The 72089-nt window shown below is 42.6% G+C and overlaps 2 protein-coding genes and 1 long non-coding RNA gene across 5 annotated transcripts; 2 read left to right on the top strand and 1 right to left on the bottom strand.

Moving 5' to 3' along the window:
• The first annotated feature begins 48744 nt into the window (after window positions 1-48744).
• Window positions 48745-55250, top strand: UXT (ubiquitously expressed prefoldin like chaperone). Of its 2 annotated transcripts, XM_059910623.1 has the most exons (7): window positions 48745-48824; window positions 49002-49108; window positions 50080-50161; window positions 50297-50364; window positions 50633-50740; window positions 54878-54941; window positions 55155-55250. In XM_059910623.1, exons 2-7 carry the CDS (start codon window positions 49011-49013, stop codon window positions 55203-55205), a joined length of 471 nt encoding a protein of 156 aa, XP_059766606.1. In that variant the 5' UTR covers window positions 48745-48824; window positions 49002-49010; the 3' UTR covers window positions 55206-55250. The 2 variants fall into 2 exon arrangements, with proteins under 2 accessions (XP_059766606.1, XP_059766605.1); XM_059910622.1 differs by lacking the exon at window positions 48745-48824 and having other exon boundaries at window positions 48960-49108.
• Window positions 55251-56422: 1172 nt separating this feature from the next.
• On the top strand, window positions 56423-70350 carry ELK1 (ETS transcription factor ELK1). Its single transcript, XM_059911137.1, has 6 exons — window positions 56423-56571; window positions 63537-63780; window positions 66465-66914; window positions 67607-68071; window positions 68759-68860; window positions 68946-70350. The coding sequence occupies exons 2-6, from the start codon at window positions 63571-63573 to the stop codon at window positions 69042-69044; spliced, it is 1326 nt and encodes a 441-aa protein (XP_059767120.1). The 5' UTR covers window positions 56423-56571; window positions 63537-63570; the 3' UTR covers window positions 69045-70350.
• LOC132357563 (uncharacterized) lies at window positions 60458-63736 on the bottom strand. Of its 2 annotated transcripts, XR_009500239.1 has the most exons (3): window positions 63188-63736; window positions 62957-63072; window positions 60458-60576 (listed from the first exon to the last, which is right to left on the bottom strand). It is a non-coding gene; the product is annotated as an uncharacterized LOC132357563 (long non-coding RNA). The 2 variants fall into 2 exon arrangements; XR_009500238.1 differs by lacking the exon at window positions 60458-60576 and having other exon boundaries at window positions 61519-63072.
• Window positions 70351-72089: the final 1739 nt, after the last annotated feature.

The raw sequence follows: 72089 nt of genomic DNA, 5'->3' as shown, positions 1-72089 counted from the left end.
TGTGAAAAAGTTGATTTTGACAATATTTGCCAGTTTTTTCATTGCTTGTATGGAAGGGTGAAATTCCAGGGGTCCTTACTCCTCCATCTTTTCTAATAGTGCTCCCTTTTATCCTTTTTTACATCTTTAGGATCTGCAGTGATTTCACCTCTGTCATTCTTAATCTTAGTGACTAGTGTCTTCTCTCTTTTTTTCCTGATCATTTTGGTTAGAGGTTTCACAATTTTATTGATCTTCTCGAAGAACTAGCTTCTGGTTTCATTGATTTCCTCTATTGATCTTCTGGTTTCTATTTCATTGATTTCTGCTCTGATCTTTATTATTTCCCTTCTTCTAATTACTTTAGATTTAATTTGCTCCTATGGCTTTTGTTTCTTAAGAAGGAAGCTAAAATTATTGCTTTAAGAGCATTCTTAATTTCTAATGTAAATGTTTAGTGCTATAAATTTACCTCTAAATATTTCTTTAGCTGAATCCCCAAATTTTTATATGCTGTGCTTTCATTTTCATTTCAGTCAAAATACCTTCTAATTTCAAGTTTTATTTCTTCTTTAGTCTACAGATTATTTACAAGCATGTAATTTAGTTTCAAAACATTTGGGGATTTCCCAGGGATCTTTCTGGTTTTGATGTCTAATTTAATTCAGTTCTGGTCCCAGGCCATACTTTGTATGATATGAATACTTTTAAATGTATTTGATTGGTTTCATGACCCTGAATATGGTCTATCTTGGTAAATGGGTTACAAGTGCTCTTGTAAAGGAAGTGTAGTCTACTGATATGCTCTATAAATGTCAATGAGGGCAAGTTGGTTGATAGTGTTATCCAAGTCTTCTATATCCTTACTTTTTCTCTTCTGTTTACTTATTCTAGTGATTATTGAGAGATGGGTGTTGAAATATTGGACTGTAATTGTGGATTTATTTATTTCTCCTTGCAGTTCTATCAGGTTTTTCTTGACATATTTTGAAGTTCTGTTATTAGGTCCCTAAACATTCAGGATTGTTATGTCCTTTTGATGAATTAACCCCTTTATTATTACAGAATGAACCTGTCAAGAGAAAAACTGTGACTCTAAGAGTACTTAAAGATTTTACTCAGCTGATATGCATCAGTTAGAAACTTAAGAACAATAGACTTCCCAAGCTGAAGCAGGATTAGTTTATATAGGGCAAGAAGGGCATATGACTGTGGTCTGTCCCAGGCTGCAATTTTTCTTATCTGTAACTGCTGAAAATTTGTGGTTGGAACTGTTGAGAGACTGTTCAAGTTTTTCATGCCTTTTTCTCAGGATCATAGGTGCAATCTCATGCCTGCAGCTTTCAGAACAGTTTTTTTGAAAGCTGTTTTTGTAATTCTTAAAGTTTTTCAAAGTTCAGGAGAAGAGGAGATTGGAAAAAGGGGGAGGGAGGAGAGAAGGGGAGATCAAGATGGCAGAGGAAGAGGATGCAGGGCTCACCTACACCCACAAACACATGAAAAATACATCAACGTGTGGAGCAATTCTCACTGAAAACAAACTGGAGACTGGCAAAAAGGCTGTAAAAATGATCCACACAGAATCAACTAGGAAGGGAAGAGAAGCAATCAGGTTAAGACCTGCACCCCTGGGAGGCGGCACAGAAGATGAAGGGGACTGCACAGGCTCAGAGGTCCTCCCTGGGGAGTGAGAAGTTCAAGCCACATATTGAGCACCCAGCCTTGGGGTCTGACACGGGGAAGACAAGAAACGAGCTGGTTTGAAAACCAGTGAGACTAATAGGAGGGCTGTAAGAAACTTACACACCACTCATGAAGAGCATACACATGCTTGCTTACTCCCCGGAACAAGGGTGGGGAAGCATATTGAAACTACCCAGGACTCTGGCTGGTTTCCCATGACCAACCCAGCATGTGACCCAGCCTGAGCTAAGCATCTGCTCTGACCCCACTTGCTCCATGGTGCAGCTCTGCACTAGGGTGAGGGCTACCATGGCAGAGAGGAGTGCGCAGTTGTGAGGGATAGAGCTGGCTCAGGCCCAGCATGGCACCTAAACAAGGTGAAGGCAGCCATTGTTGGCACTTGCAGGAATGGTCCAGAACACTGACTGGTGCTGGTACTGCCACAGCCTGTGCCCTGACCCACACCAAGCACCTGCTCCAGCTCCTCTTGCTCCAGCACTGCTCCCCTTTGGGACAAGGGTGCCAGTGCTGGGAGACGGGAGAGCACACACTTAGAGGGAATGGAGCCAGCTCAGACCAGACTCTTAGAACTTATGCTCCAGCAAGTTAGGACCCACCCCCACCCCCAATAGGGTGGTGTTGGCCACTGAGCAGAGGAGAAGCCCTAGCCCACATCTGGCCCTGGCTCTAGCCCCTCCATTTCCAGCCCCACCTCCTACCAATGTGATAGCTACCAGCACGCTCTTGGGGAAGATGTGATTCATGCTCACTTCAGATCCAGCTCTCCCATCAAAGCCACTGGGCACATGAAGACAGTATTGTGATGCTCCCACACAGGGACCCTCCTTCAAGATTGGTATAGGTAACTATTTCACCTAATTTCATAGAGACAGAAGAAGTTAAGCAAAATGAGAAGGCAGAGGAATTTTCTTGAGATGAAAGAACAAGAGAAAACCCCTGAAAAAACAACTAATGAAACATAAATTATTTATTATTATTAAAGACTTCAAAGCATTAGCAATAAAATGCTAACCGAATTAGGGAATCAAATATATGAACACAGTGAGAATTTTAACAAGGAACAAGAAAATATTAAAAAGAACCAGGCAGAACTGAAGAATAAAATAACTGAAATGACAAATACACTAGGAGGAATTAACAGCAGACTAGGTGATACAGAAGAACACATAACTGATCTGGAAGATAGAAAAATGGAAATCATCCAATTAGAACAGCAGACAGAAAGACAAATGAAAAAGAAAACGAAAGCAACATATGAGATCTATGGGATAATATAGAACATGCCAACATCCGCATTATAGGGGTTCCAGAAGGAGAAAAGAGAGAAAAGGGAATTGAAATGTATTTGAAGAAATTATGGTTGAAAACTTCTGAAACCTAAAGAAAGAAACAGATATCTAGGTACAGGAAGCACAGAGGGTCCCAAACAAGATGAACCCATACAGACTCACACCAAGATATATCATAATTAAAATGGGAAAAGTTAAAGATAAAGAGAGGATTCTAAAGGCAGCAAAGAAAAATGGAGTCAGTTACAAGGGAACCCCCATAAGGCTCTCAGCTGATTTCTTTTCAGAAACTTTGCAGGCCAGAGGGAGTGGCATGATATATTCAAAGTCCTGAAAGGGAAAAACCTGCAACCTAGGATACCCTACCCAGCAAGATTACCATTTAGAATAGAAAGAAAGATAAAGAATTTCTCAGACAAGCAAAAACTAAAAGAATTCAGCAATATTAACCTCCCTAAAAGAAATATTGAAGGGTTTTGTCTAAAAAGAAAAGAAGCAAGAATCTATTGGAAAGGAAAAATCACAATAGGAAAGGCAAATATATAAAAGGATTGATGATCACTTAAATAAGCCAGTACATAGATTAAAAAACAATCAAAAAAATTTTGTAAAAGCAATTATAACTACAATTAACAGCAAAAGGATAAGCATGAAGATGTAAAATAGAACATCAAAATCACAAAATGTGGGGGAGGGAAGTAAAAAATGTACACCTTCTAGAATGTGTTTGAACTTAAATGATTGTCAGTTTATAGCAAGTAGATACAATTATGGGTCAACATATATGAATCCCATGGTAACCACAAATCAAAAATCAACAATAGATACATAAAAACCAAAAAGAAAGGAACTCAGGCATACTACAAAAGAAAATCATCAAACCACAAAAAGAAAAAGAAATGAACAAAGAACTACAAAAAAATGAGAAAACAAGGAATTAAATGGTAATAAATACATACCTATCAATAATTACTTTAAATGTCAATGGACTAAATACTCCAATCAAAACAGGGTGGCTGATTGGATAAAAAAACAAGACCCTTCAATATGCTGCCTACAAGAGACTTCAGGGTGAAAGACACACACAGAATGAAAGTGAGGGGATGGAAAAAGTTATTCCGTGCAAATGGAGATGACAAGAAAGCAGGGGTAGCAATACTCGTATCAAAATACACTTTAAAACAAAGGCTATAATGAAAGACAAAGAAGGGCATTATATAATGATAAAGTGAACAATAGAAGAAGAGGATACTACACTCGTTAACATATATGTGCCCAATACAGGAGCACCTAAATATGTAAAGCAAATGCTGACAGACATAAAGGAAGAAATTGACAATAGTACAATAAGAGTAGGAGACTTTAACGCCCCACTGACATCAATGGACAGATCACTGAGACAGAAAATCAATAAAGCAACAGAGGTCCTAAATGACACAATAGACCAGTTGGACTTAATTGATATCTACAGGGCACTACGTTCAAAGAAAGCATAATACACATTCTTTTCAGGTGCAAATGCAATGCTCTCCAGGATAGATCACATCCTAAGTCACAAAACAAGCCTCAACAAATTTAAGAGGATAGAAATTATTTCAAGTATCTTTTCCGACCACAAAGGCACAAAGCTAGAAAATAACTACAGAAAGAAAAAGGGGAAAAGAACAAACACGTGGAGACTAAACAACATGCTATTAAAAAAATAAGTCAACAATGAAATCAAAGAGGAAATCAGAAAATACCTCAAGACAAATGAAAATGAAAACACAACTTTCCAAAATCTGTGGGATGCAGCAAAATCAGTTCATAGCATTACAGACCATTCTCAAGAAATAAGAAAAATCTCAAATAAACAACCTAGCCTACCACATAAAAGAGTTAGAAAAAGAAGAACAAACAAAGCCCAAAGTCAGAAGAAGGAAGGAAATAGTAAAGATCAGAGAGGAAATAAATAAAATAGAGATAAAAAAACCAAAAAGGTAAATGAAACCAAGAGCTGGGTTTTAAAAAAGATAATGAAACTGATAAATGTTTAGCCAGGCTCACAAAGAAGAAAAGAGAGAGGACCCAAATAAACAAAATAAGAAATGAAAGAGGAGAGATAATAATGATATCACAGAGATTAAAAAAATCATAAGAGAATACTGTGAACAGTTATATGCCAACAAATTGGACAACGTAGAAGAAATGGACAAATTTCTAGAAACATACATCCTGCCAAGACAGAGTCAAGCAGAAACACAGTTTGAACAGACTGACCACTAGAAGTGAAATTGAATCTGTAATTAAAAAAAAATAAAACTTCCAGGAGGACCTTCAAGATGGCAGGGGAGTAAGACATGGAGATCACCTTCCTCCCCACAAATACATCAAAAATACATGGGCTTCCCTGGTGGCACAGTGGTTGAGAGTCCGCCTGCCAGTGCAGGGGGCACGGGTTCGAGCCCTAGTCTGGGAAGATCCCACATGCCGCAGAGCGGCTAGGCCCGTGAGCCACGACTACTGAGCCTGCGTGTCTGGAGCCTGTGCTCTGCAACAAGAGAGGCTGCGAAAGTGAGAGGCCTGCGCACCGTGATGAAGAGTGGCCCCCACTTGCCAGAACTGGAGAAAGCCCTCGCACAGAAACAAAGACCCAACACAGCCAAAAATAAATAAATAAATTAATTAATTTTAAAAAATACATCTACACATGGAACAACTCCTACAGAACACCTACTGAACGCTGGCAGAAGACCTCAGACTTCCAAAAGGGCAAGAAAATCTCCACGTAGCTGGGTAGGGCAAAAGAAAAAAGAAAAAAACAGAGACTAAAGAATAGGGACAGGACTTGCACCTCTGGGAGGGAGTCATGAAGGAGGAAAAGTTTCCACACACTAGGAAGTCCATTCACTGGTGGAGATGGGGGGTGACAGGGGGGAAGCTTCGGAGCCACGGAGAAGAGCGCAGCAACAGGGGTGCAGAGGGCAAAGCGCAGAGATTCCCGCACAGAGGCTCGGCGCCGACCAGCACTCCCCAGCCTGAGATGCTTGTCTGCTCAGGGCAGGTGGGGGCTGGGCACTGAGGCTCAGGCTTCGGAGGTCAGACCCCAGGGAGAGGACTGGGGTTGGCTGTGTGGAGACAGCCTGAGGGGGCTAGTGCGCCACAGCTGAGGGGGTCTGGGAAAAAGCCTAGGCCTTCCTGAGAGGCAAGAGACCATTGCTGCAGGGTGCTCAAGGAGAGGGGCAATCCCACCATAGGAGCTTCTACCTACATGCACTCACAGACAGCAGGGCATCACCCATGCGAGCCGCAGCTGCTACCTAGGATCCCAGAGGCGGGCGCGACGGCTGCCGCTGCTGCTGCCGAGCGTCCTGTGAGCAAGTGCAGTTCACTGCCCACACCTTCCCGGGAGCCTGTGCTGCCCACCACTGCCAAGGGTCCCATGATCTGGGGCCAACTTCCCTGGGAGAACGCACGGCACACCTCAGGCTGTAGCAACTTCCTGCTGGCTTCTGCCACTGCAGGCACTCCCCACACACCCCAATTGTGACTGCTGTATCCCTCCCTCTCCCCGGCCTGAGTGAGCAAGTGAGCCCTAATCAGCCTCTGCTTTCACCCCTCTTGGTTGGGCAGGAACAGATGCCTGAGGATGGCTGACAGGCAGAGGAAGGGCCAAAACCAAAGCTGAACTCCAGGGGCTGTATGACCAAAGAAGAGAAAGGGAAATCTCTCCGTGCAGCCACAGGAGCAGTGGATTAAACCCCTGCAATTGGCTTGGTAAAACCTGAATCTGTGAAATATCTGAAGAGAAAACGAGTGTTCCCACAATTGAGGCTGTGGACTTTGGGGGCAACTGTGGACTTTGGAGACAAGTACACGCAGGAGTAAGGCCAGATCAGAGTCTGAGCTGGCCCCACAGTGCCACAGCAGGTCCAGAGACCTACCTAGAAGTATTGGAGGACCATTGTTTGGGGGTGCGCAAGGAGAGGGGATTCAGAGCATCGCCTAAACGAGCTCCAGAGACGAGCGTGAGCCACGGCTATCAGTGCGGACACGAGAGACAGGCATGAGACACTAAGGCTGCTGCTGCCGCCACCAAGAAGCCTGTGTGCGAGCACAGGTCACTATCCACACCTCCCCTCCCGGGAGCCTGTGCAGCCCACCACTGCCAGGGTCCCGTGATCCAGGGACAACTTCCCAGGGAGAACGCACGGCGCACCTCAGGCTGTTGCAATGTCACGCCAGCCTCTGCCACCACAGGTTTGCCCCGCATTCTGTACCCCTCCCTCCCCCTGGCGTGAGTGAGCCAGAGCCCCCTAATCAGCTGCTACTTTAACCCCATCCTGTCTGAGCGAAGAACAGACACCCTCAGGCGACCTACACGCAGACGTGGGGCCAAATCCAAAGCCGAACCCCAGGAGCCGTGCAAAAAATAAGAGAAAGGGAAATTTCTCCCAGCAGCCTCAGGAGCAGCAGATTGAATCTTCACAATCAACTTGCATCTCTGGAATACCTGCATAGACAACAAATCATCCCAAAATTGAGGCAGTGGACTTTGGGAACAACTGTAGACTTGGAGTTTGCTTTCTGCATCTAATTTGTTTCTGGTTTTATGTTTATCTTAGTTTAGTATTTAGAGTTTATTATCATTGGTAGATATGTTTATTGATTTGGTTGCTCTCTTCCTTTTTTTATATATATATAGATATATATATATTTTTCCTTTTTCTCTTTTTGTGAGTGTGTGTGTGTATCCTTTGTGTGATTTTGTCTGTATAGCTTTGCTTTTACCATTTGTCCTAGGGTTCTGTCTGTCCGTTTTTTGGGTTTTTTTTTTTAGTATAGTTTTTAGTGCTTGATATCATTGGTGGATTTGTGTTTTGGTTTGGTTGCTCTCTTCTTTCTTTCTTTCTTTTTTTTTAATTTTTAATAATTTTTTTTATTTTAAAAACTTTATTTTATTTTTTTATTTCTTTCTTTCTCCCTTTAATTCTGAGCTGTGTGGCTGACAGGGTCTTGGTGCTCCAGCCAAGTGTCAGACCTGTACCTCTGAGGTGGGAGAGCCGAGTTCAGGACATTGGTCTACCAGAGACCTCCCAGCTCCACGTAATATCAAACGGTGAAAGCTCTCCCAGAGATCTCCATCTCAAAGCTAAGAGCCAGCTCCATTCAACAACCAGAAAGCTACAGTGCTGGACACCCTACAACTAGCAAGGCAGGAACACAACCCCACCCATTAGCAGAGAGGCTGCCTAAAATCACAGTAAGGTCACAGACACCCCAAAACACCACCAGACGCGGTCCTGCCCACCAGAAAGACAAGATCCAGCCTCATCCACCAGAACACAGGCACCAGTCCCCTCCACCAGGAAGCCTACACAACCCACTGAACCAACCTTAGCCATTGGGGGCAGACACCAAAAACAACAGGAACTACGAACCTGCAGCCTGCGAAAAGGAGACCCCAAACACAGTAAGTTAAGCAAAATGAGAAGACAGAGATATACACAGCAGATGAAGGAGCAAGGTGAAAACCCACCAGACCAAACAAATGACGAGGAAATAGGCAGTCTACCTGAAAAAGAATTCAGAGTAATGATAGTAAAGATGGTCCAAAATCTTGGAAATAGAATGGAGAAAATACAAGAAACGTTTAACAAGGACCTAGAAGAATTAAAGCGCAAAGAAACAATGATGAACAACACAATAAATGAAATTAAAAATTCTCTAGAAGGAATCAATAGCAGAATAACTGAGGCAGAAGAACGGATAAGTGACCTGGAAGATAAAATAGTGGAAATAACTACCGCAGAGCAGAATAAAGAAACAAGAATGAAAAGAATTGACTCAATCAACTCTGCAGGTGTAGTGTGAAAGCAGCATAGACAATATGTAAACAAATGAGTGTGGCTGTGTTTCAATAAAACTTTATTTATAAAAACTGGTGGTGGGCCAGATTTGGCCTATGGGTTCTACTTTGCTGATCCCTGATATAAAGAACTCTTAAAAACTGAGAAACATGGGCCTAAAAACCTCATTTTAAAAATATGGGAACAACCTAAATGTCCACTGACAGATGAATGGATAAAGAAGGTGTGGTACATATATACAATGGAATACTACTCAGCCATCAAAAAGAATGAAATAATGCCATTTTCAGCAACATGGATACAACTAGAGATTATCATACTAAGTGCGGTAAGTCAGAAAGAGAAAGACAAACACCATATGATATCACTTCTATATGAAATCTAAAACATGACACGAATGCATCTATGAAACAGAAACAGACTCACAGACATAGAAAACAGATTTGTGGTTTCCAAGGGGGATGGAGGGTGGGGGAGGGATGGAGTAGGACGTTGGGGTTAGCATATGCAAGCTATTATATATGGAATGGATAAACAATGGAAAAAATATTTTAAAAAGAATGTATGTATATGTATAACTGAATCACTGCTGTACAGCAGAAATTAACACAACATTGTAAATCAACTATACTTTAATAAAAAATAAATTTAAAAAATGGGAAGACATGAACAGGCAATTCACAAAAAGAAAAAGAGATGTACCAAATATATTTTTAAAGTTTAAACTTACTTATAATTAGGAAAATGCACACTAAAATAACACCGAGATGCCATTTCTCATCTATCAAACTGGTAAAAATTAAAAGTGTGACAATATATTATATTGGTGAGGCTGTGGGGAAAAAAGCACTCTAGTATATTTCTGTTGGGAACACAAATTGGTTCAATCCTTCTGGCGAGGAATTGGGTAATATCTAACTAAACTACATTTGTTCTTACCTCTTGAGTCAGCAATCCTACATCTAGAAATCCACCTTAAAGATATCCAACAAAAGGAAGATTATGAATGGATATGGAATGATTTCATACTGTTAAATGAAAAAAGTGAAGCTTTAAAGAGTATCTAGAAAGAAGGGGATATAAGAAGACATACGGGCTTCCCTGGTGGCGCAGTGGTTGAGAATCTGCCTGCCAATGCAGGGGACACGGGTTCGAGCCCTGGTCTGGGAAGATCCCACATGCCGCGGAACAACTAAGCCCGTGAGCCACAACTACTGAGCCTGCACGTCTGGAGCCTGTGCTCCGCAACAAGAGAGGCCGCGATAGTGAGAGGCCCGCGCACCGCGATGAAGAGTGGTCCCCACTTGCCGCAGCTGGAGAAAGCCCTCGCACAGAAACGAAGACTCAACACAGTCATAAATAAATAAATAAATAAATAAAAGAACGTGAGTTTCTTTAAAAAAAAAAAAAGCAAACTGGGCTATTCATTAAAAAAAAAAAAAAGACATACATGTACTTGCAAAAGAAATACAGGAGGATACACTTGAAACTAAAGAGCTCACTTACCTACAGGGGATGGGTGGGAAAGGGATAGGATAGTAGGGACAAGGAGGTAAGTGACGCTTCTCTGAATATACCTTTTTGTGTAGCTTTGACTCATGGAACCATACTGTTTCACATACTCCAAAAAAATTAAAATTAAAATTAACTACAATGTGGGGTGAAACCTAAATGACATATAAGCTAACAAATGAACATACCTATATTTAAAATGAATAGTATAACGGCACTGAAGAGGATGGGAAAGGAAAGAAATTAGCCTAAGTATTTCAGGTATCAGTAGAGGGCATAGAAATACACTGGAGGAGGAAGAGACGTCTCTTCCTAGTTCTGGTGTGCTGCTCTCACCAAGTTCCTGCAGCACCCATGGCTTCTGCAATGCATCCCTAGGTGGACAGCAGCACCCAGCGGCCATAAGCATGTGGCACATCCCATAAACATCCTCCCCTGTCATCCCAGAGGGCAGACTTCCATCAGGCCCTGCCAACCTGCTCAGCAAACTTCTTTGCCATCCAATGGGTCATGGTCGTGCCCTTTCCAATTAGATCAAATTCTAAGCCGGGGTGGAGAGATGGGGAGTGGCCTCTTTCTCAGGTGCTTTATCTCAGCACTAGGGATAAAGGCTACTCCCTACATTTGCTATTCTTTGGAGTGCTCTTTACCTCTTAGTAGCCGATCTCCCATTACTCCAATTCCCTGTTATAGTTAATTACTTATATTAAACATGCTCTCTTCAAACTCCTGTGTGATTTCTGTCTCTTGATTGGGCTCTAAGAATATATTAGGTAACATTGGAGTGTTCTGACTAGTCAGTGAGCACATTTAGTGCCCAGATCCTGTTTCTCAATACCATTCTCCAATAAAAGGAGTTAGGGCTTCTTGGAGAAGTGGTTGAGTCCAGGGCTGGAGCAGGGAAACTACAAGATGAACTTGAAATATCTTGTGGTGCCAAAAAGTAAGAATGTACTCCAAAAAGGCCGGGCATGTCAAAAAGATACAGAAGCCAACCCAGAGGAGCTCCTAATGGCCAAAGCTAGAAATCTGAGCAACAAAAATAAATAATAGTATTGGATTATAACCCATGAAATAAAAATGAATATCCATAAGTCCATACTGATATAAACACAGGATTGAATAAATTAATAAATGGGAGAGATGAGACAAATAATTTGGAGAATTTCAAATAATGTGTGTAGATATTTCACCTTCCAGGAGGTGGTGGTTAACATCCTCTCCCCATCCCTGGGTGGGGGAGGGTCGTGTGCTTAGTGACTTGCTTCCTAAGAGTAGAGTATAGAAAGGGGGTGGGGAGTAACTTTATAGTGGAGAAAGCTGGCAAACATCTGCCAAGGGAGTGATCAAGGTTAACATTATTGGGGATAAGTCAGGTTGATAGCATGTACCCCTGATATGAAGTAATGAGAATGGCACTTCGCTTCTGTGGTATTCTTCCCAAAATCTCAAACCCTAGTCTGGTAATGAGAAAAATGTCAGATAAAACCAACTGAAGAATGTTCTATCAATCACTTGACCAGTACTCCTAAAAACTGTCAAGGTCATCACAAACAAGGAAAGTTTGAGAAACTGTCACAGTCTAGGGGAAGCCAAAGAGACATGATGAATAAATGTAATGTGGTGTCCTAGATGAGATCCTGGAACAGAAAAAAGACATTAGTTTAAAACCAAAGAAATGCGAATAAAGTGTGTAGTTTAGTTAACAGTAATGTACCAATGTTGGTTCCTTAGTTGTGACAAACATACCATAGCAATGTAGGATGTTAACAATAGGGAAAACTATCTTTGAGACTTTTCTATAAATCGAAAGCTATTGTAGATTTTTAAAAGTTTATTTAAATAATAAAAAAAGGATACAGGAGCCAACCTGAAGGAGCTCCCAATGGCCACAGCTGGGACAATGTGAACAACACAATAAATAATGCTAGTTCAGTAGCTCCCCCCTTATCCATGGGAGATATGTTCCAAGATCCCCAGTGGATGCCTGAAACCACGTATTGTACCGAACCTTATACATACTATTTTTCCCTATACATACACATACCTATGATAAAGTTTAATTTATAAATTAGGCACAGTAGAGAATAGCCAAACTGCCAGCATCACTACTCCTGCACTTTGGGACCATTATTAAGTAAAATAATGGTTACTTGAACACAATCACTGCTATATTGCAACAAACGGGTGGGATACACTGGATGAAGGGATGATTCACAGCCCCAGGCAGGACGAAGCGGGGTGGCGGGAGATTTAATCACACTACTCAGAATGGCACACAGTTTTAAAACTTATAAATTGTTGGTTTCTGGAATTTTCCATTTAATATTTTTGGACCACATTTGACCATGGGTAACTGAAACTGTGGAAAACTAAACTGCGGATAAGAAGGGGCTACTGTATTGGAGGATAACCCAGAGAATAAAATAAATATCCATGAGTCCATACTGATTTAAATTAAAAAGTGAATAAAAAAAACAATAAATAAGTGAGAGGGGAGGGACAGCTCTTTCTTAGAGAATAATCCCAATTAATAAATGTAGAAGGAATGAAGGAAATACAAAACCACTATTGGGCAAACACCACGGTAATAATTATTGTAGGCAAGATCCACTGATAGATGCTAAAATTAGTGGGCAAAAGATTGAATAGAAACAGAATATTTGCATAGTCTCAAAGTATCTTCTCCAAGGTATTTATTAAGTACAATGGGAAAAATAGAAACTTTACAATGGAGAAACCAGCAGATATTACCTTAACCAAATGATCAAGGTTAACATCGACATCACGTACCTCCTCAAGAAGTGCACTGAGGACATTTCTGTGGCATTCTTGCTAAAGTGCAAAACCTAAATCTAATCATGAGAAAACAACAGACAAACCTAAATTGAGAGACATTCTACAAAATACCTGAACTGTACTTTTCAAAAGTGTCAAGGTCATTAAAGACAAGGATAGACAGAGGAACAGTCAAAGGTTGGAGAAGATCTTGAAACAAAAAGAACACTAGTGGAAAAAATGGTGAAATTTGAATTAGGTCTATAGCTTAATTAACAGTATTGTGCTGGGGGGAAAGCAGCTCTGGTGGGGATCAACTGAGCATGTGCACAGAGCCAGTGAGGACTGAAGGGCCTGTGTGGGGCATCAGGGGGTAGCGTCTCCCTGACTGGGGCCGGTGGTCACCCCCACCCAGACCTTGCTCGCAGACACCCTGCAGGGAGCTGCCTCCCCCTCCTCTAGGCTGTGGGGCTGACCCTCCCATCCCACCTTTCCTCCATCGGCTGCATCACATTTTCCACTGAAACAGGAAGGGCTCTGGATGTGGGACACCAGCCACGTGGTGCTCACGCAGCAGGAAGATGGTGACCTGTCTCAGGGACACCAAGTCTGGAATTTGCCTCTGTCCTGAGGCCCTGGTGATCAATATCAGGTACCTCATTTAATTTTCACTGCAACCTTGTCAGCTACATGACAATGATTATCATTAGGACCATTTGACAGTAGAAGCAGCTGAAGCACAGTGAGGTGAAGTCGGTTGCCCAAGATCACACTGCTAGCAAGTACAAGGACCAGGAAATACTTAAGCCAAGGTCAGCTGACTCCAAAGTGCCCATACTCAGTCACTCTGTGATTCTTTTTTTTTTTTTTTTTTTTTTGGCTGTGCCATGCGGCATGTGGGATCTTCCCCGACCAGGGATCAAACCCATGCCCCCTGCATTGGGAGCGTGGAGTCTTAACCACTGGACCACCAGGGAAGTCCCTCTCACTCTGCGATTCTGAACCCCATGCAGGGTTGGTTCCCAATAAACAATATTCCTATTTTCCATTGTCTTCAAAGTGCTCAGGCTGAGGGGGGACAACATCTTGTGTGCATAAACTGAGCTTCTGCATGTTTCAGTGCACATCCAGGGCAACCTACCTGGCCCTCCCTCTTCTGACAGAGATGAAAACTCAAACTCACCCTCCCCACCCACTTCTTAGACACTGAAAACCAGGTGTGCACCAGGTCCTCCAGTGATTGACGAACTCAGGAAAGTTGATCTCTGGTCACGTGAGGTCCCAAATCCCTGGGACCATGCCCCTGATTCCTCTGGCTGCCAATCATTCACTGACCAGCAGAAGCCACCCATGGCTGAACTACAGGGACTGCCAGAGGACACTTCAAAGTCCCCCAATCACTGGCATGACCAGGCTCTTCACATCACTAATCCACAGTGATGACCACAGGAACCTTCAATAATGCCCAACACAGGCACACCAGTGCCACATCCCCGGCAGGTTTCCAATCATCCGTCTTCCCAGATTGCCAGTTACTGACCCACATAGTTTCTAAAACCGAAACTATGGAGCAGCCAAACACTGACATTTCCTGAAGGATGTTATGACTTTCATTTCAGAAACCAACTCATTGCCCTTCATGGATGTGCATAGCAACATTATTCATAATAGCTCCAAACTATCCAACAACAGGTGACTAGGTTAACAACCTCTGGTACGTCCATACAATGAAATACTATTCAGCAATAAAAAGGAACAAAAAACTGATACGTGCAACAGCATGGAGGAATCTCAAAAGCAATATGCTGTGTAAAAGAAGCCACAAAGAAAATAGTACATTCTGTATGATTCCATTTACTTGAAGTTTTAGAAAAGCAAAGCTAATCTATTGTGATAGAAGTCAGAATAATGGTTACTACTGGGTGGGGAGGATTGACTGGGAAGAGATCATGATGAAACTTTCTGGAGTGATAGAAATATCTTGGTAGGGGTTGAGGTTACATGGGTCTATATATTTGTGAAAACTCAACACCCTATATACCCTAAGATGGTAGCATTTTATTGTATGTAAATTATACCCCAATAAAGAAAATAATCAGAAATACTGTGGGAATGTTTATTTTGGATCTGTTTGTACCAGCAAGATAGTTACTTCTATGCACGTCTATGTAAAATCCGCTGGATACTGACTCTTGGGAAAAGATCTGCTGGGAAACAACGGAGATGGAGATCATGGGAAGAGACTGACAAACAGCTCCCACTGTTCCACCCTATTGCAGCCCTCCCTCCTTGAGTGAGGATTTTTCTTGCACACAAACCAAGTAAGTTGTGGGGAACCATGCACCTTAAAAAGTTCATGAGATGAAATGTCCTCTCAGTTACAGTAGGAGGCTTTCCAGTGTCATTCATTCAGCACATATTTATGGCACTAACCCTGGTCCAGGCATTGTTGAGGTGTGAGGAAGACAGCATCAAACAAAATGGATCCATCCCCTCTACTCAGGCAGCTATCACTCAGTCCCCAACGCCTTCAGGTGAGACTTCAGGCAGGGAGAGGACCACAGAGGAAGATCTCATGGGTGCAAACGTTAGAAAATCAGAATCTGTGAAAGCATCAATATGCTTGGGAAAAACAGACCTATGCCTCTTGGAAAAGGTGGGGGTTGGTATTATTCTGAGGTAAATCCTGTGTTCTAAGTTTTGTTGTTTTTTAAGAAACTTTTCTTTTATTGAGAGACAATATACACAGTAAGGTATATAATGTGCTCACATATTAACTGCACAATTTGATGAGTTTTGACAACTCATTCAAATCAGAATATAGAATAGTCCCCAGAAGTCTCCCTCATGATACTTCTGGTCTATACACCACCTCCAACCTGAGGTAACCACTGACCTTCTTTATGGCACCATGGACTAGATTTGCCTGTTCTAGAGTTTCAGGTAAATATACAGTACAGAGGCATGCATATGGAGTTATAGAGTGATATGGAGTTTAGATATATGGGGTCACACAGTATGGTCTTTTGTGTCTGGCTTCTTTCACTCAGCATAACGCTTTTGAAACTCATCTGTATTGTATGTCAGCACTTTTGCTTCTTTTTATTGCTGAGTAATTAGCCATTGTACGGATGTATCACAATTTGTTTATGCATTCACCAGCTGATGGATATTTGGACTGTTTCCTGTTTTGCCCTATTACGAATGAATTCTAAGATTTACCAGATGCATTATAAATCCATCCTTGACTTCTTTCTTGCATTATAGATGGTTGGGAAGAAAAACAGGAAGCCCAAAGTCACTGAAAGAGAAAGAAAATGCAACTTGGAAAGGAATGTGGCTGTGAAGCTGGCCATGGTCCTCATGGATAATACAGGGGAGCTAGAAAGATAAACAAACTAATAAACAAGTTTCGACAGGGCTTTTAAAAAATTTTTTACCAACTTCAGGAAAGGAGAGTGAGAGCTTTCCAGAACAAGTCCCCCCAACAAGGTGTCAAAGTGAAGGGATTTCTGCATCCCACAAAGCAGGGCTTTTCTGTGATATATTATGGGTAGGTTGGACAGGGAGAGATCCTAGGTCCAGTTACATGTTCAGCTGATGAGAATAGAAAATGTTAGGAAATGACAAAGAGGCAGAGCACCTAGGCATGAGCATTCCAGATCCCAATTAGGGCATAATTATGTTCAGTCTTTCCCAGAGCTTATGGGACATAACTATTGGGGTGGCAATGACGAAGAGAGAAAACACTTGGAGTACCTCATCCTACATAATTGGCCACAAGTGAACATAGCATCCACATTCTGCTATGATAAATATGTCATCTCTGTTGCACATATTATGAAAACTTCATGTGACAGCTCTGTTTTCCATGGCCCAGGGCACTCATAAGCCCCTCACAGAATAACAGTGACCTGCTGAGAGCCTAGAAGGGTAATGGGATTTTGGAAGGGAGATCCCACTGAACCTTGGCATTTCATCTAGGCAGAACCAGCTATGGAAGTGATGGGCAGAAAAAACTTTCCAACACATGCACTATATAGTTTATTCCCAACTATATCCCCAAGGGATAAAGATTTTTATTGCCGTTTTACTGATGAGAAAACTATAGCTTATAACTGAATCACTTTTCTGTACACCTGAAACTAACACAACATTGTTAATCAACTGTACTCCAGTATAAAATTAAAAGTTTATAAAAATAGAACTACCATATAACCCAGCAATCCCACTATTGGGCATATACCCTGAGAAAACCATAATTCAAAAAGAGTCTTGTACCACAATGTTCATTGCAGCACTATTTACAATAGCCAGGACATGGAAGCAACCTAAGTGTCCATTGGCAGATGAATGGATAAAGAAGATGTGGCACATATATACAATGGAATATTACTCAGCCATAAAAAGAAATGAAACTGAGTTATTTGTAGTGAGGTGGATGGACCTAGAGTCTGTCATACAGAGTGAAGTAAGTCAGAAAGAGAAAAACAAGTATCGTATGCTAACACGTATATATGGAACCTAAAAAAAAATGGTTATGAAGAACCTAGGGGCAGGACAGGAATAATGTAATGACGCAGATGTAGAGAATGGACTTGAGGACACGGGGAGGGGGAAGGGTAAGCTGGGACGAAGTGAGAGAGTGGCATGGACTAATATATACTACCAAATGTAAAATAGATAGCTAGTGGGAAGCAGCCGCATAGCACAGGGAAATCAGCTCGGTGCTTTGTGACCACATAGAGGGGTGGGATAGGGAGGGTGGGAGGGAGAAGCAAGAGGGAGGACATATGGGAGCATATGTATATGTATAGCTGATTCACTTTGTTATAAAGCAGAAACTAACACACCATTGTAAAGCAATTATACTGCAATAAAGATGTTTAAATAAATAAATAAATAATAAAAGATGAGGCAACTGAAATAAACAAATAAATAAATAAAATTAAAAGTTTAAAAAAAGAAAAGAAAACTATAGCTTAGAGAGATTAGATGAACATGTCTGAATTCACATAAATTCTGTGGTAGAGTCAAATATCTCTCAGCACTGGAGTGATAGCTGAAGGTGCTCAGTAGAGACATCTCGTCTGAGTTGCCCCCCAACATCCTAGCCAAGTACAAGCGATAGTTGAGAGCAGTAATGTATGATATACAGTAGATTTCTTTTCTTTTTCCCTAGTAGTAGTATCAACTTCTGTCTTGTATGTCTTGAGACTATTTTTTTCATTTTTTAAAAATTTTATTGAAGTACAGTTGATTTACAATGTGTTAATTTCTGCTGTACAGCAAAGTGACTCGGTTATACATATATATATTCTTTTTCATATTCTTTTCTATTATGGTTTATCACAGGATATTGAATATGGTTCCCTGTGTTATACAGTAGGACCTTGTTGTTTATTCATCCTATATATAATAGTTTGCATCTGTTAATCCCAAACTCCCAATACTTCCCTTCCCCACCACCTTCCCCTTGGCAACCACAAGAGACTATTACATATTAATGCATATGATTTTAGAATTGAAACTTCTTAGTGAATTGAACGTTTTATCATTATGTAGTTATTCTCTTTATTTTTAGTATTTTTGGCCTTAAAGTCTGTATTGTCTGCTATTAATATAACCACACCATCCTTTGACTTTCCACCTTTTCTGTCCTTATGTTTTAGATGTCTCCTATAAACAGATGGTAACTTGCATTTTTTATCCCAGTGACAAAATTTAATCTTTTAGCTGGCGAATTTCTTCTATTATATTTATTGTGATTATTAACATACTTGCATTTATTTCTACCATCTTATTGCATGCTTTCTATTTGTTTTATTTTTTCTATATTTTTTTTAAATTTTATTTTTGGTTGCGTTCAGTCTTCTTTGCTGCACGCGGGCTTTCTCTTGTTGTGGCGAGCAGGGGCTACTCTTCGTTGCAGTGCACGGGCTTCTCATTGTGGTGGCTTCTCTTGTTGCGGAGCACGGGCTCTAGGCATGTGGGCTTCAGTAGTTGCAGCACGCGGGCTCAGTAGTTGCAGCACGTGGGCCCTGGAATGCGTGGGCTCAGCAGTTGCGGTGCTTGTGCTCTAGGGCGCACGGGCTTCAGTAGCCGTGGCGTGAGGGCTCAGTAGTTGTGGCTCGTGGGCTCTAGAGCACAGGCTCAGTAGTTGTGGTGCACGGGTTTAGTTGCTCCATGGCATATGGGATCTTCACGGACCAGGGATCAAACCAGTGACCCCTGCATTGGCAGGTGGATTCTTAACCACTGCACCACCAGGGAAGTCCCTTTTCTATTTTTTTTTTTAAAGTTTCACCCTTTGTTTTTTTGGGGTTTTTAAAAATTTTTATTTATTTATTTATTTATTTATTTATTTATGGCTGTGTTGGGTCTTCGTTTCTGTGCGAGGGCTTTCTCTAGTTGTGGCATCGGGGGCCACTCTTCATCGCGGTGCACGGGCCTCTCACTACCGCAGCTTCTCTTGTTGCGGAGCACAGGCTCCAGACGTGCAGGCTCAGTAATTGTGGCTCACGGGCCTAGCTGCTCTGCGGCATGTGGGATCTTCCCAGACCAGGGCTCGAACCCGTGTCCCCTGCATTGGCAGGCAGATTCTCAACCACTGTGCCACCAGGGAAGCCCCTTTTTCTATTTTTGTTTGTTTATTTTTCTTGCTTTCTAGCTCTTTTTTAAGACCAAAGTTTTTTTGTTCTCAATTTTCTATCATTCCATTTTTCCTGCTCTGACTTGTAAGTTGTTCATGTCTATTCTTCTAAAGGCTATTTGAACTATTAAGCATCCATAACTACATAAATGTCTGTGAATATTTTTACCTATATCAAAATAGTATGAAAGACTAGAAAATTTTAAATCCAGCCTGACTTTTCACCTGTTTACAAAAGGCACAATAAAAACCTAAATTCCCAGAAAGATTGAAAGTAAAAGAATGGAAAAAGTAAACATGGTTAAAATGGCAAATTTTATGTTATGTATATTTTACCACAATAAAAAAGAATGGAGATGTACCAAATAAACAATAACAAAAAAGCTGATATAGTTATATTGATACTAGACAAAACAGACATTAAGGGCAAAAAGAAATGCTGTCTTTCCTGTCTCCAATTCCTGTCCTTCCACTTTCTCTCTAATCCACTCCAATCAAGATTTTGCCCCTATCACTACTTAGACAAAGTCACCAATGACCTTCACAATTTTCAATCCAACGCTAATTCCTCATCTTACCTGACCTATCAGTATTTGATAAAGTTGATCTGTCTCTTCTTGAAACACGTTAATCACTAATTTCCTAGATATGATTTTCTTATTTCTCCACTCTCTCAGTCTCCTTTGCATGTTACTCCTCATCTCCCCAAGCTGTAAAAGTTGAAGTACCCCAGGGCTCAGTCCCCAGATCTCGTCTCTTTCCTATCTATACTCACTCTCTAGGTGATAACATCTAGTCTCATGGCTTTGAGTACCATTTATAGGCCCAAGACATTCAGATTTATATCTATAGCTTTACCTCTACATCCAAACTCATGGAAAACTGCACACAGACATTCTCCACTTAGATGCCATCTAGGCATGTCTAATTTAACATGTTAACAACCAAACTCCTTTCTCCTCACCGCTGCCACCCGTGCCTACTGTTCTCACAGCCTTTCCCCCTGAGGAACTAGAAACTATGATATTCTGATTTGCTCATGTCAGAAATACTTAGCTACTACTTTTGTGTCATTTCTTACTTCTTTTTTTCTCTCACATACCACATCCAACCCATCAGAAAATATTGTCAGTTCTATCTTAAAAATATATCCAGAATCTGACAACTGCTGCCACCCTAGTCCAAACTACTATTATCTCTCACCTGGATTTCATAACAGCCTCCTAACTGGTCTTCCTGCTTCTGCCTTCATCCCTCTACAGTTGATTCTAAACATAATAGCCATAATGATCCTTTAAAACCATAAGTGATATCATTGATATCTCTGCTCAGAACCCTCTAATGGATCTCCACCTCATTGAGAGTTAAAAGGCAAAGTTCTTACAGCAACTTATAAGGCCTTATATGATGAGGACCTGCTACATCTCTGATTTTACCTCCTTCCACCCTTGCCTTTATTTGATCAACTTCAGGCTCACTGTCCTCCTTGCAATTGCTGGAACACCCTCGCCCAGCTTCAGAAACTTTGCTCTCTCAATTCACTTTGGTCTCTTTTCAAATCCCTTAACTGGGAGGTTTTCCTTGCCCATCCTCTACAGAATATAAACCTCAACCTCCCCACTCTCTATTTCCCTCTGCATGCTCTTTCACTGCATTTACTGGTTTATCATCCATCTTCTCCCACCCCACCCCACCCCACCCCAGGCACTATAATGTAAGCACCATGAGGGCAAGATGAATGAATGAAAATTCACTGTTAGTGCAAAAAGATGATTGCTACATAAGAATAAAAGGAACAATTAACCAGAAAGAAATTAAATGTCCAAACTTCTTTGTACTTAGTAACACGGCCTCAGGAAAAAGGAAAGAGAAAAAGATATCAAGATTACAAGGATAATTTAACAATACATAATCATAAAAGAAGATTGCAACATATGTCTAGCAGCAAATGACAGGTTGAAATAAAAATTCAATAGTACATATCATACTTGAAAACACATTTAACAAGCACAATCTAATAGACATATATATGAAAATTTGTAATAAAATTATAGAATATACATTTTTTTCAACCACACATGGATAATTTTTTTTAATCTACTCCAGGGTTTTATTCAGCTGTGATAGACACCATCCGACACACAAAATGGTGACTTAAACTGAAAGCAAGTTTACTTTTATCATGTCACAAGAAGTGCAGAAATAGGCAGTCTAGGATTGATGCAACCACTCAAAGATGGCATTGTGGAGCCAAAATGTGTTTTTTGTAACTCCATCCTTAGCCTGTAGTCTTAATCCTTGTCATGGACCAAATATTTGCATCCTCCCAAAAGTTGTATATTGAAACCCTACCTCCCAATGTGATGGTATTAGGAAGTGGGGCCTTTGGGAGGTAACTAGGATTAGATGAGTTCATAGGGTGGAGCACTCATGAATGGGATTAGTGGCCTTATAAGTGTCACAAGAGAGTTTGCTTCTTCTGGTCCGCTCTCAACCATGTGGGTATACAACTAGAGGTTGACAGTCTGCAACCCAGAAGAGGGCCCTCACCAGAACCCAATGTGCTGGCACCCTGATCTCAGACTTTTAGCCTCCAGAACTGTGAGAAATAAATATGTGTTGTTTATAAGCCACCCAGTTTATGGTATTTTGTTATAGCAGCCTGAGCAGACTAAGATAATCCTTGTAGCTATAAAAGGGCTCCTCCAACCCTAGGCATTGTGCCTACTTTCCTGACAGGAACAATGGGAAGAGGCAAAGAGAAAATTGTGAAGAGAGTAAGCCTGATGACACACTTCCCTTTTCAGGAGTTTCTTTGAAGCACCACCCAGTGATTTTCTAAAAAATTTTTTATTGGAGTATAGTTCATTTACAATGTTGTGTTAGTTTCAGGTGTACAGCAAAGTGAATCAGTTATACATATACATATATCCACTTTTTTTTTTATAGATTCTTTTACCACCCAGTGATTATGCCAACTTCCCACTGGCCAGGACTATGGATTTTAGGCTGCAAAGAAATGGCTGGGATATAGATTATATTTTATAGTACACGTTACTAAGCTAAGAAAAATCAGGGTTTCCTAAGCACAGAAGAAGGGGAGAATGGATAATAAGTAGCTAGAAGTATTTGCTACTTTCGGCTATGACAGAAAACAAGTCCCAACAAATATCAAAGAATCAATTTAATAAAGGCAGTGTTCTTTGTACAAAATTCGATGTTACAAAACAAAAATGTTATTGAAATATCCACATACTAATATTACATCAAATACCCGTAAATAATCCATGGATCACTTAAATTGCCATTATGGAGATTTGACGATATTTATAATGAACTCTTAATGCAAATGCTATATAAGACTTGTGTGATGTAATGAAGGAACTTACTTAAAGGGACACTTATAGTCTTAAAAGTTTACATTGCAAAAGAACAAAAATTAATGACTTTAGTGGTCCACTCTGAAGATGAGACACTGACAAAGGCAATTACATATCCATAACATTTACAAAGTCTCGCTCCCATTTTAACTTCCTTTATGCACAGTAAGTGAAAACATCCACAGTTTCCCTCCAGCATGAGTCCTCACATGTTTCCTAAAGGGAGGATAATCACCAAAGGCTTTCCCACAGAACTTGTGTGGACAGAAAGAATCAATAAACAATCTGTAATAGGAATAGAAAAGAGTTTCATTTGAGCCAAACTGAGGACAATAGCCTGGGAGACACAGATTCAAGAAGCACTGAATTGTGTTCCACAGGACTACAAAATGGGGGAAGGGGGTGTTATAAAGGCAAAAAACACAAAATTTCGTAAGTTGTTTGTTAAGAATTAGGATTGGAGCTAGCAAGAACTAAGCGTGCTTGTTAAGTAAGGATTTGTTGGGGTCTGAAATGGTTGCATAGTTACAAGAGACCTTGAGACCATAAGGTTGCAGCTGGCAGCTGCTAGCAGGATATTATTTTGAGAACGGCTGGTGGTGTCCTTGAGTCTGACACAGTTCAGAAAATTCAAGTTCTCAGTGATGCAGGAATGTGTCTGAAACCACATCCACAGTGGCCACTTAGCTTCATTTTGGATTCCTGAACCACAGTTACTCCATTTTGATTTTTAAATGCATCCTTTTCTTTAATGGTTAAAACAGATATACAATGTATGTTTGACAGGCCACAAAACAGGCTGTAATAATTAATATAAATTTAAGTTAAATCATGTATAAGCTGGAACGACTTCCACATACCTCAATATGTGAACATTTCTTCCATCACTTGCATTCATAGAGGTTTCTCCCCAGTATGTATTATCCTGAGCTCTCAGACTGAAGTCTTTTCTACATTGATTATACTCATAAGATTTTTCTCCAGTGCAATCTTCATGTGACTCCTAAGGGAAGTAGAACAACTAGAGGCATTTTCAGTATAACTTTCATAGAGTTTCTCCTCATTATATATTCTCTTCTGCTGTTTAAGGTAAGAGTTTGTGCTGGAGGCTTTCCCACATTGATTTCACTCATACAATTTGCTCTTTTGTGAATTCTCATGTATGCCTTAATGGATATACTTACACCAAAGGTCTTTCCACACAGAATTCATCCAAAGGATTTCTCTCCAGTGTAAGGGGTTTTTTTTTTATATAAATTTTTAAAATAAATTAATTTATTTTTGGCTGTGTTGGGTCTTTGTTGCTGTGCGTGGGCTTTCTCTAGTGGGGGCTGCTCTTCATTGCGATGTGCGGGCTTCTCATTGCAGTGGCTTCTCTTGTTGCGGAGCACAGGCTCTAGGCGCGCAGGCTTCAGTAGTTGTGGTGCATGGGCTTCAGTAGTTGTGGCTCACAGACTCTAGAGCGCAGGCTCAGTAGTTGTGGCACACGGGCTTAGTTGCTCCGCGGCATGTGGGATCTTCCTGGACCAGGGATCAAACCCGTGTCCCCTGCACTGGCAGGTGGATTCTTAACCACTGCACCACCAGGGAAGTCCCTCTCCAGTGTAAGTTTTCACATGCTTCCTAAGAGAAGGGAGATCCCTGAAGGCTTTCCCAAAATCATTGCATTCATAGATCTTCACCCTGGTATGTATTCTCCTGTGCTGAGTAAGGCTAGCCCTCATGTTGGAAATTTCAAAAGAAATATTATATTCATTGGGTTTCTCTCCAGAATACACTCTCTCCTGTTGATGAAGAGATGAGCTATGACTGAAGAAATTCTTCTATTCATTACCTTCATTGGAATTCTCCCCTTCTGTTATGTATACAGTGGACATTATATTTTTTAATGATTTCCTGTGGGTGTATATGGTTCCTGCCTTAAGTTATTTTCTTTTTCAAGTTGAAAGGGTGACTCTTCTGCAATAAGGCTCTATCATGCTCATTATCTTCATATGGAGATTTTCTGATAATTGTTTAAGGCTGAATTATTTTATAAAGACTCAATATCTGAGTCAAATTAATGGAAATATGTATGTATGAATTCCCAGTGAAAAAACATGTTTTGAGCTAAGTTAATAATATTTATAGTATCTTTCCTGAGATACTGCTTTCTCCTGTGTGAATTCCACTTGCCTAAATGACTTTCCCAGTTCTTAGATTGCATATTAGTTTCCTGTTACCTCTTTAACAAGTTACTACAAATTTAGTGGCTTAAAACAACACAAATTTTTTATCTCACAGTTCTGGAGGTCAAAATCTGAAATCAGTTTCACTGGGCTAATGTCAAGGTGTTGGCAGGGCTGGTTCTTTCTGGAAGCTCTGAGGAAAGAATCTGTTTCCTTACCTTTTTCAGCTTGTAGTGGCCACCTGTATTCCTTGAGTATGGGTCTTTCCTCCATCTTCAAAGCCTGATTCTCTCATCACATTGCCTTCTCTTCTGTAGTCAAAACTCTCTCAGCTTCCCTTGTATAAGGACACTTGTGATTACATTTAGGGCCCATCTGGATAGTCCAGCATAGTCTCTCTATCTCAAGATCCTTAGCTTAATCACATCTGCAAAGTCTTTTTTGCCATGTAAGGTAACATTCACAGGCTCCAGGGATTAGGACCTGGATATCTTTGGGGGTGCTATTATTTAGCCTTCCACACACGGCTTTTCTAATTCAGGGCCTTTTCAATATTCTCTTAATGTAAAGGACAAAGAATCGTCCCTTGTGACTCTTACCATGACAGTTCAGGTCATTGCATGGCTGTTCCCCCAAACATCTCCCACTGAAAAGTTGACCCTGGGTGTTTAAGTAAACTCCCACTCAGAAACAAACTTGACAAATATTTAAAATGTGGAGAAAGAAACGCCAGAATAAAGGTTTAGAAAGTCAACATGGGGGGTCAAAAGGTACAAACTTCTACTTATAAAATAAATAAGTCATGGGGATGTAATGTACAAAAAAAGTCAGTACAGCCAATACAGCTTTCTTCCAAATTCAAAATACAGACCCTTAATTAGAAAAGAATGCAATCATGAGCAAAGACATACTTTGAGAACCTTGGCTATATGAACATGTTGCCAATTACAGGGATAAGGTGTAGACGTTTAGTTAATTTGCTAACAATAATTCTATAACAATTGAGACGGATGTTGACAAAAAGAAGTTATTATCAGAAATCCCCAGTGGAGGGACTTCCCTGGTGGCGCAGTTGTTAGGAATCTGCCTGCCAATGCAGGGGACACGGGTTCGATCCCTGGTCCGGGAAGATCCCACATGCCACAGAGCAAGTCAGCCCGTGCGCGACAACTACTGAAGCCCGAGTGCCTAGAGCCTGTGGTCGGCAACATGACAAGCCACTGCAATGAGAAACCAGCGAACTACAACGAAGAGTAGTCCCCGCTCGCCGCACTAGAGAAAGCTCACGCGCAGCAACGAAGACCCAATGCAGCCAAAAATAAATAAATAAATTTATTTTAAAAATTAAAAAGAAAGAAAGAAATCCCCAGTGGAGAGAAATTAAGAGCCCATATTAAGTGCAGAGTCCTAACCACTGAACCGCCAGGGAATTTGCTAAAATGTTAAATTTAAAGAAGATAAATAGGTCTTTCTCTGGGATTTGTATGCTGAGTTTGCATGGTTAATGTCCATTCGTGGGAAAGAGTACATGAAGTGGGATGACTGTATAGAAAATAAGACCTTCCATGAAACAGCTGCCAACATTTTCACCCTCAAGGATTCTAAAGATAGGCAAGTGTGAATGTGAGAGCAGCAAATGAGCATACCAAATCTCTCATCAATCATATAAAAGTCTTTCAAAAGGATCCCAAACACAAATATCCATTCTGTGCCTCTAATATACTGAGGATCCCTGATCTGAAACTCATGCCCAAGCTTAGATACATATTTAAGGAATCCCAAGCATTTTAACCATGGAGGAAATAAAAAGTCAGTGAAAAGTACAGGTCTTCATTTTCGTTGGGAAGTCATTAGACAATAAGCCTCATGATGGCAAGGATCATTTTTGTCTCATGTACTGGTGTTTTCCCAGTCCCCAGCCCACATCCTGGAACAGAATACGTGCTTAAGAAATACTTGCCTCATAAATGACTAAGCGAAGGAATGATGCCATTTGTGCATATTGTCACCAGATTGCTGTAGTATTTCAGCATCACATCTCTGTATAAGGTACGCTGAGTGAGGTCCAACAGATCCCACTCCTCCCCAGAGGAAGTCCATAGCCACATACCTGAAGACTGCTGATTTCAGTAAAATCACACAGATTCTGTCTTAGTGAGATACCGTGTCCTTTAATGTTCATATGAGGACGAATGAGGTGATAGCCCTGTGGTATGAAGACCACATTCACAGGAAATTGAGATGGGTCTTCTACCCTTAAGGCTCAGTGTCCACACTCACTCCCAAAGCAACCGTATCCAGTCTCATGACTCTAATAGCACCTCTAACACATGCCTTAGCTTATATTTCTAATACTAGAGTTCTTCCAAACTGATTCCTCTCTTTCTCCAACACTGAGCAGAGTCCCAAGAACAATGTAGGCATGAGCAAAACACTCAATAACTGAAAAATTATTTCCCCAGTGAGAACATGGATCTCTTGAGGCAAAGACATTTTATCTCATTCTGTAGTGTCCACTGTAGCACTCAGCAGAATGTGATGCCCAGGGGAGGGCGTGTCAGCCCCGGCGAAGAGTTGAATGGGAGCATTTCTGTGTAGTCCCCCCTACCCACAAGCAGCCCAGAGACCTGACAAAACATGATCAGGAATCCAGGCAGTTATTGCTGCAGTCTGTTTTAGGAAACTCCTAGCCAGGCAAAGGAGAAATGTCTACCTGGTGTCTGCTTTTTGAAAACGAATGAAATTCCTACTCACCTGTGAAAAATTTGTCATCAACCCAGAGCCATTATTTTCTCCCCTTGTGTCTCTTTCAGGAGACAGGCAGGCTACTGAGACAGTGGAACCAAGAGAATACAGGCTTCTTACATTTCACAGTCACAATGTGGATGCTTCCACATACACTAATTTTGAGCTCCTCCTCTCTCCTTACACATTTACACACTGCTGTCATAAGAATTCAGGGTAGTCATGTCTCACCCAGCACCAGAAAAGAGGACTCTGGATGGCGGGCACGGGGAGAGGGAATTGGATGAAGGTGTCAAAAGGTACAAAGTTCCAGTTGTATGATAAATACTAGAGATGTAATGTACAACAGGATTAAGATAATTAACAATGCTGTATGTTATATATGAAAATTGTTGGGAATTCCCTGGCAGTCCAGTGGTTAGGACTCTGTGCTTTCACTGCCAAGAGCCCAGGTTCAATCACTGGTTGGTGAACTAAGAGCCTACAAGCCACGTGGCATGGCCTAAAAAAAAAAAAAGTTGTTAAGAGAGTAAATCCTGAGTTCTTATCACAAGGAAAAACTTTTTTCTTTTTCTTTTATTTTGTATCTATATGAAATGATAGATATTCACTAAGCTTATTGTGGTAATCAATCACAGCAACATGTTTTTGGATCCATCTGTTAGAGTAATGGAAATAAAAGCAAAAGTAGACAAATGGGACCTAATAAAACTTAAGAGCTTTTGCACAGTAAATGAAACCATAAACAAAGTGAAAAGAACCTACAGACTGGGAGAAAATATTTGCAAACAATGCGACTGACAAGGGCTTAAATTCCAAAATACACAAACACCTCATAGAACTCAATAACAACAAAAAAAAAACCACCCCAAAATCAAAAAATGGGCAGAAGACCTAAATAGACATTTCTCCAAAGAAGACACACAGACGGCCAATCAGCACATGAAAAGATGCGCAACATCTCTAATTATTAGAGAAATGCAAATCAAAACTACAATGAGGTATCACTTCACACCAGTCAGAATGGCCATCATTAAAAAGTCTACAAATAATAAATGCCAGAGAGGGTGTGGAGAAAAGGGAACACTCCTACACTGTTGATGGGAGTGTAAATTGGTACAGCCACTATGGAAAACAGTATGGAGGTTCCTCAAGAAACTAAAAATGGAGTTGCCATATGATCCAGCAATCCCACTCCTGGGCATATACCCGGACAAAACTATAATACAAAAAGATACACGCACCCCAATGTTCATAGCAGCACTATTCACAATAGCCAAGACATGGAAACAACCTAAATGTCCATCAACAGATGAATGGATAAAGAAGACGTGGTATATATATACAATGGAATACTACTCAGTCATAAAAAAAAGAATGAAATAATGCCATTAGCAGCGACATGGATGGATCTAGAGATTATCATACTAAGTGAAGTAAATCATAAAGGGAAAGACAAATATCATATGATATTACTTATATGTGGAATCTAAAAAAAATGATACAAATGAACTTATTTATAGACTCACAGACATAGAAAACAAACTTATGGCTGCCAAAGGTGAAAGGGAGGGAGGGATAAATTAGGAGTTTGGGATTAACATATGCACACTACTATATATAAAATAGATAAACAACAAGGACCTACTGTATAGCACAGGGAACTATATTCAATATCTTATAATAACCTATAATGGAAAAGAATCTGAAAAAGAATATATATATGTATATCAACTATATTCAATAAAAATTTTTAAAAACTTATTGTGGTAATCATTTCATGATGTATGTAAGTTAAATCATTATGCTGTACACCTTAAACTTGTACAGTGCTGTATGTCAACTATATATCAATAAAACTGGAGTAAAAAAAGAAAAGAGGACTCTGGGCCTTGCTGCCCATGAGGAAGAGATTAACAGTTCCAGCTTGAGAATATAGCTGGCCAGGTCAACTTCACTCCTCCTTGATCCAGTGGAACCTGGAGTCCTGTATTATCACCAATCATCAACCAACAGTAATGCGACCTAAATCATTAGCTATCTCATGGCAGTGGACCAGGCCACACATGGGAAAGTCTTTTAAAATGTAAAGTGCTCTACTATATTCATATTAATTTTTAAGTGCCATTTACTGAGGACTCACTGTGTGCTGGAGATTGTCCTGAGAACTTTACCTGCATTTGTCCATTTAACTCATAATTCTGCCAAGTACATATTATTCCTCCCACTTAATAGCTGAGGAAACTTAGGCACAAAGATGATATTAACCTAAGACAAACAGGGTTATTAACATGCCCAGTGGGAAAGTGGCTGAGTTAGGATTTGGATGCAGGTCTGTCTGTCTCCAAAGGCTAAACTCTCCTAACCACTACATTTCTATAAAAAGAACCTTAAAGTTTTGGAATTATTGGGAATGTTATGATTCCTTAACATAACTAGGAGATGTTATACAATGTTGCTAATTCATGTGTGGTGTGTGGACTAGCAGCATGACCTGGGAACTTGTTATAAGTGAAGAATCTTGAGCCCCAACTCAGACCTCCTATGTAAAGATGAGCATTATCCTGAACAAGATGCTCAGGGGTTTCTGGTGCATGGTTGAATTGGAGAAACACTAGGGTAGAACTCTGCTGGTCACCATAAATTACTAGCAGATGAAATGGTCTATTCCATTCCGATGTCCTGGAGCTCCTCCTGCTGGCAAAACACCTGTGTTTCAGGCCCCACTGCCTGCATTCAGGCCTTTACCTCCACTGGCTCATTTATTAAATTCAGAACTTGCTACACTGAGGCACTGAGGATTCATCAGTGAACAATCACAAATCACAGCACACATGGAGAATTTACAATCTACTGGTGGAAGGCAGAGATTAAACTAAAAATAAATTATATATTGGATGATGTTAAGTTCTGTTGGAAAAACATGCCAAAGACATGCACACAGCCAAAAGTATTTGTATTGAGAAGCACGACTGATTTTGAGCCAGCTAAGATAAATAATTATCTTTCTGAGCAGAAAGGTAAATAACTATTTCACAGAGCACTATAAATTGAGACCTGGTTTGCTCAAAAAAATGTTATTGGGGACTTCCCTGGTGGCGCAGTGGTTAAGGAGCTGCCTGCTAACGCAGGGGACACATGTTTGATCCCTGGTCCGGGAAGATCCCACATGCTGCGCGGAGCAACTAAGCCCGTGCACCACAGCTACTGAGCCTGCGCTCTAGAGCCCACGAGCCACAGCTACTGAGCCCACGTGCTGCAACTAGTGAAGCCCGCGTGCCTAGATCTGTGCTTCACAACAAGAGAAGCCACCGCAGTGAGAAGCCCGAGCACCACAACAAAGAGTAGCCCCCACTCACCACAACTAGAGAAAGCCCACGTGCAGCAATGAAGACCCAACGCAGCCCAAAATTTTAAAAAAAACTGTTACTGAAACCCCCAAAGCATTAGAAAGAACTAGAATGTCATGGTTTTGCAAAATCTCGGGAGAGATTTCTGATGTTGGTCTACTTCAACTTACCCTAACCAGGAGGTGCTGTAATCAAATAGTTCTTGGCCCCCTTCATCTGTAGAGGACAGAACTTAGGTCTCCGCCCAAGATGTAAAGAGGCAGGGCAATGAGGGTCTAAAGAGTCCCCAAGCCAAAAATATGTTCTATTGTCATCCCTCTCTATATCCATACTACAATCTAATCAAGATAAAAACATCAGACATATCCAGATTGCGGGACATTCTATAGAATACCTGGCCAATACTCCTCAAGACTGCCAAGGTCATGAAAAACAAGGAGGGAGTGAGAAACTGTCATAGACTAGAAGAGATTGGAGAAACATGATAATTAAATGCAACGTGGTGCCTAGATTGGATTCTAGATCAGAAAAAGAACATTAATGGAAAAGACTGCTGAAATCCAAAAAAAGTTTGGAGTTTTACTTAACAGCAATGTATCACTGGTGGTTTCTCTGTTTTTGACAAATAAACCATGGAAATGTAAAATCTTAATAATGGGGAAAATTCGGCGAGAGTTATACAAAAACTCTTCACACTATCTTTACAACTTTTCTGTAAATCTAAAATTATTCCGAATTAAAAGTTAAAAAGAAAAAACAAAAACCTCAGTTCAAATACTGGCAAAAGGTTGATACTTGTTGAAGCTGGGTGGTAAGTACAAGGTGGAGTCATTTTACTCATTTCTTCACTTTAAAGTATGTTTGAAAATATCCATAATAAAACTATTTTAGAGAAAAAAGCTCATTCTGAGTCTTTGAAATATTTCAGAAAGCAAACGTCGCAAAACGAATTAATAAAGAAAGGAGAGAAAAGGCATCCCAAAAATAGACAACAGTCACTTTAAAAGACTTACAGAATATTGTAAACAATTATGCATTAATTCAAAACGTAGTTGATACTACCTGAATCTGCATATCAATCTTAGCATTATTAAAGGCAGGATGACAGACATTGTCAGTCAACAGGAATATATGGCAATAGAAAGTACACAACGTAGGTAGCCTCATCCACCAGAGGGCACACAGCAAAAGCAAGAAGAACTACAATCCTGCAGCCTGTGGAACAAAAACCACATTCACAGAAAGATAGACAAGATCAAAAGGCAGAGGGCTTTCTACCAGATGAAGGAACAAGACAAAACCTCAGAAAAACAACTAAATGAAGTGAAGATAGGCAACCTTCCAGAAAAAAAATTCAGAATAATGATAGTGAAGATGATCCAGGACCTCAGAAAAAGAATGAAGGCAAAGATCGAGAAGATGCAAGAAATGTTTAACAAAGACCTATAAGAATGAAAGAACAAACAAACAGAGATGGGTTATACAATAACTGAAATGAAAAATACACTAGAAGGAATCAGTAGCAGAATAACTGAGGCAGAAGGATGGATAAGTGACCCGGGAGACAGAATGGTGGAATTCACAGCCACAGAACAGAATAAAGAAAAAAGAATGAAAAGAAATGAAGACAGCCTAAGAGACCTCTGAGACAACATTAAATGCAACAACATTAGCATTATAGGGGTCCCAGAAGGAGAAGAGAGAGAGAAAGGACCCGAGAAAATATTTGAAGAGAACACTTACCTAACTTGCGAAAGAAAATAGCCACCCAAGTCCAGGAACCACAGAGAGTCCCAGGCAGGATAAACCCAAGGAGAAACATTCAGAGACACATAGTAATCAAATTGACAAAAATTAAATACAAAGAAAAATGAACCCGTGTCCCCTGCGTTGGCAGGCGGATTCTTAACCATTTGCGCCACCAGGGAAGTACTGGCAGACTTTTTTTAAAGCAATTTTTAGTGGATTGATAATTTTTCACAGTGCTTAGTTTCAAACATAACTAACAAAAATAAAAATAACTCAAAGAAGTATTTGTGTATAACCATTACAGATGACAAAATAACAAAAAAATAAACAAATTACAATTCATTTGTAAGACCATAAATTGAGATATTATCTACAATTTATGTCTATCAAGGCATTTTCAGAACTTAAACTTGTTGAATAAATATTATATAATATTTAAAGGGAAACAGACTTAAGATTCTAAAATTAGTCTTCTCTGAATTAAAAATATTCTTAAGATGGATAAGAAAAATCTGAACCAGATACTTGTAATAACAAGAATGACATTCACTGGGAATTCCCTCGCAGTCCAATGGTTAGGACTCCTCGCTGTCACTACTGAGGGCCTGCGTTCATCACTGGTTGGGAACTAAGATCCCACAAGCTGTGTGGTGCAGCAAAATAAATAAATAAATAAATAACATTTACCTTCTTTAGAACTTGTTTTCACTCTGTGATACTAGGAGAATCATTTTAGATGAAATCATCTTAGAAACCACAATTTTAAATTAAAGTCTTTAAATTTTCAGAACATATTAGAATGTGACATCAATCATTCTTCCACTTGGTTACAGAAAAATAAAACTACAAAATTATTCCTATTACCTAATCTAAGGTAACAGCTTAAGAAATAAGTAGTACAATATATAAAATAGATAACTAATAAGGACCTATTGTATAGCACAGGGAACTCTACTCCGTACTCTGTAATGGCCTATATGGGAAAAGAATCTAAAAAAGAGTGGATATATGTATATGTATAACTGACTCACTTTGCTGTACACCTGAAACTAACACAACACTGTAAATCAACTATACTCCAATAAAAGTTTAAAAACAAGAAAGAAGTAGCAGAGGAAGCTTAAAGTGATATCTAGTTTCTTTATGTAAGTATTAATACATACTTTAAACACCATCTGATTGAGCATGTCAATGTATGAACTGAAATGTCCATGGCAAGGAGGCAATATTTCATCTGCTATGAGGGATAGTAAAGGAGAAACACATTTTTCCCCTAGAAGTGAGAAAAGAATGTTAAACAGAGCTAACATGTGGAAAAAAGACAAAAAAACTAGTCCCTGAAATAAAGGCACCATTAATAAGGAGAGTAATAATATTACTCATTTATTGATACTTCAAACTTTTGTCACCCATTTTGGGGAATAATGCAATATCTCTTCATTCTCATGTGTCACAAGCATCACATATATATGAATAAACATATAAAAATGCAGACTCTGCATGGTGACTAAGCATTTTTGGAACTGATTAAGAGTCTAAGTCACAGCATGCATAAGTCTTTCGTATCAAAACTGTTAATCTATACTGGCACAAATTTTCATTAAGCATACTAACACTTATTAAATGATGCAATCAAAAAATCTAGTTTCAGGAATGGAGAGACTTCTAGAATGGCTAAGTGAGGAGCTTGGCAAATTCTTTCCCCAAAAAGCAGCTACAAAAGTGGACAAAATTGTCAAAAAACAACCAGTTAAAGACTCTGGAAATTGACCAAAATTATACAACAAATTGAAAAGTGCTTATTCGAGAAAATCTACTTGAATCTCAGTAGGAATGATGGGAGTCTGTAATGTTTCAACCTGGAGCTGTTCCTGCCCCCTCCAGCTCTGAGACACAGAAGTTTCACTAGGAAAGAACAGTCCCCAAGGACAAGCAGCTCTGCTGCAGGAGGCGGCTGACTTTTTTTAGAGCAGAGTGAGGAAAATTCCATGCCCAGCGGCATTATCAAAAACATCAGTGATCTCAGTGGCTAACAATCAGGAAAGGTCAACATCACAGCTAGCCTGAGGCCTCAATACTGATTGGGGCAAGCAATAAACCAACAAGTCAGTCATAAATTTAACAGGGAGATCCAGGGAATGACACAGACAAGACAGGCCTTGATAAGATCCTAATTACCAAGTGATCTAGAAGAACTGCGCACATGAGCAAATCTTCATGCATCTTCAGGAAAAACTGGAGCCAGCCCTAGCAAGGTACTCAACCCTGGTTGAACATAAAACACTGTAAATGTAGACAGTAAAAGCCAGGAGATACTTGGAAAATAGCTGCACTTTTAATGCATTCCCCCAAGCTACACACAGATCCATCAGCAAAGGGTAGTCGCCTTACTGCCTCAAGGTGTCTAAGTATAATCTCTGACCAATCATTGACTGACAACTAAGCTGTGCTGACCCAGGGACTACCCTAACAAGGCCAGGCTTAAATATATAAAAACAATGTTTTTAAACACTGAGCAGAAATAAAAGCAGACAGACACTGAGGAAAAACACTCTTTAGAAATAGTCCAAGCAAGTCACAAAACAAACAAAAACACCCCTTAGAGCAGGGGTCCCCAACCCCCGGGTCCGCAGCCTGTTAGGCACCAGGCCACACAGCAGGAGGTGAGTGGCGGGCGAGTGAGAGAAGCTTCATCTGCTGTTCCCCATCGCTCCCCATCACTCGCATTACCACCTGAACCATACCCCCCCTTTGGTGGAAAAATTGTCTTCCATGAAACCCGGTCCCTGGTGGCAAAAAGGCTGGGGACTGCTGCCTTAGAGGTTGGGGGGATCAGAATCCAGAGTTGTTACAATATATTATCTAAAATATCCTGTTTTCACACCTCCCCCCAAAAACAACAAAAAATTATGAAATATGCAAGAAAACAGAAAAGTATGACCTATACACAGGAAAAAAGCATTCAGTAGAAGCTGTGTATGAAGGGGCCCATATGTTGCACTTAGTAGACAAAGACTTCAAAACAGCTATTATAAATATAAATAAAAGAAACTATGTTTAGAGAATTAAAGGTAAGTATGATGGCAGTGACTCATCAAATAAAGAATATCCATGAAGAAAGATAATTATTTTTAAAAGTACCAAATGAAAATTTTGGAGTTGAAAAGTACAATAACTGAAATGAAAATTTCACTATAGGATCTCAAAAGCAGATTTGACCTGGTAGAAAAAAGAATCAGTGAATTTGTAGATCAATAGAGGTTGTCCAACTTGAAGAACAGGAAAAAAAGAATGAAGAAAAATGAAGAGAGCCTCAGAGACCTATAGGACAACATCAAATGTACAAACATACCTGTAATAGGAGTCTCAGAAAGAGAAGAGAATGAATAGGGAAGAAAAAAATATTTGAAAAATAATGTCCACTTACTTCCTAAATTTGATGAAAAGCATTAACCTACTCATCCAACAAGGTCAACAAACTCCAAGAAGGGAAAACACAAACAGACCCACACCTAAACACACCATAGTTAAATTGTTGAAAGACAACGAGAAAACCTAGAAACTGACAAGAAAAAAAATCACACAAAAAAGGAATCACAATACAATTAAAGCTGACATGTCATCAGAAACAATGCAGGGCAGAAGGCAATAGAATAATATTAAAAGTGCTGAAAGAAAAACACTGTCAAGCAATAACTCTATGTCAAATATGTGCTTCAAAATGAAGGCAAACTATCTCTGCCCATTCGTGCCATTGTAGTTTCAGAGAAGGCTGAATGGGAAGCCAAGATTTTCATTCCCGCCCTGCAGTAATGAGGCTACACCCCTTGTGATGCCCCAGACACCTAGACACTCTGTAAGGACCTTGGACTTCCACATCCAGCAGTAACAAAGATCTTACCCACTGGTGTCAGTGGAGGCCACGTGGGAAGCAGCAATGAGACCCTGACCCCTTCCTAGCCAGGGCAGTGTCAGCAAAGGCCTAGTGGGTAGTATTAACTCCCACCTCTACCCAGCAATAATGAGGTACCCCCACCAGGGTATCAACAGAGGCTATGGGGGGAACTGGGACTTTGACCACTACCTGGCAGTAATGAGGCAATACTCCCTTTTTGCTGTCAGCACAGTGTCTCATATCATAATACCCACAAGTGAAGGATGCAATGGAAAATCACTCGTAATACCAAGAATGAGGAAAATCCTATGTTGAATGAAAAAAACAAACAACAGATGCCAACACCAAGACAATACAGATGTTAGAATTATCTGACAAGGATTTTAAAGCAGCCATCATAAAAATGCTTCAGTTACGAACACACTTGAAACAAATGAAAAAACAGAGAATCTAAGCATAAGCAAAGAAACAAAAGATACAGAGAAAAACCAAACAGAAATTTTATAACTGAAAAATACAATAACTGAATTAAAAAAAACTCAATGGATGGGTTCAAAAACAGAATGGAGAGGACAGAGGAAAGAATCAGTGAACCCAAAAATAGAACAATAGAAAATACCTAATCTGAACATCAGAGAAAAAATAGATTGAAAACAATGAGTAGAGCCTCAGGGACCAGTAGAACATAAACTCCAACATTTGTGTCATCAAAGTCCTGGAAGGAGAGGCAAAAGAGGGCAGGGCTGAAAAAGTATTTGAAAAAGTAATGCCCGAAATTTTGCCATATTTGGTGAAAAATATACACCTACAGATTCAAGAGGCTGAGCAAACTCTAAACAGAATAAATCTAAAGAAACCCATGCCTGGACACATCATTGTCAAACTTCTGAAGAACTAAACACAAAAATTCTTGAAAGCAAAGAGAGAGAAACAATACTTTATATGTGTGGGAAAACAATTTGGATGACAGTGAATCTCTCATCAGAAAACATGGAGACCAGAAGGAATTGGCATAACATTTTTCAAGTGATGAAGTAAAAAAAAATGTCAACCAAGAAGTCTTTAACCGGCAAAAATACCCTTTAGGAATAAAAGGGAAATCAAGGCATTCTCAGATGAAAATATCTTAGAGAATTTGTCACCAGCAGACCTACTTTGAAAGTATGGCTAAAGGAAATCCTTGTAACAGAAAAGTAATGAAAAAAGGAATCTTGGAGCACCAGAATGGAAGTCAGAACAACTGAAGGAGTAAAACAGGGGTAAATAAAATAGAGTTGATTTCTCTTGAGTTTTCTAAATCATGTTTGATGGTTGAAGCAAAAATTATAACATTGTTTGATGTGGTTTTCAATGTGCGTAGAGGCAATACTTAATATCATAAAAGGAGGAGGATAAAGGGACTTAAATGGAGGTAAGGACTTTACATTTTACTCTACTGGCAAAATAGGGGAAAATGTGTTATATACACACAATGGAATATTATTCAGCCATAAAAAGGAACAAAATACAAAATAAATGTTACAAATAAATACAAATAAAATACAAATAAATGTTACATAAAAAGGAATAAAATACAAATAAATGTTACAATAAAATACAAATAAATGTTAAATGAATGAACCTTGAAAACATCATGCTAAATGAAAGAAGCCAGATACAAAAGCTCACATATTGTATGTTTCTATTTATATGAAATGTCTAGAATATGCATCTCTACAGAAACAGGAAATAAACTTGTGGTTGCTTAGGGCTGGAGTGGACTGAAGAATGGGCACAGGAGTTCAATTTGAGGTGATGAAAATGTTTGAAAATTAAATTGTGGTGATGTTGCACAACTCTGTGAATATACTAAAAACCATTGAATTGTACACTTCAAATGTGTGGATTTTATTGCATATGAATTATATCTCAATAAAGCTGTTTCTTAAAGCATCGTAAACTTAAGTGTAAAACATAACACTACAAAACTTTTAGAATAAAATATAGGAGAAAATCTTTGGGAGCTAGGCTTGTGAAGATATAACACCAAAAGCATGATCCAAAAAGAAAAATAATCAATAACTTGGACTTCAAAAATTAAAACCTTTTGCTCCGCAGAAGACCCCATTAAGAGGATAAAAAGACAGATGGAGAAAATATTTGCAAACCATATGTATGACAAAGGATTTGTATCTAGAGTATGTAAAGAACTCTGAAAACTCAAAAGTTTAAAAAAAAAAAACCAAGCCAATTAGAAAATGAGCAAAGGATGTGAAAAGACATTTCACCAGAGAGGATATACGAATGACAAACAAGCACAGGAAAAGATGTTCCACATCTTCAGCTATCCGGGAAATGCAAACTAAGGCCACAATGAGATATCACTACACACCTATTAGAATGGCTAAAATTTTTAAAATAGTGACAACACCAAATGCTAGAGAGGATGCAGATAAACTGGGTCACTCATACATTGCTGGTGGGACTATAAAATGTTACAGCCACTCTGGAAAATAGTTTGGCAGTTTCTTAAAGAAATTGAACATCACTACCATGCAACTCAACAATAGCATTCCTGGACATTTAACCTAGAGACATGAAAACTTAAATCCACACAAAAATCTGTACACAATTGTTCATAGCAACCTTATTGGTAATAGCCAAAAATTGGACACAGATGTAAAGAACAAATGTATGGATACCAGGGGGGAAAGGGATGGGAAGGGAGGAATTGGGAGATAGGGATTGACACTTATATACTATTGATAATATGGATAAAATAGACAACTGAAGGGAACATACTGTATAGCACAGGGAACTCTACTTAATGCCCTGTGGTGTCCTAAATAGGAGGGAAATCCAAAAGGGAGGGGATATATGTATATGTATATGTATGGCTGTGCAGTAGAAGCTAATACAACATTGTAAAGCAACTATACTCCAATAAAAATTAATTTAAAAAAACAAAAACAAAAATCGGAAACAACCTAAGTGTCCCTCAATAGGTGAATGTTTAAACACCCTGTAATACATCCATACCATGGAATACTACTTGGCAACAAAAAGAAGGAACTATTGATACCTGCAACAACTTGGATGGATCTCCAGGGCATTATGCTGAGAGAAAAAAAATAAATCTCAAAAGGGCACATACTGTATAATTCCATTTATAAAACATTCTCGAAATGACAAAATTATAGAAATGGAAAACAGATTAGTGGTTGCCAGGAGTTAAGAGATATTAGGGAGAGGGGGGGTGCGATTATGAAAGGGTAGCATGAGGCAGATAATTTCAGTGAGAGAATATTTTTGTATCCTCATCGTTGTAGAGGTTATTGAATCTGCACATGTAATAAAACAGCATAGAACTATCTATATACACACATCATACTGCTGTCAGTCTCCTTTGTTCAATATTGTACTATAGTTATGTAAGATTTAACCATTGCAGGAAACTGGATGAAAGTGCACAGGACCTCTCTGTGCTATTTCTGCAAATTCTAGTGAACCTACAATTATCTTAAAATTTCAAAAATTTAATGAAGACAAAATACATTTCTAGAGAAACAAAGACTAAGAGAATCTTTGCTGGGTGGTCTGTCTGGCTTACAAGAAATTGTAAAAGAAGGTTTAGAATTTTATTTTTAAACTTTATTATTTTGAGGCCATGTTGTTGGGTACATACAGGCCCTGGATTATAACTTTCTGGTGAATAGTTCATGTTCTCTTGTACAGATGTACCTTAATTAGACCCGTCCACCATTGATGGACATTTAGGTTGTTTCTAATATTTTGCTAATACACACGATGCTGTCATGCATGTTCTGGTTGTACTTCAATACATAATGGTGCTAATATACCTGTAGGATAAATTCCTAGAAGTGGAATTTCTGGATCAAAGAGTTAGGTGTACTTTAAACTAGTTAAAGATATTCTAGATGAAAAAGTTCTGGAAACGGATGGTGGTGATGGTTGCAGAACAGTGTGAATGTACTTAATGCTACTGAAGTACACTTAAAAATAGTTTAAATGGTCAATTTTATCTTAGGTATATTTTACAATAAACAAAATTTTAAAAATTCAAATATATATGTATTCCTCTGTTTACTTCCCAAACAGCATGTAACAATATTTGCTTTCCCACGTAGCTGTCAACTGTGGCCAACGTGGAGATGAGCTTGTCAGACTCCTCTTCAAGAAAGGACTCATTGCCCAGCTTTGAGAGGTATGGTTACTTGAGAGTCTCCAGTTGTTAGCTCTGCTGCGGTTCACCTCAGCTTTAGCGCCAAGGTCCCACTATCCCCAGCCAATTACTGAGCAATGAGGTGGTTCAAAGTGTGAGGCAGGACTCCTCTAACAGGTAATCTTTGCTCTGGAGCTCCTCGTTGGGCTAGCTGCAACTTTGTCAGGCTGGCATCATGGTCTGACAGCTTCCAATCCTGCCCAATCCTCCTTCCCCCCTTTTTCTTTCACAGGTGTTACTGCCCAATAAACCTGCACTTCTAACTCCATCTCAGTATCTACTTCCCAGAGAACTTAAGCTGTGACACCAACAGTATATAGCTGACCCTTGAAGAACACAGGGGTTGGGGTGCTCCCCATAAGAATCCACGTATAACTTTTGACTTCCCTAAAACTTACCTACTAATAGCCTACTGTTGACCAGAAGCCTTACTGATAAGGTAAACTGTTGATAAACACATATTTTGTATGTTATATGTATTATATACTGTATCGTTACAATAAAGTAAGCTAGAGAAAAGAAAATGATATTAATAAAGTCATAAGAAAGAGAAAATACATTTATAGTACTGTACTGTATTTATTGATAAGTTCAAGTCATCTGTTTACAAGATGAATCATCTCTCAGTACCTACATCAATATTGCCTTATATGATACAAAGCACTGTAGGGACTTCCCTGGTGGTCCAGTGGCTAAGACTGCACGTTCCCAATGCAGGGGGCCTGGGTTCGATCCCTAGTCAGGGAACTAGATCCCACATGCTGCAACTAAAGATCCCGCATGCCACAACTAAGACCCGGTGCAGCCAAATAAATAAACAAACATTAAAAACAGAACACTGTAGATGTTATCTGTATTACTAACACTAGACATCAAAAATGAAAAGATAATGTGAAAAAGATATTCATATTTATTTATAGTTATAATGTTTCATGCGTTGATAGTGAAGAAGCACAATATGATTGCTTTATGATAGGCTAGTATAATTGATACAATTGTTTCACAGTAGTCTAGCCTATACACTAATAAATGAATCATTATAAAATTTTTATGGCATACAGTATTTGTCATATTCATAATACAATATTAGAAACACTGTTACTTTTTTATTTTTACTTTTTAAAAAATTTTAAATTAATTTTTATTGGAGTATAGTTGATTTACAATGTTGTGTTAGTTTCTGCTGTACAGCAAAGTGAATCAATTATACATATACATATATCCACTCTTTTTTAGATTCTATTCCCATATAGGCCATTACAGAGTATTGAATAGAGTTCCCTGTGCTATACAGTAGGTACTTATTAGTTATCTATTTTATATATAGTAGTGTGTATATGTCAATCCCAATCTCCCAATTTAGAAACAGGGTTACTGTTAAAAAACCAACAGTTACCTGTGATTATAGGCTGATACTCAGTTTCTCCAACTGAGAGAGAGAGAGAGAGAGAGAGGAGAGAGGAATACTGTATGGTAATGTTATTCTTTGAAAGCAAAGTTATAAAACAGTAAGAAAACTAACACTATTAAATCTTATATTTATATCACTCATCATATGCCTATGTAGGGATAGACTAGTATCTACATATACTTTACACATTCATGATATACCTTTTTCTTAATTTTTTCAATATTTCTAGGCTACATGTTTCATCTGCAAGTTTTTTCAAATTGTCACAAATCTCCAAAAAATTTTCCAATATATTTATTGGACCCATGCAGATCAAACCCTAATCCTGTTGTTCAAGGGTCAACTGTATTACAAATCTTTCTGGTCTTTTCCAACCTGATAGATGAAAAACAGCATTTCATATCTTTATCTTGCATTTCTCTATTAGGATTTAGGATGAACACATTTTCATGTATTTAAAAGTGATTTGTGGGACTTCCCTGGTGGTCTAGTGGCTAAGGCTCCGTGCTCCCAATTGCAGGGTCCCCAGGTTCAATCTCTGGTCAGGGAACTAGATCCCACATGCATGCCGCAACTAAGAGTTTGCATGCCACAATTAAAGATCCTGCATGCTGCAACTAAAGATCCTGCATGCTGCAACAAAGATTGAAGATCTCGTGTGCCGCAACTAAGACCTGGCACAGCCAAATAAATAAATAAATAAATAAAATTATAAATAAATAAATAAATAAAAGTGATTTGTATATCTATGAATTGTCTCTGTCTAGTTCCTTTTAAATTATTGGCCTTTTATATTGATTTGTAAGCACTCTTTATATATTAAGTAAACTAGCCATTGATTGTTATCTCTTGTATCTCTTGCAAATTTTTCTTCGCATTTGTCATTTGGCTTTAAGGCTTTTTAAGTTAATCATGCATACATTAATTTTATGTACACAATGTATCAATATATTCTCTCATGACTTGAGAATTTTATGTCATGATTAGAAAGGACTTCACTCTGAGAGAATAATAAAAGATTCTTCCATTTTTTTCCTTCTAGCACGCTCATAGTTTTATTTTTACATTTAAATCTTTAATCCATCTGGAATTCATTTTAGTGCAGGAAGTGAAGGAGAGTTCTAATTTTATAGTTTCCTGCTGAGTGCCATGAAATATTTTCTTCTGCTGATGAACTGGTATGCTTTTCCCTCATAAACAATACAAATCACATAACTGATGAAAGAAATTTTCACATTCTGACTTACTTCACTCTGTATGACAGACTCTAGGTCTATCCACCTCACTACAAATAACTCAATTTTGTTTCTTTTTATGGCCGAGTAATATTGTATTGTATATATGTGCCACATCTTCTTTATCCATTCATCTGTTGATGGACACTTAGTTTGCTTCCACGTCCTGGCTATTGTAAATAGTGCTGCAATGAACATTATGGTACATGTCTCTTTTTGAATTATGGTTTTAAGTCAGAAAGAGAAAAACAAATACCATGTGCTAACACATATATATGGACTCTAAAAAATGGTTCTGTTGAACCTAGGGGCAGGACAGGAATAAAGACGCAGAGGTAGAGAATGGACTTGAGGACACGGGGAGGGGGAAGGGTAAGCGGGGACAAAGTGAAAGAGTAGCATTGACATATATACACTACCAAATGTAAAACAGCTAGCTAGTGGGAAGCAGCTGTATAGCACAGGGAGATCAGCTCGGTGCTTTGTGACCACCTAGAGGGGTGGGATAGGGAGGGTGGGAGGGAGACGCAAGAGGGAGGGGATGTGGGGATATATGTATACATATAGCTGATTCACTTTGTTATACAGCAGAAACTAACACAACATTGTAAAGCAATTATACTCCAATAAAGATGTTAAAAAAGAAAAAGAAATTTTCACATATTGAGGTATAGGGAAGTCATTCTGGCATATACATAAGTTAACTTGAATTTTATGCTAACTAAAACTGCCTGTGGCCTATCAAACTTACATTGTGCATATGCTTTAATTATTAAGGAAAAGGGTGCATTGACCAGCAGTAAAAAATGTCCATGTTAAGGATTAAACGCCTCCCTTCCTGGGTTGCCAATGGTTGTACGCCAATGTTTAAGATGCCCTTAACAGGTGTCAAAGCTGTACTGACTCGCTCTGTATGTGCTGATCTGTTTTTTTTTTTAACTTTGAAGGAAGTATCCCTGACTTGTTTGATGTTCTTTCTTCTGACAAGATATAAAACCAAGCTTCTCCGGAGCAGTTCCTCAGAGTTATCTGAGAGAGACTGCCTTCCAGGCTAGAGTCCTCAATTTGGCTCAAATAAAACTCTGTTCTATTCCTATTATATTTAGATTGTTTAAAGATTATTTTCATCGACATAACTAACCCAATTTCCTTTTTGCTATGGCTGTGGGAAGATCAGAGACAAATTCACAGCTATGCACAGATGTGAATTTCATACATACTTCCCAATCTTCTTTGATGTTAATCTTTTACTTGCTTTATATTTTCTGTGATCTTACCTTTACTTTTCAATTTAATGGGATGTATTTTTATCAGGTTCCAAATATCCAGTGGAAAATAAAGTAGGTAGTGAATGAACAAATGAGCTATAACTCATCTGGGCCTCAGTTATTTCTTACTCTTCTTGGGTAAAGGCAAAGGCAGAGATCTCTAAGTCAGAGCTGGGGGAGGTTAGGGGATAGGAGGTTGGACCGGAGGAAGAGAAAATATAAATAGAGATATAAGAGCCTCATATCTCCCAGAAGCCTGAAAACGCCCACCCATAAGCCAGTAAGAAGTCACAAGCTGAAGCCAGGGAGGCCCATGTACTTATTATAGTCCCAACCTATGTATTGGTGACTGACATGATTGTGTAGAGCTAGGATTGGCAAACTTTTTCTGTAACGGGCCAGATAGTAAATTCTTTAGAATTTTCAGGCCATACGGTCTCTTTGGCAACTACTCAACTCTGCCATTGTAGTGATGACAAATTGAAATTATAATGGAGTAATCACAGTTCAGACATACAAAAAATGGAGTCGGGCAGCTGTTGGGGATCTTGTCTCAGACACATCCCTGCACCATTTAGAACTTGAATTTTCTCTGAACTGTATCAAACTCAAGGACACCAGCGGCCCTTTTCAAAACAATATCTGCTAGCAGCTGCTAGTTGCAACCTTGTAGTTTCAAAGTCCCCCCCTGGCATCTATGTAATCATTTTGAACCCCAGCCAATGCTTGCTTAACAAGTACACTCACTTCTTACCAGCTGCAATCCTAATTCTTGACAATTTATGTAACCTTGTGGTGTTTTTTTGCCTTTATAAAATTCCCCCATTTTGTAGTCCTGCAGAACACAATTCAAGTGCTTCTTGGGTCTGTGTCTCCTGGACTAGTCCTAACAAACCCCAAATAAATGCCTCTTTATTTCAACCACGCCTCCGTTCTTGGAATTCTTGGTTAACACAGCATGAAAGCAGCCACAGACAATAAGTTGTCGACAGAAATAATCAATAAACAATCTATGATAGGAATAGGAATAGAAAAGAACTGAGCCAAACTGAGGACTATAGCCCAGAAGACAGCCTCTTAGATAACTCTGAGGAACTGCTCCGGAGAAGCTTGGTTTTCAGCCGAGTTTTGTATCTTGTCAGAACAAAGAACATCAAACAGGTCAGGGATACATTCCTACAAAGTTAAAAAAAGAAACAGATCAGAACGTGCAGAGCAAGTCAGTATGGCCTTAGCGCCGGGGGAGGGAGTCTTATCATTGAAGGAGTACCAGCATTGGCATCCCAGGAAGGGAGGCATTTAATCTTTATCTTTAACATGGATATTCTTTACTTCTAGTCAATGCGCCCTTTTCTTTAATAATTAAAGTAGATGTACAGTGTAAGTTTGATAAGCCACAAACAGGCTGTTTTGTTTTAGTAAGCATAAAATTCAGGTTAACTCATGTATAAGCCAGAATGACTTCCCCATACCTCAATGTGTGAAAATTTCTTTCATCAAAGTAAATGAATGAGTGTGGCTATGTTTAAAACTTTACTACTGGACACTAAAATTTGAATTTCATATAATTTTCACACGTCACAAAGTATTCTTCTTTTTACTTTTTTTCAAGCCTTTAAAAATTGTAAATAGTATTCTTAGCTTGCAGGCAGTAGGAAAACAAGGGTCAGCAAACTGGGGGCCACAGTGTGCTGACCTCGATGTAAAACTTCGATGAGGAAGTTTGTTATTGGGAGTAGGTGTACAATTGTCACTTAACACTTGCTTTAAAATACAAGCCTCCCTTAGATCAATAAATTACAGTCCTAGAAATTTGTCACAAGAAAATAAACATGGTAGCACACAAAATTTTGAAAGCAAAGACTGTTAACTTATCCTGGATTATAACAATGAAAAGAACTGGACACATCCAAACATCGAGGAACAGAAGACTGGCTCAAAAATCTGAGGCCATCCAAAAGACAGAATGCTATGCAGCAATGTCAACAATTATTGCGTGGTCTGAAACGAGAGAAAGCAAATGCTATCAAATATTAACATTTGGTGAATCTAAGTGAAGGCTATATGGGTGTTCAGTGCCCACTTTTCTGTAGGTTTGAAATGTAAAAAATAAAGTTGGAAACCTTTTTAAAAAGAAAAAAAAATGGTTTTTGTGGAATGTAAGTTAATAGACTTGCACAAACCCATCTCCAGCTCATCAGAACTCTGTGCTCTCCATGTTAAATAAAGATAATAAATGTAACACCTTTTTTTCACAAGAAAATGGTATAGATTAACTCGATAATATTTGTCTAACTACCTAGTGTCTGTTTTGATCAAACTAAATGTAATCGTAACCATATGTAACATGAGAAGATTTACCAAAAAAAATTTTTAACTCACAATATTTCCTTTGCAATCATCTTGTTCTAAGGGCAAAGAAAAGCTTGACTTGCTCAGGTTTTGAGTATTTGAAACAAAGCTTGCTTAAAAGACACGTAAACCCGCAAATTATCTGGGGAGACGTCCCTGATAGGGGTGGGTGCTCTAGGCCCTGCAGGTGGGAATATCATTTGGGGGATCCAGCATCCAGGTTCTCCTCCAGGCTCAGGCCTGGAGTTACTGGGTTAGATGCTATTATTTGAAAATTTAACATGGGAAATAAATCCATTCGGTAGTTTGAGCGCTTAGAAATAAACTAATAAAAAGCTTACACATTTAGATAAAAACATAGGAACTATTTCAGCTACAAGATAACCTATCTTGGGCAGAGGACTTCAGCGACCCTCCAATTGACGCCCCTATTAAATGACGTGATTAGACATAGTGCATTGTCAATCTCTGCTTGAACCCCAGTTAGATTGTGGGCCACAGAGCTGGAGTCATCAAAGCTGCATTTTAGAAAAACTGTCTCCTTTTAAAAACGTTTTTTTAATGCTCACATTCATTTCCATTATCGGGAGTCAAACCCAAACTTCCCGTGTGAAAAATCAAAATCCAGGGCGATACAAGGATGTACTTTCCTTTTTACAGACCAGATTCATGATCGATTCTAGCCCGTCTGCTTCTGAAGCTCGGACTTATTTATTTATTTGTTTGTTTATTTATTTATTTGTTTGTTTATTTATTTATTTATTTTCAACATCTTTATTGGAGTATAATTGCTTTACAATGGTGTGTTAGTTTCTGCTGTATAACAAAGTGAGTCAGCTATAGGTATACATATATCCCCAGATCTCCTCTTGCGTCTGTCTCCCTCCCCCCCATCCCACCCCTCTAGGTGGTCACAAAGCACCGAGCTGATCTCCCTGTGAAGCTCTTACTTTTAAATACTAAACGCTTTACTCTCTCTACTTCCACCTGTTCGTCCCGCCTCCTCTGGAACCCGCCAAATCCTATTAAACCCCACCCCCACCAACCACGCGCAGTCCTCATAGGCTCCGCGTTTAGTCCCGGTTCCCACGCTCTGCAGCCTTCCTTAATCTCATCGGATTTTGTAAAGGCCCGCCCTTCTCTTCTCTCAGGCGTTTTCTTCCGTTCAGGACCACCCCACGCCACCTGGTTATTTGGTTGGCCAGCGCCCTCGTTGTACGTCATTTACCCGCGCCACCCGGAAGCTAAGGTCCTTACCAACCCTTCTTTTTGCCGGCGGCTCTCAGGTAACGGCCGCGTTTGGGTGTCCCTGTGTGACCGGGTCCCAGAGTTGGGAGGGGCAGAAGGCTGAACCCCCAGCTTGAGCCGGAAGACCCCACTCCTAACGTTGAGAGGGTGCAGATGTACTGTGCTTGAGGGCAAACTGAGTGGTTATCATGGTCTTCCCCCTCCTCATTCCTCAGGAGCCCATCATGGCGACGCCCCCTAAACGGCGGGCGGTGGAGGCCACCGCGGAGAAGGTGCTGCGCTACGAGGCTTTCATCTCTGACGTGCTGCAGCGGGACCTGAGGTGAGTGACAGAATAGGGGGCGGGTCGCTTGGAGCGGTGCACGTGGTGAGCGGGGCGTTCGAAGTCAGGGCGTAGCCTTCTGATTGGTGGGTGAGGCGTTCGGAACCCGGCCCCGCGCGCCATTCGAGGGGGTAGGAGGGGCGATATCCGGGGTGCGACGGCGGTGGGGGGGGGGAGAAGACATGGCGGCCTTAATGGAGGGTGTGTCCGCGCATGCGCGGGCTCAGATGGCACTTAAGGATTACGAGCGAGTTTTCAGGTTCGAATCCTGGCTTGGCCTTTTCGCTTTCCGTGTGAACACGTTGTACCTCGCCTCGAGTTTCTGTGCCTCAGTTTTCTCATCTGGGAAATGGGGAAGTTAATGCAACCCTCCTCATGTGGTGGTTTTGAGTTTTCAACGTGTTCAGTCCTTGTAAAGGATTTAACTTGGATACTAGAGGCTCAATGAGTATGAAAAATTATTATTCCTATCATTATTAATCTGAGCAGGAAGTAGAGTTTTCAGGTCTAGGATTATGAGCATCCTAAAAGGGATGGAGGATTTTTTTCTAGGGTGAGAATGGGGTATCCTGATTGGAGGGAGGCATTGGGAGTAGAGTGTAATAATACGAATAAATAATAGCTAACACATATATAGAGCTTCTTATTTGGCAGGCACTATTCTAAATGCTTTATAGTAAACTCATTTAATCCTCCTAATGACTCTGTGAGGTAATACTCGTTATTCCTATTTTAAAGATGGGGAAATTGAGTTCCAAAAAGGTTACTCACTTGCCAAAGTCACACAGCTAGTAAAATGGAAAGCCCGGATTCAAACCGAAGTAGTCTGACCCAGAGTTCAAATCTTGACTTATGCACTGAAACACCTCTTTAGGGCATGGTGACATGAGAGTCTCAGAGGGTCATGATATGCGGTATTCCAAGAGAGACAGGACTTCCTCTTGGTCACCATTTTACTCTTGTCCCATCAGAAAGGTGCTGGACCATCGCGACAAGGTGTATGAGCAGCTGGCCAAATACCTTCAACTGAGAAATGTCATTGAGCGACTCCAGGTAAAGATGCCAGGGTTAGGTACCACCTTTTTGTGGGCAAAGGAGGGGGAAGAGAGGAGATACCCCAGACCAAAACCTGTCACCTAACCTAAAAATTGACCACTGATCCCTACCTCTTTCTCCCTGGCCCCACAGGAAGCTAATCACTCGGAGTTATATATGCAGGTGGATTTGGGCTGTAACTTCTTCGTTGACACAGTGGTGTGAGTGTCTACCCGCCCCTCTGAGCCCACAGGGTTCAGCTTCCCCTTTCCTTCATTCAACAAAAATTTTTTTTGAGTATTTGCTATGTACCAGACACTGCTAGGTGCTGGAGATGTGACAGTAAATAAGATAGGACAAAATCCCTGCCCACCCAGAGCTTCAATTTGGGGAAGGCGGGGGAGAGGGGAGTAAAAAAAATCTCAAACTGTGTGGTGTGCTAAACAGGGATAAGGACTTCCCCGCTTCCTCTAACCACTGTTTCCTTAGCCCAGACACTTCACGGATCTATGTGGCCCTTGGATATGGTTTTTTCCTGGAGTTGACACTGGCAGAAGCTCTCAGGTTCATTGATCGTAAGAGCAGTCTCCTCACAGAGTAAGTCCATTGCATGAGGATAGTGCCTAAAAAACACCACCATTTGCAACACCCTTCTTCCCCCTTTCCCCATGGCTACCTGGGATGACACTTAGGAACCCATCTCCCCTCCCCCTCAGGGCTAGGGCTGAGGAAAGTGGGGATGCAAAGCTTAGCCCCAGGTGTAGAACATAATAAGCACTGATGTATGGTCTTTTATTGTTCACTCACACAAAAATTTATTGGGCATCTGCTGTGTGCCAGGCTCTGTGCTTGGTGGTGGGGAGGCAGCAGGGAACAAGACAGAAGGGTTCCTTGAAGGCTTACCTCCTAGAAGGACTATAACTGTTACACATCAGCACAGTTTTGACCAGATCCTGGAGGTCTCGGCCTATAAATCAGAAACAATGAAACAAATTACCTCTGACTTCACCTCCTTCTAATTTTCCTGCTCGTTCACTGTGCTCTCACCACACTAACCTTCCCAGGCTTCTTTAAACACCCTCAGAATGATCCCACCTCAGCGTGATTGCAGGGGCTCTTCTCTCTGCCTACAGCACTCTTTCCCCAGGTACCTGCATTGCTTCCTTTCTCCTTATTCAATTTAAGTCTTGCTTAAATGTCACTTCCTCAATGAGGCTTTCTATAACCTAACTTTAAAATTGCAACCCCTGGCACTCCTGATTCCCCTCCCTTGTTCTACTTTTTCCTTTTTTCTCTAGCACTTATGACCTCCTAATGTTTACTGTGTAATTTACTTCTTTACAGTGTTCATTGCCTCCTCGCGTTAGGATATAAGCTTTGCAAAGGGAGAGATTTTCTCTATATCCCAAGTCACTAGAATAGCACATAGCATATAGTAGGCACTCTGTTTGTTGAATGAATTTAAAAGCATATGCTGGAAATAGATTTAAGTGGGGATTGAAGCAGATCTCTGTTGGTGGTGATGGGGAGGTAATGTGGGGATAAAGGATGGGCTCCAGTTGAGTTTAAGGTTCTGTGCAGGGAACGGGAATTGGGAGTGTGGACGGGAGGTCTGAAATGTGGCTAGGGAAGGCCTCCCAGAGGAAGTGACATTTGAGTCACTTGGTTGAGTGAACAAGCCATAGGGCTGTCTGGGGAAGAGCATTCCTGGCAAGGCAACCAGTGTGCCTGCCATGTTAGGAGGAACTGCCGAGAATGGCGAGCATTCCCTCACTCAGATGGAGTGAGTGAGGGGATGCTGAGCAAATACACTTAGATTAACAACATCTCACAAGTGTGAACCCCACGGATCTAAGATTCCTTCTAGGTTATATTTCTCTTTATTCCTACATTCATTTCTTCCAGAGTTGCCTCCCTTAGGTTTCAGTAATTCTTCTCTTTTCAAACCTTTTCAGGATTTCAGTGTCCGTAGACCCAAATGAGCCTCAGACCCGCTGGGATTTCTAAGTCTTACTGATCAGGCCAGTTGGTGAATAATTTGGCCGAGGGACCTGGTTTCATAGGCCAATGCAGTTCTGAACTTGGTGGCCATTTAGACCAAGTCCAATTTTTTATGACAAAGCCTTCCTTGTTATGTCACAGGATTCCTGAGCCCTTCAAATAGGTTTTAATTTTATGAGACTTGATGTCTTTCCCCAAAATGAGGTATTTGTCATTGCCTGCCCCCTGTCTGGTATTTTTGATTTATTGACCTGGTCTATTAGTGTGATGAGAAATGTGAATCTCTTACTACTTTGTGATAATTAGTAGGACTCCGTAGTAATTGAATCTTTCTAGGAGATGAAGATTTGAGTCTGTGTAGCTCACTCTCTTCTTTAAAATACTTGGTTATTCCGGACACACTTTAAAGTAACTTTCTTTCAGGTTATTTTATTTAACCAAAATGGCCTATCAGTCCTTCCTGTTCTCAAGTCTGTTTCTTTGTTTGAGGAGTGGGAGGATCAGGTCTCTGTGTACATTCTTTCTGATTACAGAGAAAGGAGTACACATCCATACCCATAAGCAGACATGATTATAGAAGAAACGAATAACCATATGACTATTAACACTGCCTTACATATTAATCAGTAGCAATAAATTAAACATATCCCTTTTGTGTTACAACTAGCATTTGGTGAACTTTATACTTTTCTCCTCCTTTTTTTTTTTAAGCGTTGAAACCTTTCACAGACTAAGCTTGTACATTGAGTGCCTACTATGTGCCGCATACTGTTTTTGTTCCTGAGGATACAGCGGGAAACAAAGCAGACCAAATCTCTGCCCTTACGCAGCTTACATTCTAGTCAGGGAAGACAGACAGTAAACAAATAAGTAAAGGATGTAGTATGTCACAGGTTGACAGTGTTGCAGAGAACAACAAGGATTGGAGATTAGAAACATTGCCTCTGAGGGAGCAGTTGCAATTTTAAATAGAATGCTTGATTGGATGTGGGGTGTGAGAAAAAGAGAGGAGTCCAGGTTTTTGGCTGAGCAACTAGGAGGATGGAATTGCCATTTTATGAGATGGAGAAGATAAGGGAGGAGCAGATTTGGAGGGGAAGATCAGGAGTTCAGTCTAGGACCTGTTAAGTGTGAGGTGCTCGTTAAACACTGAAATAGATTTTCTGAAGATGTAGTTAAAACTCCCAAGGCTGGAGTTCGGGAGAGAGGGCTGGATTGAAAATATAAATTTGGGAGACAGGGATATATAAATGGGTTCATACTATTTTTTCCCAATTTGACATCCTATGTTGTTGCCTTCTACTTTTCTTAACAGTATTTCGTTTCCTTAAAACACTCCTACACTGACAGATAGCTCAGCCAGTAAAATCCACATTCCTATCATGATATCAAGACCCTGCATGATCTAGCCCCTTCCTACCTCTTGGATCTTATCCTGTGCCACTTTCCTTCCACCATTCGCTTAGTTTCTAACACTGGTCTCCTGACAGCTCCTCAGAAAGCTCTCTCCTGCCTCTTGGACTTTTTGTGGAAAAGACCGTCCTACTGTTTAACTCCTGCTCATTCTTCAGAAAGGCCTTCCTTGATCCTTTGTATCAATTAGGATTCTTTTGGGTGAGACTGGTCCCAGTTGGCATAGATATAAGGAATTGACTAGTTCACATAACTCAACAGTCCAGAGCCAGAGTGGTTTCAGGCAACTCCAGCTTCCCAGTTGCTTAGGCCTTGGTGTCTTCCTTAAGTCCTCTCTCTCGCACCCAGCATCCTCCTTTGGTAAATCCTGTTGACTCTACCTTCAAAATATATCCCAAATCCAATCATTTCTCATCACCTCAACTGCTGCCGCTGTGGTGTGAGTCTGCATCTCTCACCTGGACTATTTCAATAGCCTCCTCACTGGGCTTCCTCTTCCACGCTAGCTGTCCTTATCCCTAGTCAGTTCTCCACACAGCAGCCAGATGGATCCTCTTAAACCCTAGTTGTTTCACATCCCTTCTCTGATCACAATCCTCCCCTGGCTCCCATCTCACTTAGGGTAAAAGCCAGAGTCCTTACTATGGCCTGGCAGCTTTTACATGATCTGTCTCCCCCACTTCCCTCTGTGACCTCACCTCCTACAACCCCCCTTCGCTTATTCTTCTCCACCCATGCTGGCCTCTTTGCTGTGCCTCAGACATGCCAGGTACACTCCCACCTCAGAGCCTCTGCATTTGCTGCCCCTTGTGTCTGGAACACTCATCCTCCGTGTATTCACATGATTCGCCTCTTCATTTTAAGTCTTTACTCAAATGCTTCTCAGTGAAGCCATCCCTAAGCACTCTAATTAGAATTACAGCCCCCATGCCTGCACTCCTTATCCTCTCTTATCATTTAATTTTTTTCATTGTACTTATAACCATCTGACATACTCCGTGTTTTATTCCGTCACTGTCCCTCTTAATGAGAATTTGAGCTCCACGACGCCGAGATTTTTGTTTGTTGTGTTTGCTGCTATCTCCCCAGTACCTAAAACGACCCGGCATAGAGTAGGCGTTCAATAAATGTCTCTGAATCTGTGCCGTCCAGATGGCAGCCAGGCATCTCTGCATAGGAGCAGGTCAGGTAATAGGATGTCCTACCACCTGCCGTGTGGAAGTCATCCAGGATGTAGGTAGTTCCTGAAATGATGAGGAAGCATCATCCTCATGATCATAAGTGGGGCCCACTTCGCCCTTTCTTTTTTCTTTTCTCCAGGCTCAGCAACAGCCTCACCAAGGACTCCATGAATATCAAGGCCCATATCCACATGTTGCTAGAGGTGAGAGCAACTCACCCCATTCCCAGACTCTATCTCCAAATGTTTACGGCGGTGACCTGAGGAAGAGAGAGCCAGAGATGGGAAGTACCATCTTTCCCTCTAAACTGGAGTCAAATTGAAGCCGAGCTGGCTCGGAGGGAAGGGAGTTCTGAGCAAGCCTGGGGTGGGGCCTGGACCCAGGCTCCGTTCAGTCTTTTCTGTTCTCTTTTTCAGGGGCTTAGAGAACTACAAGGCCTGCAGAATTTCCCGGAGCCTCACCATTGACTTCTTCCTACCTCCCCTGACATTAAAGAGCCTGAATGTCTTTGAGTCATATGGCCCTTCTTTCCCCCCTTAACCCCTGCAGTTTGCGAAAGTGCCCTATTTCTAAAGCACAAAGTTACTAGGAGGCCCAGAGATCCAGTCTGTGTGGAACCTTTAAAAACCACTGAAGTCCCGCCTTCAGCCTGTCCCCTGGCAGAATGTGCCACTTGACTTTCTGCTTTGCCCTCTATACCATCGCCTTGACAACCTGGGCCCCCACCTGACCCTTCCATTTCTTTTCCTGTACAATAGTCTTTGAATTACCTTAGAGAATGGGCCGATTCAGGGTGGAGGTTTGCTCCCCAAGGCAGCCTTTCGCTCCTGGCCCTAGGGTTTACCCTTCTCCCACACCCCAATCGTTTCTCAGGTACCTTAAATTACACCCACGCCCGTCTAGGCCCAACCTTGGCCTTGCCCCAGCTTCTAATTATCAATAGTTCCAGCTACCAGCAATGGGCCTAGGGCTGATCCCGCCCTCCCTGGTCCAGCCCCTATTCTAGGTTGAGTCAAGCTTCCGCCAATCGATGCAGAGCCTGGTTCCACCGGTTTATTACCAGCTGCAGCTCGACCCGCCCTCGTAGGCATTTAGTTTCCGCCACTCAACACTCCTTCGCTTGTCTGGCAGCTGCTCGGTTCTAAATTCGTCTTTTCTAGCCAATCACTACAGAGTTACCCTGCCCGCCTACGCGGAACCCTTGCCAGACCTCCTCCCTGCGGGCTGCTACGCCTGTGTACTTCTATACAAGTCCCGCTTCCGCTGAGCTGCGTAGAGTTTGGCACCGCCCCGTTAGGGGTTCTGGCAGCTAAGAGTCCCTCGGCCGCCAATCAGCAGAAAGCAGGGCCTAACCACCCCTATCCTCGGACGCTGGCTGTCTTCCATCAATCCCGTATAGGCCAATCAGTGCGAGGCAGGCGTCCCCCGAACCTTGCTGTCGCCCATGACCTAGCCATCTGTCTTGAACCAATCAGCGTGGAGCACTGGAGGGGTCGAGCACGCCCCCTCGGAACCCAGGTGACCATCTGCGTTCCACCAGTTCCCCTCGGGCCAATCACAACATAGCTCTGTGGAGCAAGGCCCGCCTCCCCAGCCCTGGAAGCCGCGCCGTCGATCCACGGTGCTTTGGCCAATCAGCGAGCAGCGGAACGTTCGGCTCCTCCTTCATGGGCCCACGTGAGCAGTGGGGAAACGCAGGGGCGGCTTCTAGGTGCTGCCGCCGCCACCGCTGCCGCCACCGCCGCCTCGGAGCCCGGGCCTGGGGGGCGGTAGGGCCGCGCATGGAGCCCCCGCCCCCCGGAGCTGCCAACACCGCCGCTGCGCTACACACAGGTGAGCCCGGGGCCTGGAGGGTGGAGGGCCCGGTCCGTGACCCTGTGTATCCTTCCCGCCCCCGCGCGGGGGGATGTGGCTTGGCCCATGGCCTGCTGGTGTTCGACTCCCCACCACCACCACCTCGGCTGGTGGACCTACCTGTGCCATTGTCCCCTCCCTTTGGCCCTTTGCCCCGTGGCTTAACCTCCCTTCCTGTTTTATAATGGGTCGGTCTGCGTGTTTGTATTTCTTCCCACCCCACCTTACAGTAGACTCGGCCGTGGTCTTGCCCCAGATCCCCGCTTGTAGGGAACCAGTCTCCGGCAATGTCCACCTCCTTGACAGTAGGTGCGTCTGAGTGTTTGTATTCTCCTGTCCTCAACTTTCAGGGGCCCCGTCTGTGGCCTTGTTTTTTCATCCCTGCTGTTTCTGTAGTGAGTCAGTCCGTAGCGTTGTACCCACCCCCCCAACAGTGAGTTAATCTGTGAATTTGTATTCCTGCCTCCAATCCCCCAATGCATCAGTCCATGGCTTTATCAAACACACACACACACACACCATTTTACAGTGGATCAGTCTACATGCTTGTTTTCACGTCCTCCTGCTTATCAGCACATTGCCCTGTCCTCCCTTTTTTGTAGACTGTCAGTCCAGTCCTTGGGCTTCTCCCTTCCTTTTAATAGTGGGTCAGTTTAGTGCTTTATATCTCCCCATTTTCAGTAGCCCAGTCCATGGCCTTGTCCCCCTCTCCTTTTAATCAGTCTGTGGGGTGGCTTTTCTCCCTCTCCACTATTGTGCAGGAGTCAATGTGCTTTTCTGCTCTTCTTGCCCCTAGTAAATAAGGTGAGCCTTTACACACACACACACACACACACACACCTTTGCAGTGGATCTGTGCATTGGCCTTCCTGCCACCCATGTGATTGCATTCACACCCCTCCAGTGTACCCTCCTGTGAGTCCAGTGCTTTGTAATCCCTCCAGGAGGGTCAGCCTGTGTGCTTTTATTTCCCCCCTCCTTTCCTTGTGGTGGATCAGTCTGTGGCCTTCCCTGCCACCCTCCCACCTTCTTAATAGTGGATCAGCGTGTGTGCTTGTTGAACCCAGGACTTTTTTACCCTAGAACACACCCTCTCATACACAACTCTTAACCACTAAGACATCCTGCCTCCCTCCAGTAAATGAATACATTCGTGATAGTGATAATGCCAGTAGGAGCTAACACGTATTGAGCACCTACTGTGTACCAGGCAAAATGCTGTATGTTAATGAGCTCATTTAATCCACCCTATGAGCTAGGTACTGAGGGAAGTTTGGCATAGGGAGGTTAAATACCTTACACAGAGGTGATCAGTAGGTACCAGGTTAGGTTGCCCCTCAGAACATAGGATAATTTTTGAGGCTTTCCTCTCTCGTTTCATCTCACCTCACGCGAGGCCCCACTCCTTAAAAACCAAATTAGTTCCCATCTCCACGCTTTTGTTTTTGCTGTTCCCTCTGCCTGCAGAGCTGTCTCCATTCCACACCTTGTCTCAGCACCCATCCACCCCCGATCCCAGCAGCTATGTGACCTTAGTGGTTTAACCACTTTCTCTCTGCACCTCTTTCCTCACTGGTTAAATGGGGGAATCAGAACTAGAATACCCTCCAATGTAAATAAAGAATACCTGTGAGTTAATAAAACAAGTAACTTCTCTGGCCTTACCTCCTACGCACCGCCCCCCCCCCCCAAACTCTGTTCCAGCCACATTGGCCTCCTAACTCATCCTCAAAAACACCAGGTGTGACCCAGCCTTGGGGCCTTTGCCTTGGCTATTTTTTCTGCCCAGAACGCTCTACCCCCATCTCTGTGTGGATCCTTTCAGGGCTCTGTTCAAATGTCAACCCGTCCCTGACCATCTGAACCTGCACACCCAGCAAGACTTAGACCCCTTCTCTGCTTTATTTGTGTCTTTCCCCTTTATCACTGTCAGGCACACTGTATAGTTTACCAGTTTGTCATATTTATTGTCTTTCCCCGTTAGAATGGGAGTCCCATGAGGGACTCTTTTTGTCTGCTTATTCACTGCTGGGTCTCCAGCACCTAAAATTCTTATCCAGTACTTGATAAGAATTTATTGCACGAATGAATGGGAAAAACATAATATCAGACAAATCAGGGTGGGGGGCAGATGGAGATGAAGAGGGCATAAGAGAGCTAGTTAAAAGAGGCTGGTTAGTCGGGACTGTTCATTCAACAAACACTTACAGAGCACCTACAGAGCACCAGGCATTCTAGGTGCTGGGGATATGGGAGGGAACAAAACAGGCAGAAATTCCTGCCTTTGTGGAGCAGACATTTGCTAAGAGTGCAGACTATATAAATAAGTCTAATTAGTTAGTATGTTAGACAAGTGCTAAGGAGGAAAAGTGAAGTAGGGAAGGTAGGAATAGAGTATCAGGGTGGTTGAAATCTTAGGCACAGGGCAGGCCTCACTTAGAAGGTGCTTCTTGAATTAAGGCCTGAAGGAGTTCAGGAAGGGAGCCATAATGCCTAGGGAAAGAGTGTACCAGGCAGAAGGAACAGCCGGTGCAAAGGCCCTGAGGTGGGATTGTGCCTGGCATGTTCAAGGGCCATGAAGGAGGCCAGAGTGGCTGGAGCAGAGTGGAGGGAGAGGTAGGAGGCAAGGTCAGAAAGCTGGTGGGAGCCAGATAGTGAGGCCATGCTGATACATAAGATTGTGGGGGAGGGGCTGGGGAGGGAGTAGAGTGTCAAGCCAGCCAATCGTAACATTTGAGTATCTGCTATGTCCCAGAGATAACTTTTCTAAGTCCTTTACATATACTGACCTTTAATCCTCACAAAAGCCTTTGAGAGTAGGTGTATCTTGCAGATACTTTACTTTGAGGGTGACATATCCGCCATTTTACAGGTACAGAAACAGAGCCAGAGAGGTTGAGTAACTTGCTCAAGGTCACACAGCTAGAACAGGACAGGAGTATGAGGCTGGAGACCCAGAGAGAAGAACAGATCTGCAAGGGCAGACAGGTTATTCGGCACATTGGATCACACAGAGGAAGAATTAATTCTGCCTGGGAGATACCAGAACTTGATGATGTGTGTAATAAAGGGTTCATCATGTGTGGGGAAGGGGGAAGGGCACTCCTGGCAGGGAGAACAGCACATACATATTCTGAGATGGGAACTGGATTAACTCAGGGTGCCCATGCCAAGCTTGGGCCCACCTCAGAGCCTTTGTGCACACTGTTCCCTGTGCTTGAAGCACCCTTCCCACAGATGTCAGCATGGCTTGCTATCTCCCCTCCTTCAGATCTCTGCTTAAATGTCACTTCCTCAGGGAAGCCCTCCCTGCTCACCCTGTGTAAAATAGCATCCCTGTCCCCCTGTAGGATCTTACCCTTCTGTTTTGCTCTATAGAGAGCTGATGGAGCAAGGTGGCCAGGATCACTGCCTAGTGCCAAACTGCCTGGGTTTGAACCCTGGCTCTGCTAACTTCCAGCTGTGTGACCTTAGGCAAGTTAACTTAACTTCTCTGTGCCTCCATTTCCTCATCTGGATAACGGGAGGGTAATAATAATGCCCATGCATAGTGTTGGTTTGAGGATTGAATGAGTTAAGTGACTAAAATGGTTTGCAGTACACAGTAAGGGCTCTGTGACTGGTTCCTATTTTTTAGATCAGTATTATTATTTCCTGGCATACACATAGGTATCTCACAGGGCCTCTGAGACTGACCATCTCCAAAACTGATCTCCCGATCTCCCCTCAAAACCTGCTCTCCCGCAGTGCTGCCATCTCAGGTGATCAGGCCACAAACCTAGAATCACCTTTGGCACCTCTCTTACCCCACCCCACCCCCATCCTATCTGCCAGCAAATCCTGTTCGCTCTGCCTTCAGATTTTATCCAGAACTCAGCCACTTCTCGCCAGTTCCACTGCTGCCACCACCATCTCTTACGTGGACTATTGCAGTAGCCTCTTCAGCCCGTACAGTTGGTTCTCCTCACAACAGCCAGAGGGATCCTGTTAAAATCCAAATCACAGCCTGTCACCCCTCTATTCACAGCCTTCTCATGGCTCCTGTCTCACTCAGAGTCAATGTCAAAGCCCTTCCAGGGCCCGAAAAAGCCTTACTTAGTCTGGCCCCTGCTGCCCCTCTGTTCTCATCTTCTGGTACTTTCCCCTCACTGCCTTCTCTCTGACCACGCCAGACTCCTTTCCCTTCCTCTGACCTGACAGGCTCTCCAGCCTCAGGGCCTTTCACCCTGGCTATTTCCTCTGCCTGGATGGCTGCTCCCCAGGTTGTCACAGACCTGATGCCTTCACCTCTCTTAGGTCTTTCCTCAAATATCACCTCGTGACTACCCTCCCCTGACTACCCTTTCAAAAATAAGAACTCCTTCCCTGCTTCATTTTTTTTTTTCCCCCCCCGGAGCTCTTATCACCATCTGACATATTCTTGTTTATCTTGTTTCTTGTCTGTCTTCCCCACTAAAATGTGAATTCTGCCAGAGCAGGGATTTTTGACTGTTGTATTCACTGCTGTATCCCCAGCACCTGGCCCACAGTAGGCCCTCCAAAAATGCTTGCTAAATGAACGAAATAAAGAGAAGTAAACACATCTGAGTGAGGCATATGACTAGAACTCTTATTAGGGGTCACATGGGAGACGTGATAATAAACAAAATACAAAACCCCATGTGCTGCTGAGGCTTGAAGCCAACCGTCAGGTTTCACCTTAAGTAAAAGATTCTGTGGCTACTGAAAGAGGAACTGGTAAAATTGCCTGTTGTCGCCACCAGGAGTCACACTGGTCTCTTTGTGCCTCTGAAACAAACAGGCCTTCCAAATAAACCCAGCAAGGTCTCTGATCATGGGACTCTGATCTGGACACTTCGTGGCCTTGTGACTTACATAATTGCCTAAAATTGTGTCTGCAGAATGAACTTCGAAACAGCTCAGACATAAGAGGATCAGACTGTATTTCATTACAGATTAAAGACTCAAGCTATAAATAATAGAGGGAGGTTCTTTGAAACCTTCCGATTTGGAAGGTCTTATTCTTAACCCAACAGTCCCAGCTGGGTGAACAGTTGATTGATGAAAGCTCATTCCTTAAGGAAAAGGAACCTCATGTTTATTTCCAATTCACACTCAGCAAAGGGAGCAGTTATGGGGTGGGGGGGGGCGGGGCCAGGAGGGTCCTGTTCTCTGCTCGACATGCTGAGGGAGCAGTCAGTGCAAGGGGCAGTTTAGTCTAATGGTTGAAAAGATCAGACACCTGGAACTTGGCTGCCTGCGTCCAAATCCTGGCTCTGCCACTTAGGGCTGTGTGGCCTGTACATGTCATTTAGACATTTTGTGCCTCTGCTTCCTCATCTGTAAATTAGAGATAATAAGAGTACCTATTTCCCAAAGTTGTGATGAGAGAGAAATGAGTCAATAGCTATAGAAATAGCAATCCAGGTCTACATGCCCTTATCTAAAACCCTTGGGGCCAGATGTGTTTCACAATTTTGAATTTTTCAGATTTTAGAAAGGTGACAAGGTATACATACAAGATGTTACATAACACCCTTAGTGGGCTCTGTAATCAGCCACATTCAGATTTCTGCAGCAAGATGTATGAACAGTCACACCAAGTGAGGATCAGTGAAGACCACAAAAGGCCTTATTTTGTTTCAGATCAGGTTTTGGCATAGCAGATAAGGAATTATGAACAAATTAGAAACTAATATTTCATAAGAGCTTATCATACCCCAGGCATAGTATATTTAATCTGTACGATAACCCTATGAGCTAGGTGGTATTACTATTATCCCTATTTTACAGATGGGAAAATTGAGGCACAGGAGGTTAAAGAACATGCCCAGTGTCACACTGCTAATAAGTAGCAGAACCAGGATTCCAGCCCTGGTGGTCTGGCTCTGGAGAGGCTGATTGTCCAGTAGGCCATATTGCCTCTGATTGGTACAATGCCTGGCATGTATTTAGCACTCAATAAATGTTCATTATTGCTGTTGTCAAGAAGGAGAACACAGAGGGACAGAGATGGGTCAGAGGAGCGTGGGGTAGAGAGACAGAAGAGAGCAGACATTCAGTGTTAGGAATTTTCATAAAGGCAAGGCCCTTGGGGCTGGGAACTGAACGATGGAGAAGACTTCTAGGCAGAGGAAGGGAACCCAGCATGAAGTGAACAGCCTTTGCGAGGAGCTGGCAGAAGGAACCTCCTGGAAAACTTAATATTTGATGTGGTAGAAGATGCAAATGAAAATGTTCAGGTGAGGGGCCTTATTCTAGTTTTCTATTCGTGCTGTAACGAATTATAACAAACTTTTAACTGCTTAAAACACAAATTATTCTCTTAGAGTTCTGGAGGTCCGAAGGCCAGCACAGGTCTCACCAGGCTAAAATCCAGGTGTCGGCAGGGCTGTATTCCTTTCCAGAAGCTCCAGGGGATGATCCATTTCCTGTTCGTTTAGGTTGCTGGCAGAATTCAATTCCTTGAGGTTGTAGGATCTGTATAAAATAAATAAGCAACAAGGGTATATTGTAACCACAAAAAAAAGTTCATGTGATGAGATTGAGCTCACCCAAATAGTCTCTAGCTTAAGGCCCATAACCTTAAACTCACCTGCAACGTTCTTTTTGCCAGGTAACATAATATACTCACAGGTTCCAGAAATTAGGATGCGGACATCTTTGGGTGAGGGGCATTATTCTGCGTGTCACAGTCTGCCCTCTGGCCCCCAGAGGTTCACATCTGTCCCACACGCAGAAGACATTGACGCTATCCTAGCATCCCCAGAAGTCTCATCGCATTACAGGAGTCATCCAAAGCCAGGCTGAGGGCGTTCAGGGAATGGTGGTGGCAGCTGGGGACAGAGGTGAAGGCAAGATGGCAAGAAAGGAATCCTCCTCCTGCTGACCTCTTCCCCTTCCTGTGTCTGCAACCTCTCAGCTCTGAGCTTTCTGCTCTCCAGGTACCCCTGGGATGGCGTGAGCGCTCCCCCAGCAATGGACCCTTCTGTGACGCTGTGGCAGTTTCTGCTGCAGCTGTTGAGAGAGCAAGGCAATGGCCACATCATCTCCTGGACCTCCCGGGATGGCGGTGAGTTCAAGCTGGTGGATGCTGAGGAGGTGGCCCGGCTCTGGGGGCTGCGCAAGAATAAGACCAACATGAATTATGACAAGCTCAGCCGGGCCTTGCGGTACTACTATGATAAGGTAAGGTGTCTGAGACTAGGGCCAGGAACCCCACCCCCTGGCCTGTGCCAAACATTTAAATCAGTGATGTCATTTTCTTGACTAAATTGATAGAGCTCTAACTTTGAAAACGATATTAAAATTTACCATTTCTTACCCCATCCTCTGGTACTCTTACACGAACATGGGGGCCCCTAAGCATTTATCTCAGTTGTTTTATTTTCTTTTTTTTTATTTTAGCTTTGGCTAAAACCTTCATAGCACCATTAACACTGACCCCCTACTCACTCCACTCTCTCTGAGATCCCCAAAGTCCTGCTGTCCCACCATGCCCCGCACGACATTTCATCTTCTTGCCTTATTCCTCTGGCCAAAACTTTTGAAAACTCTTAGTAATGACTCTTCCTCATCCTAGGCCAGTCCTGGGCTCCCCCAGTTATTTCGTAATCTCTTATCCCAGAATAAGAATTCTAGAATATCCTTATTCTTAGAATCAAAGCCTCCATGACAGCATTATACTAACCTTTCCTTACCTCATTCTCCAGGACCCTCAACGTTTTTATCAATTCTTTTTATCTCTTATTCCGTTAGCTAAGACCTCCAAAGCAACATGTATAATGCCCGCTCCACACCCCATCCTCTTGTATTCCCAGAGCAACACTGGTCCACTCCAATATTTATATCAATTATTTTAATTTATCATCTTATTCCTATAGCTAAAATTGTACATTTTCCTTATCTTATCCTTTCAGACTCCCAAACCAATGCTAGATAACCCCCCCATATTTATACCAGTTATTTCAGTTTCTTATTTCTTTTGTTTTAAAAGTATTTATTTATTTATTTATTTATTTATTTTTAATAAACCTGCACCGGGTCTTAGTTGTGGCATGCAGGATCTTCGTTGCTGCATGCGGGATCTTTAGTTGCAGCACGTGGGATCTTTAGTTGTGGCATGCGGGCTCTTAGTTGCGGCATGCGGGATCTAATTCCCTGACCAGGGGTCAAACCCGGGCCCCCTGCATTGGGAGCGTGGAGTCTTAACCACTGGACCACCAGGGAAGTCCCGTCAGTTTCTTATTTCTTTACCTGAAACTTCCAAAACAATATTTTTCATGTTCCAGTTTTATTGTGATATAATTGACACACAGCACTGTATAAGTTTAAGGTGACAGCATAGTGATTTGACTTACATACAGCAAGAAATGTTCATCACGATAAGTTTAATGAACATCCATCATCTCATATAGATACAAAATAAAAGAAAAAGGAAGAAAAAAATCTTGTGATGAGGACTCTTAGGATTTACCCTCTTAACAACTTTCATATATAACATACAGCAGTGTGGATCATATTTATCATGTTGTACATTACATCCCTAGTACTTATTTTTCTTATAACTGAAAGTGTGTACGTTTTGACTGCCTTCATCCAATTCCCCTTCCTTTCAACCCCCTTTGCAACTTCCAAAACAATATTAATGAATCTCCCTTTTCATTCCTTTTCTGAGAAACACAAACCCACCCTGTGAGATACATGACCAACACTTAAGATGTCCCCAGGGTGCTCTAGTGCCCTCCAGATGCCTCTTGTCCCCCAGAACAGCCCTGGACCTGTGCTTCACACCCTTAACTCATTTATAGCATTTATTCCATTTTTATATTTTAATCCTTTAGCTCAAACCTCTAAAACAATATTAATAATGAGGCTGCCTCACTCTGTGCTCTGAGACCACCAGAATATCCCTGAGACCCTCCAGACCTGTCCTGAAATACCCAAAACGTGCTCTGTGACCCACCCAAGCCAGCCTTAAGATTCTCCCAATATTTATACCAGTATTTTAAATTCTTGTTAGTTGCTATCAGTGACTTCATTTTCCAATTGCGTCAGCTTAAACCTCCCCAACAGTATTAAGAATGAGGCTCCCCATCCTGTCCTCCCTGATGACCTTGCCCTATTCCACGTCTGTGTCAAGAGCTTTAAATAATCCTGTAATAATTCATGTTTATTAACAATTCATCACCACATTCTTCTACATTCATTTAGTCTCTTCCAATATTTATTATCAGTGACTTCATTTTCCTGTCTTACTGCGTAAACTAGACTCCAAAACTGTCCTGGCAGCCAGCCCCAGGGCCTGGCCCTGTTAGCCCACAGACACTCCTGGTTCCTGGAGCCAGGAGGAAAGCCTGCTCCTGGATCTACTCCCCTAGGTGGGCCCCAGTGTGGAGAGGAGCCTGTGGGTGTGGCTGTGTGTATCTGAGGTGGGGGTGGGGGAATTGGACAGAGGGAGATGCAGAGAGTGTGACAGAGGGAGACTTGGAGGGGGATGGACAGGAAGGAGACGTGGAGGGGAGAAGGGCATTAGACTAAAGGAAGGATTATGGGTGGGGGGGGGGACAGAAAAGGAGGAGAAGCTGGGGGAGAATACAGAGAGGGGAATCAGGTTGGGGGAGAGCAGTAGAAACTGGAGGACAACGGAGGAGACCCCAAATTGAGAGATGGGTGAGATGTGAAAGAAGCTGGGAGGGGGAACCTATGGGGAGGCAGACACTGAGGTGGGACGGTGTATATGTAAAAGGACAGGAGAGGGGCACGAGGAAAGAAAGGCACTATAGGAGACAACACCCCTTCACCCCCTCACCATCCGCACCCTCCCTGGCCCTTTCTTCTAAGACCCTCTATCCTGTCTCCCCCCTTCCCAGAACATCATCCGCAAAGTGAGTGGCCAGAAGTTCGTCTACAAGTTTGTGTCCTACCCCGAGGTCGCGGGGTGCTCCACTGAGGACTGCCCGCCCCAGCCTGAGGTGTCTGTCACCTCCACTGTGGCAAATGTGGGCACCACAGCTGTACACGCCATCCCCGGGGACACTGCCTCTGGGAAGCCAGGCACACCCAAGGGTGCAGGAGTGGCAGGCCCGGGTGGCTTGGCGCGCAGCAGCCGGAACGATTACATGCGCTCGGGCCTCTATTCCACCTTCACCATCCAGTCCCTGCAGCCGCAGCCGCAGCCGCCCTCTCATCCTCGGCCTTCCACAGTGCTCCCCAGCACCGCCCCTGCAGGAGCAGCAGTGCCCCCCTCGGGGAGCAGGAGCACCAGTCCAAGCCCCTTGGAGGCCTGCCTGGAGGCTGAGGAGGCCGGCCTGCCTCTGCAGGTAAGGACTAGAACCCGGAAAGTCAGCAAGAGGAGGGATGTACAATTCCCAAATGAGGAGGGGGGCTGGGAGGAGGGGGGACATAAATGTCCTATTAAAGGAGATATAGTGGAAGGAGGGACACAGACGTCCCCTTGGAGAAAGGGATGGGGAGGAAAGCTATGCAAAGCCTGGGAAGGAAGAAGGAAATTAAGTACACGACAATTAGCAGTACACCCAACATGTAGTAGGTGTCCTGAATGTGTTTGCTTAATGCACTGGTTCTCACACTTTTAGCACTCATCAGAAAGCACCTGGAGGGCTTTTTAAGCCACAGATTTCGGGGGGCCACCCCCCAGAATGTCTGTTTATGTGGGTCTGTGGATGGGTCTGAGAGTTTGCATTTTTAACAAGTTTCCAGATGAGGCGTATGCTGCTGGTCCACAAAGCAAATTTCTGAGAACCACTGCTTTCGTGAATGGGGGCGGTATCTCCTGGTGTCCCGCCCCTAAAGGCAGCTATCAGGTGTCTCACCCCTCCCCTGCCCCCAGATAGGAGGACCTACTCCAGAAGGAGCCCCAGTTCCTTGGCAAACTCCCACGTCTTATTGGAGGACCTGCTCCCACTACCAGGTCCCGCTTTCCAAGGGAAATAATTGGCTTCACTACCCCAGCAATCCTTAGGCACCCCCTCTGCACTTGTTCCTCTCCCAGGTCATCCTGACCCCACCCGAGGCCCCAAACCTTAAATCCGAAGAGCCAAATATGGAGCCTGGGTTGGGCCGGCCACTGCCCCCAGAAGTCAAAGTGGAAGAGCCCAAGGAAGAGTTAGAAGCCGCAGCCACTGGGGAGGCGGGGTTTGTCCTGGAAGCCGTCAAGGCCGAGCCCTCTGAGCCCAAGGCCGAGCCAGAAGCCCCTCCCGCGGAGGGCGTGCCAGCCCGGCTGCCCGCGGTCGTTATGGAAACTGCGGCGGTGGGCGGCCTTGCGGCTTCCACAACTTCCAGCACGGAGATCGCCCAGCCTCAGAAGGGCCGGAAGCCCCGGGACCTGGAGCTTCCACTCAGCCCGAGCTTGCTGGGTGGGCCGGGACCCGAACGGACTCCGGGATCGGGAACTGGTTCCGGTCTGCAGGCGCCAGGCCCAGCGCTGACGCCTTCCCTGCTACCTACGCACACATTGGTGAGAACCTTCGAAGGGGCGGGGCTGGCACCTGGAATGAATGGGATTGGGGCGGAGTGGGGGTGGGAGGAGTTAGACCGACCGCGAGGGCCAATGCGGTTACCTCTGAGTGAGTGGGAGGGTGGAGCCTTCGAGTGGGGTTGGCTGCGCGGAGAGACGGGGCTTGATTGCTACCAGGCGACCAAGCCTGCAATGCCGAGGGGTCGGGTCCCCAAAAGAAGGGCAGGTCTAGGGAGTTCTGTGGGCAGGGACTGAGGGGCCCGAGAGGCTTTCTGCAGGAACTCTTTCTGGGTTGGAGCATAGCTTGAGGAACCTAAGCGGGGCTTTTGGGTCTGGGATTTGCTTGGCGGGTTTCCTGTGAGGTATGCAGGTGGGGGATAAGAGTTGGAAGTTGACCCTGAGCTACTGGGATGGTGAGGTTTGAAAGCGACATGTGGGTGGGGTCTTGTAGGTGGTCTTGCCCAATGAGGCTGGGGTGGGCCCTCAAGAGTTAGGAGGGGTTGTCTGTGTAAAGCTGGAGAGCTGTCACGGGCATGGCCTTAGTAGTTATGGTCCAGGCCTGTGCACTTTTGAGGAGTGATCTCGGAAGTATGAGTGGGAAATCTGGCGGGGCTGGAACCAAGTTCCTTTGGTTTTCCCACACCTGCTCTCTTGCTCACTTGCGCCCCGACCACCCCTTCCCCACAGACCCCGGTGCTGCTGACGCCCAGCTCGCTGCCCCCCAGCATTCACTTCTGGAGCACCCTGAGTCCCATTGCACCCCGTAGCCCGGCCAAGCTCTCCTTCCAGGTAGGATCAGCTCCCCCCATCTTGGAAAGGGTGAGAGATCCTAGCACGGTCCCAATCCATGACCTCTCCCTATTTCTGTCCCCAGTTTCCGTCCAGTGGCAGCGCCCAGGTGCACATCCCTTCCATCAGCGTGGATGGCCTCTCAACCCCCGTGGTGCTCTCCCCAGGGCCCCAGAAGCCATGACTATCACCACCACCACCACCACCCCTTTCTGGGGTCACTCCATCCATGCCCTGAACTTCTCTCCAGCCAGCCGTCTCAAGGAGAAACATAGTTCAGCTGACAGACTCGTGCTGTGGTTGTGGTTGGGTGGGGATTCTTAGGAGAAAGGATCTCTCAGTAACCCTTCCACAGAAAACATACAACTTCTCTCTTCTTGGTCAGTCCCCCAGTGGCCGCTCTTACACGTCTCCTACTGCAGTGGTGGGGACGGTTTATTTATTTATTTTTTGAAGGCCACTGGGAGGAGCCTGGCCCAACTCTTTCGGGGAGGGGGGGTTGGCAAGGGCATCTCCCCCATCTCCACATTTTTTCCCCAAGATGAGACAGTCGGGGTCTGGCTTGAGAAGGACCTTTCTTTATTTATTTCTCAGGCTGCCCTTGGGGAGCTGAGGGAGCCCTGTCTCCATTTTGGGGTGTGGGTAGAGGAGCTAGATTGCTGTAGTTTATTATTCCTGGCCCTCCCCAAGGGTCCAGGAAGAATTTGTGCTGTTTAACGGTTTGGGAGTTTTGGCCAAGGAAGGCTCACACCCTTGGAAATGGGAATTTCCACCTCCCCGGTCTTTCTCTCAGACAGCTTGTCCTTTTTCAACCACCTTTTTGGGCCGGGGAGGAATGCCCCTTTTTTTCTTCTTCCCCTGAGAAGCCATTCCTGTGTCTGCCAAACTCCTGGGGTCCTGCCTGTTTCCTCCCAATGGAGGGTTTTTTTTGGGGAGTGGTCCCCGTCTGGGGGGCCCCTCCAACCAGTACTCCAGGTCTCCCTGTCCCCCACCCCCTGCCATTTTGATAGTATAATCTATTTTTAAACAGGGCTTTTCAATAGGGGAGAGGGAGGCATCTGTTCCTATATCTGAGATAGGGTGGGTGGGAAGGAAGGGATTTGGGGAGGGGGTCTTCCTGCCTCCCCCAAGTGTTTATTTTTGATACCAAACGTGTATTTTCAGCTCCCTCCCTCCCAGCCCCCCAATTTCCTGCGGGCGGGTACAAAGGACCCTTTAAGTGTCCCTGGAGTTGGGAGGGAGGAATGAGAGACATAAAGCCTGTCCTGTGTGAATTCCAGGCTGGAGAAGGGCGGGTTCAAAGGACTCCTGGGTTCACCTCCCGTCAGCACCGGCCCAGCCTGGGTCTGGGAACCTGGGGGTTGGTGATTTGGGGGACGGTGCTACACCTGTCTCCACTGTTTGTTTTACTTCCCCAAAAATGGATCTTTTTTTCTAAGAGTCCCAGAGAATGGGGAATTGTTCCTGTAAATATATATTTTTAAAGGTGATGCTGGAGGCTGCTAGCATTTTTTTTCCCCCTAAAGCCATTGGAAGTAACTGTGTGCCGAGGCGTGACTCTATGTGAAAGGCGGTGAGGGTGTGAGATTGATCGTGAGGGTGAGAGAGCATGGTGGTGTGTGTCCGAAACAGTGGTAGAGACTGTAGATTGGTAACCAGGTGTGTGAAAAAGAGAAAACTATGGAAAGCTGTGATTGCGCACGTTCGTTTGTGAAGCCATGTGTTGAGAGAGTGGAAGTTGTAACTGCAAACTTGACATTGTGCCTATGTGAGAAATCGTGGCTGGGTGGCAGAAAACCACCGTAAGACTGAATGAGTGATTAAGGTACTATACGAGAAACTGGTGGTGTGTGTGAAATAACGTTTATGAGAAGGAAGTGGGGACTGCGCATCAGTCACTGTTGAACAGGCTGATGGTGAGCAAAACAGACTGAGTAACCAAAACAACATGTGAGAGCCTGTACGAGCACGAAAGTGCCATAGAGATCGTCAGGGACCGTGCGTAGGTAAGGAACTTCACTGTAAGTGAGCAGGTGACTCAGTGTTTGGGAGATGGCTTGTGTGTGAAACTGTTAACGCAAGGCTGTTGGATCAACTAAAGTAATGGGAGCGTATGTGTGAGAGGTCGATGGTATGAGAGAAAATGGCTGTGAGGCCGGATGGGTGCCTGAGACGTAAGATAGCAGAATACGCAACTGTGTGTATGAAAACCGTTCCTGTGAGACTAAACTAGCAAAGACTGTGTGAGAGACTGAGAAAATGTGGCCGCGACTGGAAGAGCGTGAGAGGCTGTAATTTGTGTGTGTGTGTGTGTGTACTTCAGCCTAGTGGCAGATTGATTTGCAGTTACTACTCCAGTCTAGCCCACAGGTTCAGGGACTCTGAAAGTGTAAGAGAAAATGATGGTGAGACTGAGTGAGTGAAAGTGAGCTAGAGACCACCTCACTGTGAGTGAGAGGCGATGAGTAAAAAAGAAGGAAGTCAGTGCCGCCTGAGAGAAAACTGATGACTGAGCAGCGTGTGAGAGTGTGAAACGTTTCATGAGAGACTAAACCGGAGACTACATGCTGGTGAAAAACAGAAAATGAAACAGAGTAAATGAGACACAGAGACCATGCGATCAGTGTGTGTGAGAAACCGCTGAGGCTGTAATTGTGTCTGAGGGTACATGATACGCTGGCTGGATGCAGCAGATGATGGTGTAAACGACTAAGATGGGCCATGAGAGGCTGTGTGTGTGAGACTTACTGAGAGCCTAGTAACATTGGTGAATTAGTGATGACAGGATGTCAGAGGCTGAGTGAGGGCAAGTGACCGTGACACTGATTGGGTGACTGAGAGTGTCTGAGAAAACGAGTGACTGAGAGTGTCTGAGAAACTGTGGGTCTGTGTAAAACTGCAAGAGACTTTATTAAAGGCTGTAGAGCAAGGACTGGGCATGTTGGAAGCTGCTTGCAAAGAAATGTGAGACTAGGCGACTAAGACGGTGTCTGAGACTCTGTGCGATTGTGTATGCGTGTGAAACTCTTAGCATAGTGACTCTGGGTGTGCAGAATGGGTGCGAGTGTGAAGAGGTGGGAGAAAGAGTGATTGTGGGTGTGGGTGTGTGCACGAGAAACTTCCAGAGAGACCACTGGTGGCTAAAATCACTAACCATTTGTGTATGTGAGAAAATGACGGCCCGAGTGAACGGTGGAAACATCCTATCAAAAGGCGTGACTCTGTGGAT

The sequence above is a fragment of the Balaenoptera ricei genome, chromosome X (genome assembly GCF_028023285.1).
Source record: "Balaenoptera ricei isolate mBalRic1 chromosome X, mBalRic1.hap2, whole genome shotgun sequence".
NCBI classification, from domain to species: domain Eukaryota; kingdom Metazoa; phylum Chordata; class Mammalia; order Artiodactyla; family Balaenopteridae; genus Balaenoptera; species Balaenoptera ricei.
This window is presented reverse-complemented; position numbering and strand designations above follow the sequence as displayed.

Bases quoted from the DNA above. Each gene is read 5' to 3' on its own strand.
- ELK1 (XM_059911137.1), top strand. From the start codon at position 63,571: ATGGACCCTTCTGTGACGCTGTGGCAGTTTCTGCTGCAGCTGTTGAGA. The intron at 66,915-67,606 runs GTAAGGACTAGA...TTCCTCTCCCAG, and splicing joins AGGCCGGCCTGCCTCTGCAG to GTCATCCTGACCCCACCCGA. The intron at 68,861-68,945 runs GTAGGATCAGCT...TTCTGTCCCCAG, and splicing joins CGGCCAAGCTCTCCTTCCAG to TTTCCGTCCAGTGGCAGCGC.
- UXT (XM_059910622.1), top strand. From the start codon at position 48,975: ATGGTCTTCCCCCTCCTCATTCCTCAGGAGCCCATCATGGCGACGCCC. The intron at 49,109-50,079 runs GTGAGTGACAGA...TTGTCCCATCAG, and splicing joins GTGCTGCAGCGGGACCTGAG to AAAGGTGCTGGACCATCGCG. The intron at 50,365-50,632 runs GTGAGTGTCTAC...CTGTTTCCTTAG, and splicing joins TTCTTCGTTGACACAGTGGT to CCCAGACACTTCACGGATCT.